General features: G+C 36.4%; 4 protein-coding genes and 2 long non-coding RNA genes across 12 annotated transcripts; 4 read left to right on the top strand and 2 right to left on the bottom strand.

Annotated features, from left to right (window-relative positions):
• The first annotated feature begins 11,179 nt into the window (after positions 1–11,179).
• Positions 11,180–11,656, top strand: LOC149588748 (uncharacterized). The gene has a single exon (XM_089862098.1). It carries the CDS (start codon positions 11,180–11,182, stop codon positions 11,654–11,656), a length of 477 nt encoding a protein of 158 aa, XP_089718224.1.
• Positions 11,657–11,712: 56 nt separating this feature from the next.
• Positions 11,713–13,668, top strand: LOC149588747 (uncharacterized). Its single transcript, XM_089862097.1, has 4 exons — positions 11,713–11,805; positions 12,568–12,598; positions 12,666–13,097; positions 13,181–13,668. The coding sequence occupies exons 1-4, from the start codon at positions 11,713–11,715 to the stop codon at positions 13,666–13,668; spliced, it is 1,044 nt and encodes a 347-aa protein (XP_089718223.1).
• Positions 13,669–28,229: 14,561 nt separating this feature from the next.
• LOC149588746 (uncharacterized) lies at positions 28,230–30,049 on the bottom strand. Of its 2 annotated transcripts, XM_089862187.1 has the most exons (6): positions 30,013–30,049; positions 29,532–29,684; positions 29,350–29,473; positions 29,072–29,289; positions 28,616–28,914; positions 28,230–28,554 (listed from the first exon to the last, which is right to left on the bottom strand). In XM_089862187.1, exons 1-6 carry the CDS (start codon positions 30,025–30,027, stop codon positions 28,332–28,334), a joined length of 1,032 nt encoding a protein of 343 aa, XP_089718313.1. In that variant the 5' UTR covers positions 30,028–30,049; the 3' UTR covers positions 28,230–28,331. The 2 variants fall into 2 exon arrangements, with proteins under 2 accessions (XP_089718313.1, XP_089718314.1); XM_089862188.1 differs by lacking the exon at positions 30,013–30,049 and having other exon boundaries at positions 29,350–29,427; positions 29,532–29,948.
• Positions 30,050–46,878: 16,829 nt separating this feature from the next.
• On the top strand, positions 46,879–56,215 carry LOC149588745 (cytochrome P450 4V2-like). Its single transcript, XM_089862267.1, has 7 exons — positions 46,879–46,985; positions 47,057–47,145; positions 49,325–49,512; positions 49,574–49,643; positions 53,673–53,799; positions 55,116–55,304; positions 55,920–56,215. The coding sequence occupies exons 1-7, from the start codon at positions 46,896–46,898 to the stop codon at positions 56,127–56,129; spliced, it is 963 nt and encodes a 320-aa protein (XP_089718393.1). The 5' UTR covers positions 46,879–46,895; the 3' UTR covers positions 56,130–56,215.
• A 2,705-nt stretch (positions 56,216–58,920) lies between these two features.
• On the top strand, positions 58,921–63,384 carry LOC149588743 (uncharacterized). Of its 6 annotated transcripts, none has more exons than XR_016379886.1 (6): positions 58,921–59,515; positions 59,705–59,984; positions 60,039–60,120; positions 60,277–60,382; positions 60,461–60,560; positions 61,884–63,384. It is a non-coding gene; the product is annotated as an uncharacterized LOC149588743 (long non-coding RNA). The 6 variants fall into 6 exon arrangements; XR_016379889.1 differs by lacking the exon at positions 58,921–59,515 and having other exon boundaries at positions 59,522–59,984; positions 61,884–62,126; positions 62,515–63,384; XR_016379887.1 differs by lacking the exon at positions 58,921–59,515 and having other exon boundaries at positions 59,522–59,984; positions 61,884–62,431; positions 62,515–63,384.
• Positions 60,736–62,375, bottom strand: LOC149588744 (uncharacterized). The gene is made up of 2 exons (XR_016379890.1): positions 62,238–62,375; positions 60,736–62,073 (listed from the first exon to the last, which is right to left on the bottom strand). It is a non-coding gene; the product is annotated as an uncharacterized LOC149588744 (long non-coding RNA).
• Positions 63,385–72,089: the final 8,705 nt, after the last annotated feature.

Genomic DNA, 72,089 nt, shown 5'->3' with positions numbered 1-72,089 from the left:
ATTCAAAATATGCATAATAAAAAAATACTTCATTAAACTATTATCAAAGCGTTTATATTTAAAATGTCAATAACACTAAATTAAAATTTAACAAACTTATCGCTTATCATTTTATAACCGTATATGATTTGAAAATGTCGTTATCAAATATTATGAAATTATAGATTACGAAACAGTTCAATTGTTTTTCCTGGTGCTTGTGCTCTGATACGATATACAATGCTTAGTACAGATGCACTCGTACCAAAGAGTGCATCTACAAGAGTTTTTACAACATGTAGATCTATTTTTTTCAAGGAATAATTAAAGAATTTATGCAAATTTCAAAAAACAAAAAGGCATAAAAACTAAACCAAATATTCATATTGTAAAATACTAAAATTAATATTATAAAATACAAAAATTAATGTTACAAAATTCTAAAATTATGAAATATGTATCATAAAATTGTAAAATAAATATTTTAAAATTCTAAAATAAAAATCATAAAATAAAAATCATAAAATAAACATTATAAAATTCTAAAATAAATATTATAAAATTCTAAAATAAATATTATAAAATTCTAAAATAAATATTATAAAATTCTAAAATAAATACTACATAATTCTAAAATTTATAATATAAAATTCTAAAATAAATAATATAAAATTCTAAAATAAATAATATAAAATTCTAAAATAAATAATATAAAATTCTAAAATAAATAATATAAAATTCTAAAATAAATAATATAAAATTCTAAAATAAATAATATAAAATTCTAAAATAAATAATATAAAATTCTAAAATAAATAATATAAAATTCTAAAAAAAAAAAATTAAAAATTCTAAAATAAATAAATAATATAAAATACTAAAAGAGACATTTATTATGAAGGTATGTTCCCATTTTCCCCAATCCCATAATACCCAAAAGATTTTTTTTTTCACATTTCGCCCAAGCCCGGAAGTTGAGATCTAATTTTAGCCTATAGAAATAAAAAAGACCTAGAAAAAATTAGCCTTGTTGGGTTGGGTTAGGCTAGGTTAGGTTAGGTTGGGTTGGGTGGGAAGCCTTCACATGAGCAGTTCCCTTATGAGCGGATTTCATATTAGCGGTCCTCATAACAATAGTTCTCTAAATAGCGGTTCCCGAAATGGCAGTTTATCCATTACAGCAATTACCGATACAGCGGTTCTCGTAAACACGGCGTACCGTTACAGCAGTTCTCTAAAGAGCGGAAAAACAGATATGCGAAAAACTATAGTTGTTTATTATGGTGTAAGCTGGCCCAGCTGGGTTATATGAACTCAAAAAGAACTAGGTCAGATATGGATAATTTGTTTAGGTTAAAGTTGATTATTTCAACTAAATAGTATTAGGTCAGGTTAGGTTAGGTTTTGTTTCGTTTGGTTAGACTTAGGTTAGTAATATTTTGGAAATAGTTTAACAATGTTACGCCTTTTCCAAAAAATTAATGTTTACAATTATCTATTTCCGAAATAAAGTAACCTTTCTCAAATTATAATTTGCCTTTTCCAAAAAATAACTGTTAACAATTATCTACTTCCGAAATAAAAACCTTTCTCGAATTATTTTTCTATCCTGGTAAGAGAATTGTAAACTGATACAGCCTGAAGAATAGTACAATATTTAAGCGTACTTTTGAAAAAAAAAGTCATAAATACGCGCCGAGTTTATTAAAGCAGTGGAAGGCACGGATCGAGAGGATATTGTAAGGGAAATTAATAGCCAATGTTTCTGTTTTGGAGGAAAAATATTTTGGGACAAATGAGTTTGGGAGAAATGGGAATTTGGGGAAACGGTTTTTCGGTGAAATGGGGGAGAATCATTATGATATACTAAAATTAATAAATATTATAAATTACAAAAAGAAACATTTATTACAAATAGTAAAATTAATAAATATTTTAAAATACAGAAAAAAATCTATTATAAAATGCTAAAGTAAATAAATTTTTTAAAGTACTGAAATAAATATTTAATATAAAGTTGTAAAATAAAACTTTGTACAAATAACTAATTTATAGATACCTAAAATTAATAAATATTATGAAACACTAAAATTATTATCCGTTTATGATATTATAAAATAGTAAAACGAATAAGTTTATTAAATACAAAATCTTTTAGTTAGTAAAGGTCATTTCGTTATGAGCTTAAACTGCTAGTGTTCTCTTCATCGACGCTTCTTTTTTGATGATTAATTCCCATCTTAAAATTAGTTGTGGATTAAGACGCTATCAATAAGCTATTTCATATAATTTTGTTTAAAATCAAAAAAAAAAAATTATGTTTGAAAGCTGCGTTCTCATGTAAAATATATATGTTCTTTGTTCTGTATAATGAAACAGAAAACAAATCATGAGTTCATGTTGCATAAGTTTGTCACTGGTTACTGAGAGCTTGTCATAAAGTGACGTAGGTGAAACGCCACAGATTCTCGTAAAGCGACGCCAGGTGAGGCGCTGTCTAAGACTTAGTACAGACTAAATAGGAAGTTGGACTGCCAAACCGAGTGAGGTCACTTCTCGCTTGTCGTTCTCGAACTAGATCTCAGTAAGTCTCTAGCATTACGAAGTATAGTTTGTGTCATACTTATGGAACGTATCTTATATACTTATGGTAAAATATATATGCTCTTCGTTCTGTATGATGAAACAAACAAATGTATGATACAAAGAATTGAAAAGCATGATGATATAAAATAAGAAATAATGCATTCGCTGATCAGCATAACGAGCTAAAAATTGCGAAATATATTAATTTAGAAGGACGCTAAAAAGGTCAACACCAGAAACGTAATAACGTGACAATATTATTTGCTTTTGATTTGAATCCTGATATTTCTTGAAGGTGTTTTTCGACCATAGATAAAGCCCGAACAACGAGGTTTACAAAACACACTCCGAACCGATTACGAAATTTTAAATCCGTTGTTTTGAATCGTAATAGATAAGGTACTATTATGATATAGTTCGTTACCTCCCACAAATTAAGGGTTGCGTTTCAATATTTTCAAAACATTAGTTTAAAGCTATCCATTTGTTTAATTTGATCGGGTAATAATTAATTACTACAGTCAAGCAAAATAAGGAAACAAAATGCTTAAATAGGTAGAAAATTGCACTTGGCTTTGAAGATGCATATTTTTTTTAGCGTTTGTTAAAATAGTTATTTCTCAGTGAGCCATTTAAAGTTTATTTAATAAACGTTTTAAACAGATAAAACCACCCATTTTTCTCCTTGAAAGGGTTTACGTCACACGTAAATCTACATCAATATTTTCATTGGACACAAATTATCTGGGACTTAAATGCAAAATAGTATAAATACTCGGGAGTCGTTACTAATGCCAGTTCATTTTAATCTTTGTATCTCATTAAATAATAATGGAAAACTCGACTAATGAAAGAGTAGACCTTTGGAAAATTTTCCAAAATTATACGTTCAACTTTTTAAACAACAAATGGAAACGTCTACCCAAAAAAGTCGGATTTGTAATCGCCGCTATTTTAGCTGTTGTTGCAATTCCATTCTTTCGAGGTTTGTTGTGAAATTGTACTGCTTTTATTTACGTGAAAAGTTCAGGTGACATAACATTATACCTTAAAAGAACGGAAGGAAAAATATCAAAATGAAAATGATCTCTTTTTACAAAATAATTAGCATTTAATTAATCTTTAAAAAAAATCAAGGACTACTGCGCCATCCGCCATTGGTTTAGTGGCATCTGCCAAATCGAATCTTACCATTACCTATCTCAGCCTGTGAGAATTCAACCAATCCCGTTTTGGGTAAGTGGTTGGATTTAGCAGCCGCTACTGAACCAATGACGGTGCAGTTATTTTGTAATAAGAAATCATTTGTATTTTTAACATTTTTTCCTTTTATATTTAGAAAAGGGCCTTTATTGTAAGGTATAATGTTTTGTTACCTCAAATTTTCCTTTAAAATGAATAACAATGCATCGGCTAAGAAAATGTAAAACTAGATATTGGGTTCTTAATTAAATATTTAATTATTTATCAAGTTTATTGAAAAGTAGATTTAATTATATCTCAACCATAGTTAAGCATTTTTTTTCTTAAAGTACCTAGATTTATACAGGATCTAGGTACTTCTGCTAACACGGACGTGATATCGAGGTTAAAATGACGAAATTTTATCTGAGTAGTTGCAAAACTAATTATTAATATTAAATCAATTAAATTTTAATGCATTAAGAATCGTAATACAAATGTTTAATGTAACTATGGGTTAAGAACCCATCGGTGACCATTGATTTTGTTTCCTTGAACAATTAAAAGTATTTTTACTACTACGCATTTAAAATCTCAACGAGTACCCGTAAATTCCTTACAAAGTATCTCTGCGTAAAGTTGGTCTGCCCAAAGAGAATATACCAAGAGGAGCAGAAGCTTTAGCCTTTGCCAAGGCTTTTAAAATTGGTGGCTTTGAGTTTTAGGGAACTACATCCGGTTTCTCGTGACTGGCTTATTCGCTACACCTCTCATTGATTAGAATATGTCGTCTGCATATCGACAAAATTTTAGAGCCGAGTCTTAGTGTTAACAGAAGAAGCTACAGAACAGTTGATTAATGCGCTCAAATGCGCTAGTATTCGAGAGAAAAGGAAGTACATTTTTTAAATTGTAATATTTTTGTATTATTAACTTGCCTTCAACATTTTTTAAACCATCCCATAGTTTTAACGACATCGTTGTCTGATCTAAGGAAGCTAACCCTACTTTAGCAGACTACGGAATAGACGACGCGAATTTTGCGATCACGTGACTCACCGGAACTAGAACCCTAAAACTCAGGGCTACCAAAAAATGCTAGAGCTTCCGCTCCTCTTTGTATATTCTCTTTGGTCTGCCCTAATGAATTCAATAAACTATATTCTCCAGGAAATTGGATGTTTATCTCTGTTTGCGCTTCACGTCAGTTTTCAACGGACGTTACTACCGCCAACAAATCTTCTGAGCATTCGAACCTCATTCCTTTTGACAAACATCCATTGCAGAACTTGGGATCTTATTTAATATCGAGCGTGGCTACTGCCTTCCTTATCTATTTTCCAGTGGGAACTTTTTATCACTGGTAAGTTAATCAGAAAAACGCTTTGGTCCCATTGAACCGAATTCCCATTCGACAGAACGGCTTTTTTTGTGGTGTCCCATTCGACCGAACGTAGCCAAAGGTGCGATTTTATTATAGTCCCATTGGACCGAAATTTCATTGAACTGGAAGAAGACATACTGTGTGGTTTTGCATTAAATATATTTTTAATTTCACAACTTATTATTGTTAAAATAAATGTGAGTTGAAAATGTATTACTGCACTTATTTTAACTGCGTTTTAATTACGGCGAGCCTCACCTGCCCTAGCCTAACCTAACCTAACCTAACCAAACATAACCTAACCTAACCAAACCTAACCTAACCTAACCTAACCCAACCCAAACTTGTTTGGAGGTAAAAAGATTATTTATATGAGTATTAAAAGCCCGCCTCTTACCACGAACAATTTATTAGCAATAATAGAAATATTTTGGAAAAGATGTCAGATAATAAATTGGAGAATATTTTGGAAAAGGTGGCAATTAATTAATAGGAGAATATTTTGGAAAAGGTGGCAGCTAATTGAAAGGAGAATATTTTGGAAAATATGGCAGCTAATTAGTAGGAGAATGTTTTGGAAAATGTGGCAGCTAATTAGTAGGAGAATGTTTTGGAAAAGGTGGCAATTAATTAATAGGAGAATATTTTGGAAAAGGTGGCAGCTAATTAAAAGGAGAATATTTTGGAAAATGTGGCAGCTAATTAGTAGGAGAATGTTTTGGAAAATGTGGCAGCTAATTAGTAGGAGAATGTTTTGGAAAAGGTTGCAGCTAAATAATAGGAGAATGTTTTGGAAAAGGTTGCAGCTAAATAATAGGAGAATATTTTGGAAAAGGTGGCAGCTAATTAATAGGAGAATGTTTTGGAAAAGGTGCCAGTAGCTAATTAGAAGGAGAATATTTTGGAAAAGGTGGTAGCTAATTAAAAGGAGAATATTTTGGAAAATGTGGCAGCTAATTAGTAGGAGAATGTTTTGGAAAAGGTTGCAGCTAATTAATAGGAGAATATTTTGGAAAAGGTGTCAGCTAATTAATAGGAAAATCTTTTCGAAAAGGTGGCAGCTAATTAAAGGGAGAATGTTTTGGAAAAGGTGGTAGCTATTTAAAGGGAGAATATTTTGGAAAAGGTGGTAGCTAATTAAAAGGAGCATATTTTGGAAAAGGTGTCAACGAATTATCGGAACCAAACCTAACCTATCCTAACCTAACCCATCCGAAACCTAACCTAACCCACCCGAAACCTAACCTAATCTAACCTAACCTAACCCACCCGAAACCAAAATATTATAATTTTAATTTAAAACTTAAAGAAATTGATGGAACTACCATTAAGACTGTACTTCATTTTAAGCACAGTTTGTTTATTAATTCTATATATCTCTTGCCTTGAAAGGAATGAAAGTGAGCGTTTTAATTAGTATCACGAAATATTTACTTTCAATATTATTAACATACCTTTCGGAGATTCGAACCAACAGCCTATCGCTTCTTAGTCCAACACCGTTTCCACTACACCACCGAATCGCTGACGGCTACAGTGTTTCAAGTTATATTGATGTATTTTTTATTGGCATATTCGGACGATTGGGATTTCGGTCCATCGGGAATATAGCCATTGGGCTGGAAATCTAAAATCATTGCGGGATTTTCGGTCGAATGGGATTTCGGTCCATTGGGAATTCGGTTGAAAGGAACGATACCAGAAAAACACTGCTAACGACTGAATTTTTTAAGCAATTATTACATTCGGTTTTAGGTACTTTTACTACAGACAAAGAGATAACTCGGAAGAGTGGAAGATTCAACCGAAGAAGTTCTTAACTTGGGATCAGCAAAGAGATGAGATTATCCTCGGTGTTACTTCATTATCAATAGGTAGGATTAACATATTTCATAATATTTTTCTAGTACATCACATTCGTCAATTCAATGTTCTAGCGGTAACTCAAATATTTTCTTAAATAGGTAGTTTTTTCTCTGGATTGGTTACTTGCTACCTCAGCAATGGAGGTCCAATGTCAACGCTGTACTATAATGTTTCCGAAATGGGCTACTTTTACTACATTTTATCAATTCCAATATTATTCCTTTATGTGGTAAGTACATTTACTTCGTTCTACTATATACGTTGACAAATGGAACACATAAAAACACGCCCTTTGGTTAAAGGTTAATTTTTGACCAGTTTTACGAAAATATTGACCAACGCTGATGGGTTCAATCAGAAAATACATACATCATTGTGCCCCCATATCAATCATGTTAATTTAAAGGCTGGTTTGTGGGCCGGGCTTGAGTATTAACCGTCACGCGTTACAATTCTATCGTCTTTCTGTGATTTCATTGATTGGTAGGAACTCGAAGTCAACGCGCAGCATGATAAACTATTTGTGATATAAAATTCGTCACACATTTTGATAAGTCTAGCTTTTCCCACAAAATCCGCGTAGATACGATACGATGAGATAATGGCTACACAGTGATTTCTTTTAACCTATAGTTTTATACTTCAGAGGATATAAGTTATTAACCTCTGATTAAACTGATTTACCAATAGATCTGGCCATAGATAATGATATAATTATGATCAAATTAAGATTTTTCAAAAATCAAAATAATTTGCAGTAAGATGATGAAAATTATACGTCCTTTTCAGGACGCCTCTGTGTATTACGCTCATAAAATGTTTCACATTCCATTTCTATACCGAACTATTCACAAGTATCATCACAAATTCAAACAACCGACACCTTTCTCAGCTACCGCCATGCATCCCTTGGAAATTCTAACTTACGAGCTATTAAGCTACGTTCCCCTCTTCACTTTACCTATTCATTGGAGTAAGTTCAATGATAAGTTTATAAGATATGTTCCATAAGAATTACACTTCCTATACTTCGTAATTGCTAGAGACTTATTGAGAGATAGTTCGAGAACGAGAAGCGAGAATTCACTTCAGCACGCGGTTAATTTTGCAGGCCAATATTCCTATTTAGTCTGCCCCAAGCCTTTGACAGCGTCTCACGAAAATATATGACGTTTCATCTACGTCACTTCATGACAAGCTCTCAGTAACCATTGACAAACTTATGGAACATATCTTATGAACTTATGGTTCAATATACAGATTTGGAGCCAGTATACGAAAAAAAAAACATAACTTCATTTTTTAGCTGTGTTTGCCGGACACTCTTTATATGTATTTTACTATAGCCTTGAGGCGCATTGCGGCGTCAAGGTGAAATCTATTTGGCCGTGGCAGCCCACAACAGAATTTCATGATCAACATCACCAGTAAGATATCAAAATTAAATATTGTATAAATTAATAATTTCACTTGCCTAAGAGTTTTATTCTGAAAGTTACATTAAGTTTCAAAATACATTTTTTAGGTACACCCACTACAATTTTGGGTTCAATACGGTACTATGGGATAAGATTCATAAAACATACCGATTGAAAAAAGACTAAAATATTATCACTAATTATATGAATGTCCTTTGGAAATCCAGGGTAAGCGCAGGAAGTCACCCTTTGAACAAACTGCCATAACGACGAGAAAGAACTTCATAAGTTAACTCTTTAAAATAGCCTGATTGTGTAAATATATGTAAACATTTTTATGGGTTTGTTAGCAATACAAAAACGTATTAGTTCCTTTATCTATTTGACTATGTAAGATTAAATTATGTAATATCAAATATCGAAATAAATATTTTATGAATACCGATAGTGAACCTATTCTATCGACAAGTACAAATGTACTAAGAATCATTTTTCTCTGATAAGGTTACTGGGATATAACGGGTTTAATCACGGGCCACTTAACTTAAAGAGCAATGCAGCTCTAGCGGTTCGTCTCTTTAAATAAACAGGCTCCTATGTCAGTTAGAAGTGGAAAAGGGGGTTGAACCGGAGCTTGTTACACGTACCGCTGCGCCATCAACACATAATAAATCAGGGTTCATACAAACCTGGAAAACCGGGAAAACCTGGAAAAAGCAGGGAAATAAATAGTTGACAAAAACCTCAGGGAAAATTCAGAGAAATTACGAATTTCTAGTAAAATTCAGGGAAATAAGGGAAATTTGCGTCAAACAAGGGCCGAGTAATTAAGCAAAATGTTCGTGAACATACCCTGCATAGGATTAACATTACACTATACTTTGGAGGCTCGTAACTCTGGTTCTACTAGAGATACGGGGATGTCCTTTGAGTATGTTATAGTCCAATTTGTCCCCCATCCACCCATAATAAAAGCTTAGGGCTACGACAAACATGGCTCTCTCGTTTGGCTAAACCCACACTGTCGCACTCGTTTAGCTAATCTACCCTGTCGCACTCGTTTAGCTAACCCACCCTGTCGCACTCGTTTAGCTAACCCACCCTGTCGCACTCGTTTAGCTAACCCACCCTGTTGCACTCGTTTAGCTAGCCCACCCTGTCGCACTCGTTTAGCTAGCCCACCCTGTCGCACTCGTTTAGCTAACCCACCCTGTCGCACTCGTTAAGCTAGCCCACGCTGTCGCACTCGTTTAGCTAACCCACCCTGTCGCACTCGTTTAGCTAACCCACCCTGTCGCACTCGTTTAGCTAACCCACCCTGTCGCACTCGTTTAGCTAACCCACCCAGTCACACTCGTTTACCCTCTGGTTCTACTAGAGATACAGGGATGTCCTTTGAGTGTGTTATAGTCTTCTATATACTTATGATTTTTAACACTGCACTTTGAAAGCCCATAACTCTTGTTCTATTAGAGATACGGGATCTCCTTTGAATATGTTATAGCCCTTTTCGCTCCCCATACAAGGGTACTTTAAACTTGAGGCTACGTCAATATCTTCGTCAACATATGTTTGTGTCTCACCTATTGTTATTAAGTTACGGGGATGTCCTTTGAGTATGTTATAGTCCAATTTGTCCCCCATCCAACCATACTAAAAGCTTAGGGCTACGAGAAACAGGGGCGGAGTAATTTAGCAAAGCATAAACAATCAACCCCCTTCATAGGAATAGCGTTACCCTAAACTTTAAAGGCTCGTAACTCTGGAAAATTCAGGGAAGTATGTGGGGAAAAACCTGGAAATCTCAGGGAAATTTGTTTTCCAAAAGTTGTATGAACCAACAACCATCCCTACTAGAAAAGTAAGGCTGACAGTAAAATGCATTCATGGAGAGAGCTCAATAGAGATTGAGGCTACAGAATCACCAGAGATAAGCGCCGCAAAAATTCAAGTTCCGAGCAAAGAGATAGTGAAACACTTTAAAGAAAACGAGTTGAACTTAGCGGAAGATATAGAAAGATTCACGAATCAAAGCGAGCTTGGACTTTTAATTGGAGCGTATTATTATTGGAAGGTGTTCAATATGAATTCCAAAAGATTAAGCGATTCTTTAGTAGCAATGGAGAGTCTTTTTGGATGGATACTTCAAGGACCGACGTCAGCTTCTTGCCTGCTTATGACTACAGAACTAGAGGTGCAAACCGGCTCAGTCAACCTAATTATGGAAACTTCGCCTTATGACGACATTGGCGATAGTTTAAGATTGTTTTGAGAGCTTGAATCAAGCGGACTAGCAGAGATGGGTGAAAAAACAATGGATGATCGTGAGAAAGAAGCGGTTTCCAAATTCGAGAGTCATGACTACAGAACTAGAGGAGCAAACCGGCTCAGTCAACCTAATTATGGAAACTTCGCCTAATGACGACATTGGCGATAGTTTAAGATTGTTTTGGGAGCTTGAATCAAGCGGACTAGCAGAGATGGGTGAAAAAACAATGGATGATCGTGAGAAAGAAGCGGTTTCCAAATTCGAGAGTACGGTAAAACTGAAGGACGGTCGTTATCAAGTTGGACTGAAGATAAAAATAAATTAGGAGACAACCGAAAATTGGCCGGAAAGAGATTATAAGGACTATGCAAAAGATTTCGTAACGATTTCAACCTTTTCGAAAAATACAAGTCAGTAATTGAAGACTACGAGGCAAGGAGTATCATAGAGAGAGTACCGAATGACAAGATAGAGACAGAGAGCGCAGTTTACTACATGCCTCATCAACCGGTTGTGAACATAGAGAGAGAAACAACCAAACTAAGAGTAGTATTCGATGCGTCATCGCACGAAGGAAATGCCCTTTCATTGAACGATGTGTTGATACCTGGACCAAATTTAATACCGGACCTTTTCGATATTCTGATAAAGTTTCGAATGCACAAAGTGGCTCTGACAGCTGACATTGAGCAAGCCTTTTTACAAATTAGTATCGCATCAGACGACAGAAACGCTTTACGTTTTATATGGCAACCAGAGCCTTTCGCGTTACCAGCAAGAGAAGAACCGACTATTCATAGAATGACGAGGCTCGTGTTCGGGCTCACGTCTAGCCCTTACCACCTGGGAGCCACGGTAAAATTGCACGCAAAGGAGCACGAACGAGAGTTTCCAGAAACATATCAAAGGCTTTATCATGATATGTTTGTGGATGATTTTATAAGTGGAGAGGACAACGATGGCTCAGCCTAGCAAAGAGCCCAAGAAGCAAGAATCATCATGTCATCTGCGAAAATGACGCTTAGAAAATGGAGAACAAGTTCGGGCGAGGTCGTAAAGAGAATCCAGAGAGAAAATTGGGAAACTGCGCCCAATTCAGAGAAGCCTATCGCAAAAAAATGGTCTAAAAAGTCAAATGGTATTAGGCGTGGTTTGGAACGATAAAAATGATACTTTCGGATATTAAGTAGACGCCTTGATAAAAAGTATTCCAGAATTAAACGAAACAATAAAAAGCTTGTTGAAATCCGCAGCGAAGCTTTTCGGTATGCTATCAATTGGGCGTGTTGTCAAAACAGCATTGTCCAAAACGGCTTTTTCAAAAACGCGTTTGCCATTAGAGAGTTTAAGCATCCCCTATACGCGTACGTGTAGCCACCTTTGACAATGCATTGGTCTAATGCACTGTGGAAGGTAGCTACACGTACGCGTTTAGGGGATGCTTAAACTCTCTATTATAGCCATTTCTCGTTTTAGCGCATTTTGATTACAGCGTTTATATCTTGAGCGTTGTTTCGTACGCCTTTTCCAAAATATTGTTGTTTATCTTCATTGACTTCGAAAAATAATATGCCTTTTCCAAAAAATTATATTTTATATTTACTTCCAATATAACATTACTCCTTTTTGCATAATATTGTTCTTTGTTCTATATACTTAATATAATAGAGATTTCCCTCCCTATCAATTATAGTTTGGGCTGAAACAGCAACCGCTGTTTTGGGACATAGCGCTGTATTGAAAACGCGGAAACAGCAACCGCGGTATTGCAAACCACTGTTTTGGGAACCGCTTTATTCCAAAACGCTCTTTTGAAAACCACTCAACTACCCGTGAACCAAGATTTTCGACCCCCTCGGTCTATTATCGCCATTTACAATTAGAGTGAAAATTATGTTCCAGGAGTTATGGCTAGTAAGAAAAGATTGGGACGATCCCCTCAGAGAGCACGTTTCAAAAGCGTGGAAAATATGACTCTTAGAATTACCAGATTTATACCTGATATCTACTCCAAGACACTGCCTGGCCGACTTGGGAGAAGCAAAAATAAAAACCAGAGAGTTGCATTGCTTTTGCGATGCGAGTGAGGCAGCTTACGGAGCATCAGTATACTCGAGAGTTGAATTGCATGGGGGCGAAATTACGACATTTTTGAGAGCCGCAAAAACCAGAGTGGCTCCTATCAAAAAACTATCCGTACCCCTTCTAGAGCTAAATGCAGCGTTAGTAGGCGCCAAATTAACCAACCGAATCAACAAGATATTCAAACCCACAAACGAAAAAATGCAGTTTTGGTCAGATTCGCAAACTGTGATTAAGTGGATTCATGGCATCTCAAGAAAATGGAAACCGATGGTAGCGAACAGAGTGGAGCAGATTCAGAATATGACCGAACCTGATTCATGGAACTATTGTAAGGGAAAAGAAAACCATCGGATTTTCTTACTCGAGGCCCAAAGGTTGTAGAGTTAGTAAACATCTTATCATGGTGGAGAGGTCCTTTCTGGCTATCGAAGAAAAGAGAAGAGTGGCCTGATCAACAGGCGAAGGAACTGGAACCAGAAGAAGAGATCGAGTACAAGGCCCAAATGAGAAAGAATTTCTTAGATTGCTCTCCTCAGTTTGTGGTGAAGGTTAATGAAGATTCCGAAAAGCAAATATTGGATTTGGCAAACTACAGCACGCTACAGTTTCCCGTTGGAGTTCACGCGCAAATGAAAAGATTCGTCTACGCATGGGTTAATAAGTTCGTCCGAAAAGGGGGAGAACTTGAATCAGAAAAATTCCAAACACCATTGACCGCTGAAGAGAGACAATCTTCCAAAGAATATTTCATTAGAAGAGCAAAAAGGAACGCCTTTTCTCAAGAGATTGAACATCTGAAGCAACAAGGACAATTAAGCCAGGACTCGGTCATTAAGCAATTGAATCCGTTTTTGGATAACTCGGGAATTTTAAATGCCCGTTCGCAAATGCGCTTTTAGCTCAAGCTGATTGCTGAGTGAGTAGGCGGAGTTCGTTCTCGGCATCTTCCATGACTGTTTTCAAAAGAACTTATAGGCGGGTTTCATACGGGCGTACGCTGCTATATAGCTGATCAGCATTATTTTATTTTCATCTGCTAAAACCCACAGAAGCAATTCCCATATTTATATTTTTGAAACTGTCCTATATTATCCTATAATTTCATGAAAGGTCCTAAATATCCGATATTTTTGACTATGTCGAAATTTTCCTATGGCTTAGCATCAAATTCACCAATATTTTGCTCTTTTATCGCGATCCCATTTGAGTAGACACCAAAATTGCGGAGCTTTCTTTGCTTGCTCAGATTTTTTAATTATATTTTAATTTAGTTCCTCTTTTCAAAGTATAGCATTTTTTCTTATGAGATTTTTTCCACATAATTTACCCCAAAATAATACTATACATTAGCAGTTTTATTCCAATAACTGCCTTAAGGCTTGGTGCCTATAGAGTCCAAAATATTTATCCTTAACTCGATGACATGGAATTTTAAGTAGAAAGCGGCGTCTAGTGGTGTTTTACCGATTTAGAGTTTAGAGTAGACAGGTGATTGGACTAAAGCAGATAAGCAAACAAAAACCAAAAACCAAAAGTTAAAAGTATTGTTACTTTGTGTCATTTTCGTGGTGAGCATTGTAAGTTTTATACTTTGCAAGTATCATTTATTCTTATTCTTATTAGAAATTAATTTATTATATGTTTTGTAATACAACTATGTAAAATGAAACTCTTAATTGTATTAATAGAAATAATATATCAGAACTAGACTGGGATTTGATATAATTTATCATGACTCGACTATGGGATTCAAAACCTTGATATCACATTTCACGTTGAAGCAATGTGCTCAAGGACTACATTACAACTGGATAAGATTATTATATTTCTCTTCATTGCGATTAGTTTTATAATACTTTGTTTTGAGGCATTGTCATGGCAACGAAAGAAGTTTCTTCAAACCCATTCCTAATTTGAAATAGATACCTGGGAACAAACCCTTCTGCGTAGAGTTTTCTCTACCCACTTGTTAATTGAGTTTCGTTCCATGACGTTACGGTTTTACTCAATTTCTCCTATCCATGGAATTTTTCTGAGGTTAACGGGAATAGTTAGTCAGTGAGCACGTATAAGAAGGAGAGTCAGTATGACTGATGAAGGCTCTCGAGCCGAAAGCTCTCATCTCAAGTGTATTTTCATTAGGCAATTTACACCTAATAAAGTACTTGTATTTTATTGCCATAAGTCCTCTCTTCTTTTTAACAAAATTTAATTATTAACGTTACACTATGGCTTCGAAAAAGTTTAACATTTAATTAGTATGAATCGGAAAGGTAATTATCGAATTAAAATTTAATTAGATTTAGGATTAACTAATTAGCCAATTGAATTTTCAATTAATCTTTTACGCCAATTTGTAAAAAAATCGAGGAATTAACTCATGATTCATCTATTTGAATAAGAAAAAGCCTTATTATATCAATGAGTAAGCCTTAGTGCTACTCTAAATTTTTCAGCTCCTCAAATATGAGAGAATACTAGTACTAGTAGAATATTTCGTAGTTCGCAACTGCCCCATTTCGAAATTTCGACTGTTTTACCTACTCGAATTAAAAGCAGTGCGCATGTATTTACTACTCAGGAGTCCATTATAGGAACTGTGGCAAGAAAATGAAGAAATGAGACAAATTTTAACATGACGGAAGGCTCGAGGCTTGTCTCATTTTTCGAGAATAATTCACGGCTTCCGTACCCGTTTTTCAATGGCATTGAAAGATTAAACTTGGCATTACCAAAGTACTAAATCCATGGGCACTTTTAAACTTTTATGTTTACTTATGGTTTCTTTTTTACCTTAATTAGAAAATAGTAATTCTAATTAATTAGTTTGATAAATAAATGTCTAATTTCTAATTGAATTGAATTAGTTTCTATGTCTAATTGCTAATTGGCTATTTAATTAGTTCATAAATATTTCCCTAATTGCTAATTGGCTAATTAATTAGTTCACAAATATTTCCCTAATTGCTAATTCTAATTCAATTAGTTGTCAGCTAATTAGCACAGCTCTGCATGAAATGTGTGATTACCGAGGTGATTACAAAACATTTCTGGTAAATCATTTGATTTTTCCTCATTTTCTCGAGATTTCACGTGATTTCAAGTGATTATCGGGGATTTCTGATTACCTTTGATTAAGCCAAAAGGCATGTTATTACTGATAATTTTCTAAGAATTCTAGAAACTATTTCTACGGTTTTGTACACCTGATTATGTAACTAACCCCTCGATTGATCACATGCGAAATTCTGATACGGAGCCACAGCTCAGTACCGTTTTTCAATGGGGAGGGGGATTGACGGAGAATTTGGTCTTTCCGACCCTCTTTCTCGTATGTGCTCACTGGGTTAGTTTAGGGCGTTGTCGGTTACCTGTGGCATATGGGTTAGATCCCACCCTTTTATACATTTTAAAAAAGCCACAAGGCTTAGTTCTCGCTTTAGGTACAATTTCCTAAAAGCGGTTTTAGAAATTGTCGTGTATACTTATTGTTAAGTCTTATTCCGAAAAATTGGGAAAAGTACTTCCGCAATAATACCCTGTTTCGCGTATGTAGCAACAAAGGAAACTAGTCCCTGCTAATAAAGGCTTTCTTACCCTTTATCTTGAAAAATACCATTTATGCTCAAAAAATTGGGTTATTCATCTGGGAAACAAAGGGCCAAAATACCAGAGTTCCGTTGAAATAAGAATATAAGAAACCATGCCGTTAAATTTATCTTTGCCATTAGTTCCAAAAACAGGCTTTTCAAAATTCAAGTAAGTTTCTTCAAAACAATAATTCCTCGTTATAAACTAAATAGTGTTAGCGGATGAAAATTACCACTGGCAATGAGCCCGGTTACATGCGCCTTCGAAGAGCGCTTTATCGTAGGACGGACGAAAGGCGCGTTTGCGAAAGGCGCTTTTGAAAACATGCTTACTGTTACATGCGCGCTCTTCGAGAAACCCTCGGTTTTCCCACTCTCGATTTTGGGGAACTTATCGTGTTTACAAATTGCCTGGTTTGTCAGTCGGTCCCAGCTCCTTGTGAGAATAGTTAGGATTTTTGAAAAAGCTTTAGGTATGATTATGGATATTTCATTACATAATATAGTAAAGGTATTGATTTTGACAATACAATTTCAACTTCAAACTCAATTAAAAATTCGGTTACTATTTGATAAATTCGGTTACTATTTGATAAACTCGGTTACTATTTGATAAACTAATTAAACAACTAAGATCCGTAGTTGCCCAAATTTTAAAAAAGTGGCATTCTTCACACTTACGATTTCATTTATGAATCTGGACTAATTAGTTCGGAGAGAAATGCAGAAATCGCCAATTTTCAAAATTAAGATTTTAATCTTTCTTAAGACTAGTTTGTAAAAAAATCCTGGCACACTTGGCGAAATACATTTCAGTACTGGAGAATAAGTAGGGTTCGAAAATTACGGTAATTTTGGAAAATGGTAAATTACGCGGTAATTTACCGCGTAAATTACCGTTCATGGTAATTTACGAAAATCCAAAAATAAATTATATTGATCGTTTCTAAGCTAAATATTGAAAAATACCACTTGAACATAGCTATACCTTTCAAAGCATGGTGTCGTACATTATTTAAATACCGAGTTTTGATGTTTGCAGTTCACATAATACTTTTGAACAGCTAGATCCACTTTCTTCTTCTTACCCATTTTGTGAATTATTGCTATTTCACGTTTTTAGAACAAAATTCTAGAGATGGGCCGATACCAGTTTAAACCTATATTGGTACCGATACAGATATTGGTATCGGCCCATCTCTACAAAATTCTAACAGCTACAGGGTTTCCAGCTGACGCAAAGGAACTCGACAACAAGAATAGACCAGAAAATAAAATTTCATTTCCTTAATCAAATTTTTTCCACGCTTGCTGTTCGATTTCTATGACTTACTCATGTCTCATGAAAAGAAATAAGTGTGCATGCGCGGCTAGAGCAAAATATGGAGCTTTTAGACCATTTTCCAAGAGAAAGACATGAGAATTCGGTGGTAAATTACCATCGTGGTAATTTACGACGGTAAATTACCACGGTAATTACCAGGGTAATTACCGTATTTGTAATTTACCCGGGAAAATCGTAAATTACAGTTACCCTGGTAAATTACCGTGTAAATTACGATGGTAATTTACCGATTTAGAACCCTAAGAATAAGCCTCTACAGTAGAAAAATTCCCGCATAAGGGATTTCTTGTTTTTCCAAGAAAATCGCTTTTGTAGTTACATGACTAGGGAAAGGCGGTTTAACCCCGCGGAAAGGCGCTTTATCGACGAAAACCGCTTGTCCGAGGTAGTTTTCGTTAAAGCGCTTTATCTCGAAAATTTTTCGTGAAAACCGGTTTCCAGGTGTTACATGAGGGCGGATTAAAAGCGCCTTTCGATAAAGCGCTCTTCGAAGGCCCATGTAACCGGGCTCAATGTCGTCAGCTCATAGACCGTTGCTTAATTTTGACAATTCATCGACAGTTTATACTTACTTACCACATACATACAGATGATATAGACTTGTGCACAAACAGATGTGATGAATATAGTAGAGCTAACAGATGTAGAGATGGCCGATACCAGTCTTAACCCGATACTGATCGATACCGGTGCAAACATGAACCGATACCGATCAATACCTATATTTACTCACTATGATCCAAAAACCCGATACTTCAGACGATACCGATATTTTTAGTATGACAGTGCCATTTACATATGTATTAAAAATACTTGAAAATAATTTTAAGACTAATTTCGTGGATTATACTACTAAGTACCTACTAAGTTTAGAGGTATTTCCAAAATAATACCTGCACTGCTTGTCTTTTTTAACTAGTATATACTGAGAGGCCCTTTTATCCTTAAACTTCTCTTAAAGTTGGTTCTTAAATAAACTAAATTCAGGTACTTTTTATATAAATGAGAAATCATCACGAATGACATTCACTGAAATGTATTATCCAATTTATCCCCATCAATACATTACTGAAAGACATAAAAATGGGACGTAGCGCCATATATCGCATTTTAAACGAGTATCGGTTTAGTATCATATTAAAGCAACCGATCCGATACTATCGGGAAACCCCGAGCAAAAACGGATTTATGTACTAAGAACGTCGAATCATAGCTTAGCCTCTAGTACCATCGTCGCATACTTTATTGTGAAACTTCATATGCTTATATTTTGACTCCACCCACAAATTTTTGTATATAGCGACTTCTAGTGGTCGAAAATGTCATTCTTATCTCTATTTTCTTGGTTAAATAATTTTTTCTTTATTTTATTTTTTCGAAATTGCGCCAGTGGTAAAAAAGCAAAGTGGACAACAATGCGATATAATTCCCGATTTAGTGGAATTAAGTTTTAAAGTTGAGAATATATTTAATTTAATTTAAATAGTAGTGTCTTTAATTATCTGGTTTTTCTTTCTTTATACTAAAATCAGAATTGTAATACAATTATAAGTTATTATTATTATTTACTTACCTTATGCAGTGTCTATATTAAAAGCCCAAAATAAACGAGATAAGGCCGATAGATGGCGAGCGCGAGTTTTGAAATTATAGGCCACTCCCATCAAAACATACAAAGTAGTCGAGGATGGGTACGGAATTTGCTACGTTCAACGTTCTTCTTACATAAATCCGTTTTTGGTACCGGTTCATCCCTAAACAGATGTATTAACGTTAAATTATTGAGATTTTTAGATAACCTTGCTACGTTCAACATTCTTCCTACAAAAATCCGTTTTTGGTACCGGTTCATCCCTAAACAGATGTAGTAACGTTAAATTATTGAGATTTTTAGATAACCTTGGCAGGATTTTTATAAGGCCTAGTTTAGATTCGATATTTCGGAAGTAGATAATTGTAAACAGTAACGTTTTGGAAAAGGCATATTATAATTCGAGAAAGGCTATTTTATTTTGGAAGCAGATAATTGTAAACAGCAGGAGCAAAGAACTAGGTTAGATATGAATAATTTGGTTAAGTTAAAGTTGATTATTTCAACTAAGTGGCATTAGGTTAGGTTAAGTTGGGTTGGGTTAGGTTAGGGTACGTTGGGTTGGGTTCGGTTATGTTTTTTAGGTATTGTTTCGTTTGGTAAGACTTAGGTTAGTAATATTTTGAAAATAGTGTAACAATGTTACGCCCTTTCTAAAATATTGTTGTTTATCTTCATTGATTTTCCAAATAATAATATTGTTTTTCCAAAAAATTACTGTTTGTCATCTGCTCCTGTAAACAGTAAAGCCCCGTTTTCATGAGAGCGATTTGCGAGAAAAAGACAGCGATTTGCGAGAAAAAACCTGAAAAAATCGCGCGAGAATATTTCTCGCCTGTTTTCATGTTTGCGAGAACTTTGAGACAATAGCGAGAAAGAGCCTGCGAGATCGATTTTAGCGATATCGCAAACGTCTGTCTGGTTTTGATTTCTTCGCTCTCGCTTCAGCGATTTTTATAAAATTCCTCTACGTCACAACTTGACTGAAGTTAATCAGCCAATAAAACTGAATAAAAATTGTCACGCGCTTTTTGTTAAATTATTTGCCAACATTAGGCCTAATTTTTAAAACTGCGGGAAAGAACTTTTTTCTCTTTGAGCGCGTGCAGGATAGAGGCGGTTATTAACATTAGGCTTAATTTTTCAGAAACCTTTTAGATATTTCTTTATTTTTTGATTACAATCCTAAATCTGTCGGAGGAAAAAAGCCTACTAATAATGAATATTTCAAGCCTTTTATCGAAACTTTGAACATTATAATTAATCAAATTTAAACCTGGTAATGGCGGTAATGTCAAATTTTCATCTGTGTTGAAGATTTAGATACAACTAACCAACGTTTCATAATGTCACTCGGATTTTCTGGTTGGCCTCACAGGGTGAGCCCACCATCTACTTTTTGTTTAAACTGTAAATTTCTGTTCAATCTGAATAAAATTTGCAAAACCAAAAGCTTCTTTCTCAGAAGTAGATCCTTGAATTTATGTAGAACCGCCATTTCATGTCGGGTCGGCTTAATATGAAATCGCATTCTTATAAAAAATCGCTCTTCATGAAAACGAAAAAGTACAAGCGAGAACTTGAACTAAGTCTCCCTAAAATCTTGAAGCGATATCGCTGTTTGTAAACTCGCTCTCGCTCCCGCAAATCGCTTCGAATCTCGCTCTCATGAAAACGGGGCTTAATGTTTTGGAAAAACAATATCATTATTTGGAAAATCAATGAAGATAAACAACAATATTTTAGAAAGGGCGTAACATTGTTACACTATTTTCAAAATATTACTAACCTAAGTCTTACCAAACGAAACAATACCTAAAAAACATAACCGAACCCAACCCAACGTACCCTAACCTAACCCAACCCAACTTAACCTAACCTAATGCCACTTAGTTGAAATAATCAACTTTAATCTAACCAAATTATTCATATCTAACCTAGTTCTTTTTGAATTCATATAACCCAGCTGGGCCAGCTTACACCATAATAAACAACCATCGTTTTTCGCATATCAGATTTTCCTCTCTTTAGAGAACTGCTGTAACGGTACGCTGCGTTTACGTGAACCGCTGTATCGGTTTTTGCTGTAACGGGTAAACTGCCATTATTTAGGGAACTGCTGTTATGAGGACCGCTTTTATGAAATCCGCTCATACGGTAACTGCTCATGTGAGGGCTTCCCAATGTCACAGCTAGACTTGTGCACGAACAGTTGCCATAGACTTGTGCACACAGAGATTCAGAGATGTCATAGATCAGTGTACAAAAGGTGTCATAGATTTTTGCACAAACAGAGATTCAGAGATGTCATAGATCAGTGTACAAAAGGTGTCATAGATTTTTGCACAAACAGATGTCATAGACTTGTGCACAAACAGATGTCATAGACTTGTGCACAAACAGATGTCATAGACTTGTGCACAAACAGATGTCATAGATTAGTGTACAAAAAGATGCCAAAGACTTTTGCACTAACAGATGTAATAAACTTGTGCACAAACAGATGTCAAAGACTTTTACATAAACAGATGTCATAGATTTGTGCACAGATGTCATAGACTTGGGCACAAATAGTTGCCATAGACTTGGGCACATATAGTTGTCATAGACCCCTGCTTAAAGGGATGTCATTGACTTGAGCACAAGCAGATGTCAAAGACCTGTGCACAAGCAGATGTCAAAGACCTGTGCACAAACAGATGTCATAGAATTGAGCACAAAGAGATGGAATACACTTGAAAGCACAGGGATGTTATACATTTGTGCTCAAAGAGATGTCAACGACCTGTGCACAAAAAGATGTCATAGACTTGAGCACAAACAGATGTCATAGACTTGAGCAAAAAAGAGATGGCATAGACTAGTGAACACGGAGATGACATAGACTTGTGAACACGGAGATGTCATAGATTTGTGCACAAACAGATGTCATAGATATTAAAGATCAATAGTTGCATGTTCAAGTAAATAAGTGGGTACCTCGACTAGGAGAGGTAAAAATTTTGCTTGCCAACTTGTTTTATAAACGATATAATTATCAGTTACGCTTTCAGGTATGCAAATGTTACAACCGGAAAAGTCGGAATTCTGGAAGTATGAATTTAAAAAATTTCTTCAAATTTAAATTAGTCTTTGCAAGAAACTGACGCGTTTTGTTTTTTATATTAAGATTAACACATGCTATCTTTTTCACACAGGCGTTACTTTATCACAATTCATTTTTAAATATGTACCAATATATGGCGGCTGTTATCCTACAATTATTAAACATAAGGTAAGCCTCCAGACTACAACGACATAGATTTGTCAATTTTTTGTTAGCGGTTTCTTGTGAATCGGTAGTTTACCGTCTGTCATTTACTAGTAATTTACCAAATACCGTAAAAAATTACCGATTTTCAAATACCATATTTTTGCCTTGTAAATTACCTCCGTAAATAACCCTAAATTATCATTACCTCTACGGGTGTTGATGACATAATGGAGAGGTATTACACTGGACGTTCTGTTTGTGTGTGTGTGCGTCGGTCAGTGTGTTTGTCTGTCGCCGCGTTCGCAGTTGGCAAATCGGAGCAAACGTACATCCGGACCGCGTTAGCAAATCTACTCCATTATCATCGTTAGGGTTAAGATGTACGCGGCGATGGGCTAGGGTTACGAGAAACGTCTAGCCTCTCAATGGCAGGGCTTAGTGAAAATAGCGAGTTTTAAGCGCGTACGCATAAGAACATAACTCCAACCGTTGGATAATCTCATACAGTACATTAGCGAGTTAGAAAACATGGTATTGTTCTGCCTTAGCACACAATAAACCAGAATGTCATCCTTACCACCAATATCGATTGTATACCAAAATCCCCCCAGCCAAAATCCCCCCGGCCAAAATCCCCCCAAATCATAAGTAACGGACAAAATCCCCCCAATGTAGGACAAAATCCCCCCAAATCATTATAACAAGACAAAATCCCCCCAAATCAATATAACAAGACTAAATCCCCCCAAATCATTATAACAGGACAAAATCCCCCCAAATCATTATAACAAGACAAAATCCCCCCTAATAATTATAACAAGACGTAACATTGTTAAATGATTTATAAAATATTACTAGCCTAACCAAACCTAACCTAACATAACAGTAACGTTTTGGAAAAGGCGTAACATTGTTAAATGATTTGTAAAATACTACTAACCTAACATAACAGTAATGTTTTGGAAAAGGCATATTATTTGATAAGTCAATGATGCTAAACATTTATATTTTGGAAAAGGCCTAACATTGTTAAATGATTTATAAAATATTATTTGAGAAGTCGGTAGGATTTCGGTATGAGGTCAAAAATCATTTTAGAGCAAAATCAAGCACACCATTCGATAGAGCAAAATTTAGATCTAAAATATTCCCCGCTTTTTTCAAATTTCCAAAAAAAAACCAAAAACATTTTTTGCAGTATAGGTGAACAAGGTCAAAAACAGTGTGGAAAACATCAGAGGGCCAATAATTTGGCACCTTTTCCAACCTAACCTAACCTGACCTAACCAAACCTAACTAAACCTAACCTAACCCAACCCAACGTAACCCAACGTAACCCAACCTAACCTAACCTAACCCAACCCAACCTAACCTAACCTAACCTAACCTAACCTGACCTAACCTAACCCAACCTAACCTAACCTAACCTAACCTATTCGGCCTCTTAAGTGAAAATGAACCCTAACGTTAAACATCAATATTTTGGAAAAGGTGGCAATTCTTATGGGGGATAAGACTTCTTTTTTTTTGGAAATTTGAAAAAAGCGGCGGCCATTTTAGATCTAAATTTTACGCTCTATCGAATGGTGTGCTTGATTTTGCTCTAAAATGATTTTTGACCTTATTCACTCATACCGAAATTGTACCGAGAACTCAATGAAGCATAACATCAATATTTTGGAAAAGGCGTAACGTTGTTAAATGATTTATAAAATATTACTAACCTAACTTAACCAAACCTAACCTAACCTAACTTAACAGTAATGTTTTGGAAAAGGCATATTATTGGGGAAGTCAATGAAGCTAAACATCAATATTTTAGAAAAGGCGTAACATTGTTAAATGATTTATAAAATATAACTAGCCTCACCAAACCTAACCTAACATAACAGTAACGTTTTGGAAAAGGCGTAACATTGTTAAATGATTTTTAAAATATTACTAACCTAACTTAACCAAACCTAACCTAACATAACAGTAATGATTTGGAAAAGGCATACTATTTGAGAAGTCAATGAAGCTAAACATCAAAATTTTGGAAAAGGCGTAACATTGTTAAATGATTTATAAAATATTACTAACCTAACCTAACCTATCCTAACCAAACCTAACCTATCCTAACCAAACCTAACCGTTAAATATCATTTGGAGGGATTTTGTCTTGTTTTAATTATTTGGGGGGATTTTGTCTTGTTATAATGATTTGGGGGGATTTTGTCTTGTTATAATGATTTGGGGAGATTTTGTCTTGTTATAATGATTTGGGGGGATTTTGTCTTGTTATAATGATTTGGGGGGATTTTGTCCTACATTGGGGGATTTTGTCCGTTACTTATGATTTGGGGGGATTTTGTCCGGGGGGATTTTGGCTGGGGGGATTTTGGGTCACACCCCCAATATCACTGGGCTAATTCGGGTATAATAATTTGTTTGACTTGTTACTCATCTAAAACAGATTTGCTTTAAAGCCCGTAGAATTAGACGGGGAAAATGCGACAAGTATACTTCAAGGCGATCAGGTAACACTGTCTTAATAGGTGTTTTTTCGGGTTTTCCCAAGATAGTCATAAATGTTCTTGCATTTTTCTCGTAGGATTTTGAATTTATCTTATGGTTGTTCAATGTGGAAGATTTCTACGAAAATGAATATTGGCTACCGACACTGACCTATGTAGAGACTGATCTACTTCTAGTCTCACGCACTCCTGACAAGTTCCCGAAGTATTCGACTAATTTCATTAACTTTGATACTTGGGTATGTGCTTAAAATAGCAAGTCTCATTTAAGCGGCACATTTTAAATTAGAGATGGCCGATACCGGTGCAAACATGAACCGATACCAATATTTACTCACTATGATCCAAAGCCCGATACTTCAACCGATACCGATATTTTTAGTAGTACAGTGCCATTTACATATATTTATTAAAAATACAAGGAAATAATTATAATTTCATGAATTATACTACAATTACAACGTTTAGCGGTACTTCAAAAAATAATATCGAGGCTTGTCTTTTTTGACTATTATTAGCTAAGAGGTCCTTTTATCCTCATACTTCTAGTAACTGATAGTGATTTATCATTGCATTATTGAAAGCAAATGTTAAATTAATTCACAACTTGAAAAATATTCACGAAACTAACTTTTTTCCTTTTTCATTTTGCGCCCATCGCTAGATGGCGCAAAATATTAGGGAGCATAAACGGAAAGTTTAACTCCTCCTTCGTTTCGTCTTCGTCACACCGCTTATTGGACGGCGTCGAAAACCCCACCTTAATTTTCACCCTCAGCTGTCAGTCAGCTCTAGCTTTAGAATATGTATACACTACGCAAACAGAACGGAAATCGCAGAGCTAGTCGTAGCCCAGTGGTAAAACGCTCGACCGTTTTTTCCTCGTGGATTGTTTTAAAACCGAGACTCGCGCGTTCGAGCCCACCTTGAAATTTTAGCTAAAAATTTATATTTATTTTAAGCTATTTAATTCATTTACAAAATATTATTTTAAATTATATAAATTATTTTGTTTTAAATAATATGAAAAAATAATATTTTAAATAGTAATTTGAAATATAATTTGAAATATATTTTGGTAAATGCCAGGTGTTTATTTCGCTAAAATATACAAGATGTCGCCATACGAGATGTGGCGCAAAATTGTAATGGTCCTCTTGGGACCCTTGTTTCATTTCAAAATATGGTGATATAAAATATTTATTTTTATATTGAGTGGCGACATCTTGTGGTTACCGTAGAAATGAAAATCTCGGGTCAACTAAACATAAAAGCAGACCAATAACGTTTCGGTTTATTACTTGATATTGTCAAATATTTATAAAACATGGAGGAATTTAATCATTTCGCCTGTTTTCTTTTCTCGGTCATTCAAAATAACAAATGGCGATAACTGGTAAAATATAACGTACTCAGCTGAATTGTCTGAAAGTTGAAGGCTGAACGTAATTTAGTGAATTACCTTATTTAAAATAAATCCTTGGACTAGTTACATTATCTTTGGACAGTAGTAAATCAACTAACTTCCATGAAGGGTGCTTTGTAGTATTACTTCTTCATTTTTAAGTATAGTTGTAGGACAAGCAATTGCAATAGAATGAATGTATTTATTCTTAAGTTTCTCCACATTTCGACAAAGCAACCTTGCAGTATTCTTATGGCGTGTAGAATTTAACTTTTAGGGATCGCTTTTCGTGCAACACGAGCAACCACGAAAATTATTTGCCTGAAATATTGATAAAATCCTCTGCGCGTTTGAACTTGTTTTCTGAGATTTCGCTTTGGTATGTTACTTTTAATTTTTGGCGTGAGTGAAAATTGAACCACGTTGAAAACATGAAAGTCCTATTTTTGTTTTACTAAGCTGTGAAAGAATCAGATCAAGGATAATGGTCCTACATTCCTTTGGAGGAAATTCTTATTTCGGGGCCCACTTTTGTCGGAACTCGAGTTTGAATTAGCTTGAGGATATCGATTCTCCGATACCGAGAATTAAAAAGAGCAATCTTAGTAAACTGTTCGCGTGTTTCACCTTATTTACCGAGCCTAAGCGGGTTACTTTTAATTTGTGGCATGAGTGATTATTGTCAGAAGTTTATGACTTCTTATCCTGGGAAGTATTGGACTCTAACCATATCCGGAACCATCCCTGTTAGCCAACTTCTTATTAGGTCCGATCACCGCGCCACCTACGGCGCTTCTCTCATTTTCAGGTGGCAGGCTGATATGCGCGCCAGCAGCGGGCAAGTAACGAAACTTTAAGGTGTGACCTGTGGTTTAGGTAACGAATCAAAAACGGTGACAAGAACAGCTGTTTGTTAGAAATTCCGTTCAAACTAGCGTGGGGTTCTAGGCCCAAGGGATTGTAATGGATTTTCAGAGAGTTCTAGACAGACGGCTTTTCAACGATTGGCGGTGAAGAAGTTTTGAACACGCCCCACAGTTTGAGAGCCACAGCCTCTCGGCATGGGATTTTTTTAGTAGACTAGATCGTTTTTCTTGTGGGGAGGAAACTTTCAACCCTCTTTTACGATTGCCATAGGCAATTTTGACTAGCAGGGATGGATACTATATAAAGCCTTAGTGTACAATACTTCCCAGGATAAGAAGTCATTAACTTCTGTTATTATTACTTTTCGAAACATAAACGTCTTAAGTTGTTTACTTCAGATTTAATGGAAGCAGAACAGACATGATGGTTTTGTATTCCTCGGCTGTCGTTGAATAACGTTTTCTTGTGTGGCGACATCTTATGGTTACCGTTGTAATGATGATCTCGTGTCAGTTAGAAGTCAATAAAATATCTTTCAAGATCGCAATACAATATAAAGCGGCATCATTTTAAAAAGCTATGCATAAAAGTTTCATCATAGTTTGTGATAAGAAAAACTCCTTAATATTAGGGAAGAAATTCTTTATTCGAAATACTTTTAAGCGAAATAAATAGTTCTTTAGTAAGGAGAGACCAGTACACCCCAGTTTGAGTGACGTGTCGTGTTGCTTTCCCCTTTGTTCACTCTCTGAACTTCTAACCAAAAGAGCTGAAGGACGTTATTATAAGAAATTTTTGTCTTTTGTATGAATTTGTGTGGCGGACTATGAAGCGGCCGAATTTCTTCTATTAACTTGAGCAGTAGTTGAAAATATTCAGTGCACCAGAAAATGGCCAAAAAGCGATTTGGTAGGTGATGGATATGTTTTTGCAGACACTCTTCTTTTTGTAGTAGTAATGTATGTCTAAAGGTCAGACTCCGATAAGCTATGACGCTATACCTGGATTACTTTCAACATGTCAACGTATATTTCGAGGGCGAGAGTCACGAAGGACGCGGAGAATCCGAAGAGACAAACGCGGAAAATGACCATAAAAGCGGAGACGTTGATGACGAAGAACGAATCAAGGGTTTCTGTTCTCTGACAGGGATGCAATTCATTCTTCAAAGACGGGTTCAGATCCTCGAAGCAATCGCCTTCGGTCAGCTGTCGCAACCTGATGAATTTGATAAACTAAACTTTTACTATAAACCTGAAATTTTAGAGGAGACACTAACCTTCTGTTGATGGTCTTAATCAGAGTTTGAGAAATGTTTTTGTTGTAATATATCACCCGGTAGGTTATCATTAAAGGCTGGCTTAGTTTCATTTTGCAACTCCCTGTCCCTGCGTACCGGGCCTTGATTATATTCCAGTGAAGCGTATCCGTAGAAATGACAAATTTTTGTCGATTTTCAATTCCTGAATGAATGTCTTCGTTTTCGGTTAAAGTTCGAAATGTCTGGTAACACGAATCTGGGGTCGTATCTGCTCGCTCTATTACTTCCGCATATGCCGTAGTTATCAATGCATTTTTCTAAATCGAATATAAAATAATTGGAGAAACCTTTCTCTAAATCAAAAAAGAGAGGCACGAATAACTTCCATATCTATCTAAGCTTTTGTCTATGAAGGGATATCCACACTAAGCCTGAATTACTAAGCCGAATGAGTAATTCTTATATTAACCTGACCTGAATGAAACTGAGTTGCGCTGAGTTTTTCGTCAGCAAAGGCTTCGCATTGGGAAAATGAAACACATCGTCGATGGTATCAAAGGGGAGTACTTCCGATTTGCTCGAAAACTGTGATGTCATTTCCGAAGATACGAAAACCAATAGAACGAAAGATGCCAGACTCCACAAGACAGATAGAAAACGAGAGACTCCGTTGCAATTCAAACTTTGAGGACCTGTGAATGAAATTGAATTCGGTTTTGAAATGAGCATAGCGTTACTTTATTATTTCTTACTCGTTCCCAAAAGACATTGCAACAAAAACATGAAGGGCAGTTCGGATTTGACTTTGCCATATTTAGAGTTTAGTTTCCCTGTCATGTAAAGCAGCAAAACGACACCAATTGACCCAACAATTATCTAGATACAATTCGTATCAACACACTTTTTTATCTGTAAATAAGGAAATACAAGTTACCCATTTGTTGACAACAGAGAAAATATTATTTTCATTTGATTGGTTTATTCCGAATAATATTTGGGTTCTCGAAATATAAAATGGATGCGAAGTTGCGAAGGACTTGAAACGATCTCTGGTTAAGGACAAAGGTGATAGAGAAAAATCTCCCTCCTGTGTACAGAAATGTTTTGCTCAATTATTATTGAAAGAAGTTGACCAAGAACTAAGAACTGTAAGAATATGTAAAGACTCGGATTCAAACTAATCCTCCCATGCTTCGTGATAATTAACCTCCTTATAAGACTCAATGCTACTTATTTTCGAATCAACTATTCCCTAATTATTTTCACGAGAATTTTACAATAAAATGACAATGCGTTTTTACAGTGTTACAACCAAAACATGATATCTCGTGGATTGTAGAAGAAGATGAACCCCTGCTAACATATTCTTAGTATCAAGAATGAATTCTTGGTTCATAATATATATTGAATTATACATTTCTTTCGAGCATTCCTAGAAGACCATTCCACGAATTATTTACTTTCGCTCCCCAAAACTGATCAGCATTCGGGATAAGAGTAACGCTGAAAAACATTTCCACGGTAGTGGTTGTTAGTTGTAGCATAAAAAAAAGATCATCAACATTACTTGATATTGTCGAGTATTTGTAAAACATGCAGGAATTTTATCATGTAGCCAGTTTTCTCTCCCCGGTGATTCGAAAAAACAAACGGCGAAAACTGGTAAAAAATATAACGTACGTATGAAAGATAAATGCTGAACATAATCTGTTCAATTATCTAAGTCCTTGCAAATGGACTATGAACATTATCCTTGGACAGTAGTAAATCATGAAATTCTTCAAACTTACTGCACCGAAGGGAGCTCTGTAGTATTTTGCTGTTTCATTGTGCATTGTTGTGACTTTTTAGTTTCTCATTGTATCGCTCAGACTCGTAGGAGAACCAATTGCAAAATAATGAAATGTATTTCGGTCGTTTCTCAAGTTGCGCCGTGCATATCCACAGCCAAAGCGCAGTATCCTTATTGCGTGTAGAATGTAGCCTTTGGCTCCTCACACAAAGCGAGAACGCACGAAAATAATTTGATTTCCCAGATTTCGCTTTGGCATGTCTCTTTTAATTTGTGCCATGAGTGACTGTTGTACCCCGTTGAAACCATACAATTCCTGAAGTTTATTTACCTAAATGTTTTGGGGGGATCGATTCTCGCATACTGCGTGCACCCACGCGAAGAATTTAAATAGCTGTCTTAGAAAACTATTTGCGTGTTTCAACTTCTTTTCCGAGCCTTTGTGGGGCTACTTTTAATTTGTGGCATGAGAGAATATTGTACCTGTTCAACCTTTAGATGTTGTTTTCTTCAGTTCTTAGGGAAACAGAGCAGAAATAATGGTTTTTCTTTTCTTGGGTTGTCGATGTTAACGGTAATAGTTAGTATAGGGCGCTGTCGGTTAGCTGTGGCATAGGGGCTAGCCACCACCCCTCTATGCATTGTAAAGGGACCCACCTGTAAACAAGCCACAGGCTTAGTGTGGAAATCCCTTCGTAGGCAAAGCTTAGATTATTATTATTATTATTATGTTCAAAATCCTTTCGGGTGGCGACATCTTATGGTAAGATCTGTGCGTAGAAGTTTCATAATGGGTAATGATAAAAGATATATCACTTAATATTTGGGAAGAAATTCTTAATTCAAAATACTTTTAGCGATATCAGAAGTGCATCATATTACAGCTCCCTAGAAGTACTGGGCGATATAACATCGCTGTGTATCAGCATTGTCTCCCAGGTCTGAAGGGAAAAGGGTATATGCAAAACGCAGCGGCGAATTTGTGAACTAAACCAGAGGAATGATTTTGACGCGAAAGAAATTTTTAATAAGCGGGGCAAGCAAAGTAAGTGGTAGCATAATGTAAGTGTGTTTGTCCTAATCAAATTCATCGCCCCATTTTTACATTGATGTTGCACGTGTTGATTAGTACAGTCAGGAGTTCATAATAACCCGAAGTACGAAACTGGTTAAAAAGTCCGTAACAACAAAGTTTCGCCGTAAAGCTCAGCGGACTCATACACCGCTTAACTCCCAAAGAAATAGTTACCCCATTTTTTAGCGCCACGCTCATTAACTTACACACTTCCGGTTTAGCACTATTTTTATCTTGTGATTTTGGGAGCGAAAATGGCTCACGTCTACTTCTGTCGGAACGGTGTAAATTAAGCCTTGGCTAAGAAGTTGGCTTTTAGTCGGGGTTTCTAGTTTTCTACAAAACATTTAAACGATCGTCAATGATGTTTTGTTGTGATATGTGTGAGTGAGAATTCCGTGGTTAAATTAAAACGGTTTGGACAAATTTATTCCCAGTATCTTTAATATAAGAATTGCAACGTGTTTCTACGTCCACCATATCGCCATTTTTCTTTTCGACGGAGATCCCAGCCAACGGAAGTTTTGGAACGAAAACCAACGAGCATAGATACCACTACGATATACTGTAAGGTTGTATGTCCATAAACAGGCTAATCCTTTCTATGCGCAACGACAGAATCTTGTTGTTCGCGATTTTTACCATTAGCTCTATGGCCAGTTTCATATTTGGCAGATTTTCGCATGTTAATGGAATTTCAAATAACTCATGCTTTTTTAGCAATTTACCTATTTGGTTTTGTCCTCCTATAAGACCATTTAAATATGTTACTGAAAATATGATTGCTAAAATAAAATACTTAGACTTAGTTGTTTTTATTGAAACTTCCGAAGTTCAACATTCAATAGGTAGACCCTACTTGTTTCTTTTCTTTTTTCTTTCTTTTAAATAACTCCGAATCTTAACTTCGCTTTAGTTTAAGTTATTGGATGGAATGGACCACCAAAAACGCCATTCATTTTCTATGGGAAATTAAGCGAAAATGTGTGTAGTGACAAGTCTTATCTACAAGGGCCCAGCGGCTTTTTGTAATACCAGTAGTTGATTGGGATCATTCCTCAAATAAAAGATAAGATATAGGAATAACGCTATCACGTCTGATAATAATTTGTTTGACTTAATTTGAGTCTTGCGTTTGGCGTGTTCGGTACGCCGCTTCATTGTGCCTGTGCATTGAAGAAATCAACGTGGCGTATGCGTGGATAAACACCAACTGCGTCACGACGGAGAACCACCCCCATGATGGAGATTACGCCCAGAACGGAAGCGAAGCGCGCCTGTTGCTCAGCATTTTAATCTTTAGTTTAATGCCGGCATGTCTCGTTTTGCCATGGGATTTCTTTTTTAAACAGCGCTTAATTAAAAGAAAATCCGTCGAAGAGAGATGGTGCGATTAATTATCTTTGCTTATATTGGCTCCGAAAACGGAACCCACGAGGCGTCCTCACTTCAGAACATATTAGTAGACATATACTGAACAGTGAACCAACAGATGTACAGTAGCAAAGAAAAATTAAGTCAAAATAAAATTCTTCTCAGAACCGACTACGTCAGATTATGAATTGATGGTAATTAAAGCTAGACTAAGGAGAGAATTGAAAACAAAATTTCTTCAGAATGACATTTGCTCCGATTTCGAAACCGCGAAGCCCGCGAACGCAGCCGGACAGACCTCTGGGTTTTATCAGAAGCCTATAATTAAACCTCCTTCGGAGGGAAGCCTCTATCAAGCCATAGACGCCACGTTGAAAATCTGAAACGTCTTGGTTTCGCGCTTCACTAAAGAGAACACTAAAGTGGTTGAGGACTGACAACTAATGAATAATCTTTGTAGAAAGAAAATAGTTCGACCTTGCCCAAAAAAAAAAAAGATAAAATAAAATGGCGGTGCACATACGATCAAAATACGAGGAGAGACAATGATAGTCTTTGGAAATCGCCGAATACCAATCTAATATAAGCCTAGTATTCTTTTCAACATTGTTTTTCAGTTTTTGGCACTTTTTCTTGGAATTATTTTTGGAAATATTCTCTTTCAAATTTAAAAATATTGAACATAACCATCTTATTAGACCATAAAGTCCTAAGTGTACTTGGGAGTGTTTGTCTAAAGTAAGCGAGATTTTTACTAATAAATTATGTAAAATTTCTTGCCTTTCATTCCCAATATGCTTTACGAAACTTTCACTTGTAATATCTTTTAAAATTACATCAAAAACAGCTTCAATATCCATTATTGAACTAACCCTGGGCCTACCATCACTTTATCACAGACTCCACTGTAGCAGACGACAGTTACAATTTCAAAAAAGCCGCTGGCGTAGGACTTTTATTACCTCTCCGTGTGACGTAGTCCAGGAGAGGTTCTGTAACGGCCGTGTCTGTGTGTCTGTCTGTCTGTGTGTCTGTCCGTTGTTACACCCACGTGACCGCGTTCGCAGTTTGCGTATCGGAGCAAACGTGTTCGCCATTTCCGAACTGCTTTCACAGTCACGGAAATGGCTCCTCTACTTGAGTTCTCACACCACCATCTTCTGGTCTTTGTCCATCCCACACGGACACCAGTCTGTTCTTACTGGCTTCTAATCACCACCATCTTCTGGTCTATGTCCATCCCACACGGACACCAGTCTGTACATACTGGCTTCTAATCACCACCATCTTCTGTTCTTTGTCAATCCCACATTGACACCAGTCTGCACTTACACTGGCTTCTAACACCACCATCCACTGGTCTTCCGTCTATTCCACATAGACACCAATCTGTATCATTGGCTTCTACTCCATTATCATCGTTTGGTTTTAGGATATACGCGGCGATCAGCTAGGGTTACGAGAAACGTCTAGCCTCCCTAAGGTGGGATCGCCACCAAAGGTTTTCGCAATTGCGCTTTTTCCTTACTATTATAATGGAAACGAATCGTATATATACCCCAAAATTTGAAGAAAGCGGGCAAGAGGGGTACCCTTCACTTTAAACGTCAATATTAGCAAAGTTTGAGATAATAATAGATATAACTTTATTTTAAACGATTTAACTATTATTAATGTTAATTATTGAAGATTAAAATAATTAAAAATAATTATATTTATTTTAATATTAAAGATAAACCTCTCGTGCAAAGAGAGAGATTATCATTGCCTCCTATATCTACCAAGGCCCGTGCATGCGATATATTTCCTTCATTGCCTCCTATATCTATCAAGGCCCGTGCATTGTGATATATTTCATTCATTGCCTCCTATATCTATCAAGGCCCGTGCATTGCGATATATTTTTCAAAACAACAACAAAAATGGGAAGCTCCTCTCAGAAACATAATAATTTCTTTTCTCTGTATATGAAATGAAAATATGGATAATATTGCGCTCCTTCTTTAATGGTATGAATCCTTGCCTGTCTATTAATATTTTACGTAGGAGTAATACGTTTTTAGCGAAGTCTAGAGAGGATAAACATAAGCGATATTGTTTCGGAAAAAAAATACTGCTTCCACTAATGGGTTTATACTCCTTGTTACTGTTGTATAAAGTAATCATGATAAAAGCTTAACAAATTACGAGAGGACAGATCTTTTTATCCTCTTGTTTTATTCTTAATAAGAATATAAAACCTTTATTTTGTATCAAAAAATATTTTTGGTGCTAAGATTGCTTTAAAAAAATCCAAACGGTTAGGCATTGGTAAAAAAGACAAATGATATTTTTCAAATCTAATGAGATAACGCCCACCTAGTTGAAAATTGCCCTTTTTTATCCGCGGGAGCCATTCTTAATGAGAATTTCGATGCTAGTAGGTTGTCAATTAAGCTACCGGTATATTATTGTTGTTGGAAATTGGACATTAAGTCAAATTTAGTGGTTGTATAGGGCCAGCAGGTTTTTGCCGCTTCTTTTTGTGAGTATTTGGTTTTTGTATGTAAAATGGAGGAAGATAATGTTGAGAGTAAGGATGAAATGAGGAAGCGCAAAGCGCGGGAAAAGATGAGGGCAAAAAGGTCGACGTTTTCATTGGATACTTAAGTTTATATAATCTTCTCGACACGGAGAGGTAATATTTTGGTTTTCCCAACTTGTATCTTATGTAAAGGCGCTATTTTTTCGCCGTCAATAAAATTGTATCGCTGCGTCGATGTCTCTAAGCGCGAAAACAAGACGTTTCACGTTTTTTGCCTAGATAGAGGCTTCTCCTCTTATCCGCTTCTGGTTTTATCAATAGACACAAACAGATACGGTCGTAACAGAGCCTCTCCGTGACATACCTCACTCTGAGAGGGAAAAGTTGCTGAGGCTGAAAGATGAAGGAGTTTTATTTACGGGATTTGATTAGGGGCAATTCGTAACGTCGCTTTTGGAGTCAAGCACGCCAATTGTTCTCTAGCGTTATTCATCTAGTACGCAGCCACTGGCGTAGGATATTGAAGTACACAATGACAGCGCTGTCCTGCACCAATCACCTAGCATATACACGCTTCTTAATACACAGCCAGACCAGTTATAATTACCAGAAGTATATAATACTTCTCTTCGAGAGAAGTGTACCACAAAGCGGGACAACATCATTCTTGCCAACATCGGAACATTTGGAGAAGGGTTACTAAACCGAATCACATACGTGATAGATAGTTCCCTCATCTTTAGCGTTTAACTATTTGGCAAGACGCGTTTGTGAATTTTTGTCTCACCCCAAGACGAGGTTTGTGCAGGTTGATTACTGGGGATTTAGTACCAAACAATTATAGAATTCACCTTTCGGTGCGATGCCCATCTGAAGTTTGATTAGCAGGAGACCAAACAAAAAGGGTGAGCCAGGGAAGAATGACGTTACATAACTAAAGTATTAAGAGGATATAGTGTGTCATCCTTCTTCTATTATCCCCTTCTGTAATTATGAACCTCTTAAACGAAAATCATCCCTCATAAAAGCTCACTACAATTTGCACTTGAATAACAATTAACCCCTTCATTACGAAAATAGTTCTTCAAATATGACTGGCCATTTTTTGATCCGCTGTTTAATTTTCTAGCCAGGAATAATTGGCAAAGTAAAGAGAACACTTTTATTTCTTCTTGATTTATTTAATTGCACACCATCTTAAATCAATTTTAAGCATTTGGAAATTTGTCAAACGACATATCCGGTGCTTTTCGGTACGTCTGCCAGTAGCAGTTCTACAAAAATGAAATGAAAATCAGCGTAAATTAAACAATTAAAGGGTGCGGTAATCTTGGCTGGCGATCAGTCCATATACTGCTCAAAACGCTTTGGTATTATGTATAAAATTTGAAAGACATCAACAAGCTCAAGTATATAGAGAAATCAAATTAGCTATCGAGCCATTGGTTAAATCAGAAGTGAGATGAGACTAGAAGTGACGGGCTCTAGCATTGGTAATAGATCCTGGCATTAGTGAACAAATTTGAGGATTTTACGCCGCTTCAATCGCGCCTACGCTAGAGAGAAAAAAATTGGTCGAGTTCCAAAAAACTTTCTTACTCCCTTCCCCTCAACCTAAAGCGGCGAAACACGGACGCGGGTCCTTGAATCTAGTTCGGCCGTCTACCACCGCGAGCGTCTCATGTTTTGGAGGGGAAATTCTGAAACCGCCACAAGAGGGCCAACCGTTGGTGTGTTATCAAGAATATTCACTTTCGCCTAGTGAAGAATTTGGTTAGCTCATTACTTCTATTCTCATCTCACTTCTGGTTAAATTCAATTTTAAAACTTAAATAACAGCAAAATGTCTTCGGTCGACATTTATATAATTCCGATAACAATGACGAATGATTTTATTTCCTTTGATTCCTTCATTTAAAGATACCACTTCTCATTCAATGCCATTAGTAGCGGGCTTAGCTATGTCCAGACTGATTGCCGGCTGAGGATTCTACCATAATTAAGAAAAAGTCGAGTTACAACTCGACTCGAACAGAAAAATCAAATTGTAAATCTTAGACGTTTCCCTCAATGGCCCGATGGCAGTTTGGCACGAGTATACAATTCTTGCGCTAAAGTCGCTCGCGCAAAATACGCGGTTGCCAAAAATGATCGTTTGAAATTTTCAAAAAAGGCCTAGCCTAAGCTTGTGTTGCAAAAATAGTCCACGGTAAATGCCCGACACGCTGGCTTTTATTAGCCACATCGTAGTATACGATAGGCTCTTAGTTTGTCCCTAGCCGTCGTCCTTAGTTGTAGTAGTAGTAGTGGCCGGGGTTGTCGCTTCGTTATCGTCAGATTTTAGCTTAAAAGGAACTTTATATTACCACAACCCACCCATAGGGGTTACTGGGCTCGGTTAGAGATTTAATTTTAATTAAAATTTTTTCAGGTCAGACCCGGGAATCGAACCCGGGTCGCTGGCGTAGTATACAGACATTCTACCACTGAACCATAGAGACTTGATAGAAACCCCGAGTTTTTTATCATTTATTTTTATCTCTAAAATATTGGGGTGATGTGGGGTGGGGTGCCTCTTAATCTGTGGGGTCGGATACTTTTGAATTTTTATCTGTGGGGTCGGATACTTATGAATTTGTATGTTTGGGGTTTTTATATTTATTTTCTTTTTATTTATGTGCTAATTAAATAGATAACGATTTTCCCCGTTTCCTACCGCGCTCCTCATGTGTTTCGTTCTCGTTCGGTAGCTATCGTCATCTATGTTATGTTTGACTGGAACGTTTTGGCGGTTAATTCAAATGTTGGTTTAGATAGAGCTAACATAGTGTTAAATGAGCGTTATGCGTTTGATCATTTTAGCATTGCTAAAGGTAATTCGAGGGGATAATCACTAAAATGCGTAATCACTATAACTAAACTTTCTCTTTCAAAAGTTTCTGGGCATAAGTCCTTGTTAGAAATTTATAAGATGCGATAAGTGTGCATCGGCATAAGTGTATGTTGTAAACTCGAGGGCATTTTCACTAAAAACTATCTGTTCTTCGATTCGCCGGAATATTAGAATTACAGCATAAGTAAATTTATACGGTTATAATTTTATCACTGTTTAGAGTAGGGAATCGAGGGGCTATTAACTCTGATTTTATGCACGGTAAATCATTTAAGCATTGAAAAAGATAGCGCTATTCACTCATTAGGGTAAGGTATAGAGGGGTTATCCACTCATTAGGGTAGGGTATAGAGGGGCTATTCACTCGTACGATGTGGCTACTATTACGAGCCCTTGGGCCGTTTTGTTAACTAAATATTCGTGTGGCAGGACCATTTTCCGCCCCATAATCCGTTTTTGATAGGTCTTTAATCGATTAATAGAATTTTAAATGTTTTGAAATATGGTCGATTATTGTCATTTTTGAACTCTCAAGGACTATTCAAATAAAAATAGTTTAACTTCAGTTTGATTAGAGCCCCAGAAAGGTATGACAGAGCTTGAACTCTAACATTGCCACGCGCACGATATTCTTTGTATGCACGGTTTTCTTGGGTCTCGGACTTTAATTATTTGAAGTATTATTTTCTCGAATAATTTACTCATTCAACCGAGTTTAAACTGACTAAATTGTTTGAACACCACGAGAGGCAAACCACTATAGCGATTACGGCTTTCGCGTATTCATTTTAGCACTTTAAGATTCCTTTAACACAGTCGCATACACGATTACGCTAAGTGAGTTGCCCCTCGACACAGACCCGATAACGAAAGATGCGATGGACTTTACCAGAAGTACGCTCAAGGTATAATCTTCAAAGTAAGCCAAAGTGACGTTCGGGTAGACTTGCTGAACTGCATCGAGGTAACAGTTGGACAGTCCTTGTATCTGCTAAAATTTTCAATGAAAAGTTAACTTTATATGAAGCGAGGTCGGAGTACAATATGCGAACGTGACTTTTAATTGATTTCTTCAATGCCTTATCGTATTCAAGTTAAGATTGTAATGGCGAATTTCATTGGTCTGCTCCTAGGTCACTCACGATTTGACCTCTCAGAAAAATACAGCTCCGAGCGGATCTCTCGTCTAGCGCGAGGCCGTTGGAATATGTAAATCCAAGCAATAGCTGATCTAGATCGATAAATGGAACACGCAAAATTTCTCAGAGCGGTCCGAGAGCACCCTGAGCACGATGGAATTCGCTATTTGTCTTTGTAAATATAGAGTTTAAATTTGGCGAATAAACGTGGTCGCTACAGGTTGACTTAAGTCTATTTTAATTAATTTCTTAAACGCTTTAATATATCATATGTTTATAAGATATGTTCCATAAGTATGACTCTACCTATAATTCGTAATGCTAGAGACTTACTGAGAGCTTGACAACACGCGGTCAAGTTTTGCAGTCCATCTAGTCCTATTTAGTCGCTTAACGAAAATCTATGACGTTTCACCTACATCACTTCATGATAAGCTCTCAGAAACCAGTGACAAACTTATGACAGCTAGTTCGAATGGGAACGACGCGAGAATTGACTACACTCGGTTCTGTAGTCCATCTTCCTATTTAGTCTGTACTAAGCCTTTGAAAGCCCTTCACCAGGCGTTGCTTCACGAGAATCTATGACGTTTCATCTACGTCTCTTCATGACAAGCTCTCAGTAACAAATGACAAACTTTCAAAACATATTTTAAGAACTTATGAAAATATGTCTACTGATTTCTCCTATTTAATTTTATTCGGATGAAACGTGATGGTTTCGAGTAAATGTACTTTCGAGCGTATGTTTTTAGCTGAAGTATTTCGTTTGAAGAATAGAAATTTCTGCTGGATACTTACGAGTGTTCCTTTCGTCTTTGGGTCACATAAATATAGTCGAGTTTGTAATTCGTCATTAACAACCGAATCGCTGCCTGGGGCGTACTTCGTACATTTCTTCAATAGTTGGGCCAACTGGAATTGGGCAAAGTTTTTGTTAGCGTTTACGCAGTTGGTAAAATAGGAATGTTTAATATGTCTGAATTGTATCAAATATCCTTGACTCGACGTTTTTTGGGTCAACTGAACGTGATCAAAGTTGTGTCAAATATCCTTGACTCGACGTTTTTAGGGTCAACTGAACGTGATCAAAGTTGTGTCAAATATTGGGACAACTGAACATGATCAAAGTTGAACATTGAATATTTCTAACGATTCCCTAGAAGGCTTTTGAACATTATCTGATCCTAATTTGCGTAATTTTTATACTAACCGAATAACGGTACTGGCCAATTTCGCATTTTGAAAAGTCTGCATTGTACGTGTTACGGTCCTTCTCTTTGTAACCCTCTGTAAAATAAAATTCAATAAAAATCAGTGTTAAAAAACCCGGGTTTTATTGGGTTTTTGAGGTTTTCTGCGGGTTTTATTGGGTTTTTGAGGTTTTATGCGGGTTTTATTGGGTTTTTGAGGTTTTATAGGGTTTTTGAGGTTTTTTGCGGGTTTTATTGGATTTTTATTTTTAGTAGTTGCGCCCGTTGTAAAAATTGTCTTTCAAAAGTAACTACTTAGTAATAAATTGTCTCAAAAGGTTTCATAGAAAATAAAACATATTATTAAATAGTACTTTTGAAGTTGAAACAACAAATATCTTATACTTTCTTTAAAATGAAATTATACTAGCATTCACATTCATCAAAATTGAACATCTTAGTGATGGGTTTTACTAAGTGGGTTATTTATGGTGGGTAAAAGCCAATAAAACCCGTGGGTTTTATGGTGATAAAAACCCAATAAAACCCGCGGTTTTTAGGGTGGTTTTTTTTAATTCGAACCCTGATATAAATGTTAACAATGGACTGCGAGTTTTAACGAAGCTCAGTTTTCGAGAAAAAATAACAGGTTTTAAGACTAATTAAATAATAATTATTTTGTAATCACTTCTTAATATTTTTCCTTTTATATTTAAAAAATTGCTGTTTTTTACGGTATAATGCTACGATACCTGTACTTTCATTTTAAAGGATAATGTTTCGTAAGAAGAAACACTTCATCTTCGTTACCAATACTAATATCAAAAGTAAATAGAAATCAAAAAGTTAATAGCTTTAAGTCAATCGTACCTTCCCGCCTGCATGCTATGTAAAATGAGTATCGAGTATCACGTGGCTTGCTTGTAACCAATAGGATGTTCGCATGACGTCATAGAAGCGACAAGAGATATTGGAAAGAAGTACAAGTTACTGAGCATCATGGGAGTAAATTTAGGGCAATATCATTGGTAGCCGCGCTTACGTGATGGAAAATGGCGCCGTAGTAGTGCGGGTAATTGCTGAATTATGGTAAATTATATTAAAATACTGAAGTCTAAAACTAATTAGTTTCATAATGCCGCGTAAAAACGATTTTAGTTTCGCCTTCGGTATCGACCCAGTGCAATTTTTATCTGAAACCTACGAATAATACCGCATACTCTTCCATCATGTTGCAAACAAAAGTTTTCAAACGTCCTTGGCTCTCCCAACATTGTAGTATTGTTTTACGTTCATCTTTTTGTTTCACGAATTCGTCATAATCATATTCCTTATCCATTTTTCATATTATTATTTTATCGCATTCATAGGCAATCACATGTAGTCTTCACTGTAGTCTATACTGTCACAGTCTCACAGCAGACAGCTGATAGAAATTACCTTTAGAACGCATGCGCGTCGATTAAACCTTCAACAACCCGCACTACTTTGTCTGAGCGGCGCGACACTAGATACGTTAGGTACATGTCAAGTGGTTCGCTAGGTGCTACGCCATTTGTGCACTGCCGCGGAATAGGAGCGGGAATATCAACTTTCATAACGCGCCCATGCCGGGGAGATATTAACTTCTTGTTTATAATCTATTTACTTCTGCTAATATTGAATATATGAATAGAAAAATATCTTACGACAACAGTAGTATAACAATCGAGTAATTCTGCCAGTGTAAGTACCGCAAGTGTTGCTGTTGCAATTGCCTCCATCGCAATTAACAAACGATATCTTTGAAAGGACCGCCAGGAACGTCAAGCCAAGAAATATTTCTTTGAGAAACCGCATCTCCAATTCAAAATAGACCAAAAATTCAGTTACGCTAGACCTACAAATAACACTGCACGTTTTACGAATGTTGAATATAAAATGACTTGTATTCAAATCCTCGGATTTGTGATTCAGCAGCACACGCTTAGCAACGTGGGAGGTTTTCCACGATACTCGACAGGCAAACGAGTAGTCGTTATTTCGAAAGTGAATTAACTAGGAGTAAGGATCTCTGAAATTCATACGAACACGACCAATTGCTGTCGTTTATTTCGAGCAGCAGATGAATCATTTGACGAGTTTGGAAACCAAAATAAACCTCTCCGAGTGGAGATGCAATTAACAGGCTTTTTTTAAATATTTAAATAAATATGACTGATAATTATTTTAATCGTCATTAATATACCTTTATTCAAGTTGAATCGTTTTAAGAAACTTTATTCCAAAAAAATATTCACAATAAAAGATTAGAAACCACGCAATTGCGTGAATCCTGCCATTTGGAGGCTAGACGTTTCTTGTAACCCTAGCCGATCACCGCGTACTTCGTAATCCTAACGATGGGAGTAGAAACCAAAGATTGATATTTGCGAAAACGTTTACTCCGATTTCCAACTGCGAACGCGGTGACAGACACACACACAGTGTAATACCTCTCCGTGACGTCATCATCACTCGGAGAGGTAAAATTGGCTAAAGAAACTTCGATACTTAGCTGACATACACCTCTGTTTGAATTGCCATTCTTCACGTCGAAGAAAGAAATTTAGGTATCGTGAAGTTTAGTCCTTGGCGAATGCGGTTCATCAGCTTTCCGACTTTGGAAGTGATACATCAAGCAAGTCAGGCTTGCGAAATAACAGGTGGAACGAAAGGTGTAAAAGTATAAATATTAAATATAAAATTGGAATATACGTATATGATAAAATCGGGTTGAGATTTTTTACCTTATCAGCTAAATTTTGTGGCAAAATATTTTACCATTTTAAGAATCAATCTGCGCATACGTAAACCTTGGTATTGGTTGCACTGCACTTTCAATTTTCAAAAATTTTCATGGAAAAAAGCGGTACTTTGAAGTGCTCAACTACGCCAGAAAATTCACGATGGAAGTAAGATAATAACACAAGTGGTAATAAGTTCATAAGAAAGTCCATTAATATGGAAATTCCATTTATGATACCATAAGTTTAATCATAATTTCATAAAATATGTTTCATAAGTTAATTCATAAGATATGTTCCATAAGTTAATTCATAAGATATGTTCCATAAGTTAATTCATAAGATATGTTCCATAAGTTAATTCATAAGATATATTCCATAAGTTAATTCATAAGATATGTTCCATAAGTTAATTCATAAGATATGTTCCATAGGTTTGTCACTGGTTAATGAGAACTTGTCATGAAGTGACGTAGGTGAAACGTCATAGATTCGAGGTAAAGCGACACCTGGTGAGGGACTGTCAAAGGCTTAGCACAGACTTAATAGGAAGATGGACTACAAAATTAACCGCGTGTAGTCAATTCTCGATTGTCGTTCTCGAACTAACTCTCAGTAATGCTTTATCATTACGAAGTATAGGTAGTGTCATACTTATGGAACATTTCTTTTGAACTTATGGTTTTACTCATCACGGAGCTTCTATTAACAGGGAGAGGAAACTCGGACTTTCCCCCTAGCCCTTAGCGTACCTCGGTTCTGCGCAACGCTTTCGCTCCTCCCGAGCCCATGTAAACAAAGTCTGACGTCATTTTCTTGGTGGAACTTCAATTCCTTGCCATTAAATGATGATTTGTACCGTGAATCGCTTCTGCAGCTACAATATACACATTTAACCTCCTTCCCTCTTGTGCTATTAGACTGGAATCGCAGTCCATTCAAAATGTAAAAATTAAACCTTTAAAACACCAAGGCTTATGCCTTTCAACGAACGAGTGAAGACGGCCATCTTTGTTGTTTACATAGGCTCCATTTTTTTGCCAGCGAAACGTGCCCCATTTTATGGACAAATAGTGTCTACGTTTCCTAAGAGCGTTTACAGTACTAGAGTGGGAGGAAGTTTCCTCTCCCTGTAAATAAAAGCTCAGTGTACTGTACTCATTAGCAAACAACCACGAAATAATTCCTATTTGACGCGTTTTACATCAGCTGTCGAAGTCAAGGGCTGTCTTGTTCAAAAAATAAGAAGGAAAAAAGTCAACGACCCGACATCATTTGCACTTTTTATAGTTATTTTGTTAAACAACGGTTGCTTCTAATTTATGAAAAAATAAATAAAATAAAATGCAAGGAAGTGCTTAAGAGTAAGGTATATTTTATGCTTATTTTTTACGCCTTGCAATACATTTTTATACAATTTTTCGTGAAAGTCTTCCATCCATGAGGACTAGAATCTAAAACCTTAACAAGGTGTTATGGGATTTCACTCTTTTTTCCCTTCATTTAAGTGTTTTATTAAAGAAACGTTGTTTTTTTCTGATAGGGGTTAAAGGTCTTCGGATAACATAACAGCATTATAGTATCGCTAAAAACGTTATAGGAGATAATTTTAAATGAAAAAGCTTTCCATCTATAGACAATTCATATTGATTCCGAAAAACTGATTGAAACCACAAGATTGCGAGAAAAAAAATAACTGTATTTTTTGGGAATTTGTTCGAAAATTATATAAGATTAAGTATAAAGAGATAGTTTATCTCTAAATGCTTGCCTCTCCAAGTGACGTGACAGACGGAGAGATATTATACTGCACGTCTATGTTTGTATGTCTGGATGTTTGTCTGTTGTCACTCTAGTACACCACGCTCCCAGTTTTCAAATCGGAGCAATAGTGTTCGCAATTTCCAGAGATGACGGAAAATAGCCTTTCACTAAGTTAGTTATTGTGCTTTACTACTACTATAACTTCACCTGCCTAGTTTATCGTCTATTCCACACAGACACCAATCTGTGCACATTGGCACCTATCACCACTTTCATCTGGTCTTTGTCTATACCACATGTGCATCAACCTGTACTTCTGAATCATTGTCTATACACCTAGACACCAATTTATAACATTGAATTATACTCCATTATCATCGTTATGCGATCGGCTAGGGTTACGAGAAACGTCTAGTCTCCCAATTGGGGGGTTTCTACCAAATCCGCTTTTTCTTATCACTCTTTAGGAATTGGCCGCCTTATAAACCCCAATTTACAAAAGCAAAATTGCGAACGAGGCATACGCAAGACGTCAAACGTCAGTAATAGATAAGTTTCAAACTTTATTAGGAATAACGTTTTAACTAGTATCAGATGTCCATTAAATTAGCCTAGGCTAATTTAATGGACTTCTGCTAGAATCTATGACGTAACCAGTGTCAAACTTATGGAGCATATCTTCTGACCTTACACGATGATAATAATAATACCTAGGAATGCTCGCCTTGCCCTGGAGAGCTAATTTTTTATCTTCCCAACTTGTTTTTGTTTTGTTTTTGTTTTATCTTGAAAGATACGAGAGTATATAAAAACAAGGTTTGAAACTTGTAAAAATATAAACTGCATACTAAACTCGTTTTTAAGTTCGACGATACTTGATTGCTGAATGTGCAATGATGGATTTAACATTTTCAAACGGTCTTTCTTGCTTATTTGCCGGAATTATAGCTTTCCTTGCAATTCAACTTTTCAAAATTTTTAAAAAATCCAGGACTAAAACCGTATTCGAAACTGTACCCAGATTGGGTTCGTGCTACACTGCAGTTATTGACTTTTTAGTACCGTTATTTCTAACTAAAAGCAAGATTCCACTGGAAATTAGTAAGTGACCATAAGTTCATAAGATATGTTCCGTAAGTCTGTCACTAGTTACTGAGAGCTTGTCATGAAGTGACGTAGGTCATAGATTCGAGGTAAAGCGATGTCTGGTGAACCGCTGTCAAAGCCTTAGTACAGACTAAATAGGAATATGGACTGCAAAACCGAGTGTGCTCAATTCTCGCTTGTCCTTCTCGAGCTAGCTCTCAGTAAGTCTCTAGCATTACGAACTATAGATAGTGTCATACATATGCAACATTTCTTACAAATTTATGCTAATGCCTATAAACCAGGCATCAGCAAAAAAATGCCCTAAAATATCTTAATATGTAATTATGTCATCTTAAAGGGATTGAAACGTATAAATAACCATTTTGATTTACAATGATAAAATGAAACTCAAGTCATTAACAAAACTAACCATAAAAATTGTGGCAATTTTATGCTATACGAAACGAGTTTTACTTCGCAATCCTTAAAAAACTGCATTTATACACAATCCATGGCCACGCTTTTTCTAACCCACAAAGGGCCAGAAATTAGAAATTATTAAATGTATTGCAATTTGAAATTATGTTTTGAAGTTCATTTTGTAGTCTTTATCGAACAGACAGTGGTTTTCTTTACAATTTCATTTCTCCCCATTATACATATGAAGGAATATATGAAAGACTTACCGCAATGCATCCAATGGTGAATGGCGCACCGATGGTACACGTCAGTTTTGCTTTCCAAACATACTTCGTCGCATTCAAAGCGTCCACCGCCAAGGTACAATTTCGCTAGTATTACCACCAAATCGATTAGAAAGTAAGTTAATTCAATTGTCCCATGGCATCTAGCATCTTTTGAAGTGCAAGGAAAATGTACAAAAATCTCCGCAAATGTATCATTTCATCAAAGGATGGTTGCGCAATGGCTTACTAACAAGGTAAAAACTCAATCCTATGTCCAATACCATAAGTTTATAAGACAGGTTCCATAAGTGTGTCACTGGTTAATGAAGTGACGTAGGTGAAACGTCATATATTCTAGTAAAGCGACTCCTGGTGAAGCGCTGTTAAAGGCTTAGTACAGACTTAATAGAAAGATGGACTGCAAAACCGCGTAAAGTCAATTATCGCTTGTCGTTCTCGAACTAGCTCGAGCTGTAAGTCTCTAGCATTACGAAGTATAGGTAGTGTCATACTTATGGAACATATCTTATAAACTTGTGCTAATACCAGAAGAGAATAATAGGAGAAGGGAGCATTATGGGTAAAGGATTATAACGTGAGGCCAACCAACATTAATAATAGTGGCGTCTGCTAGCTCGAACCTCTTACCCCCACGGGATTGGTTGAATTCTCACAGGCTGAGATAGGTAAGGATGAGATAAGGGTAAGACTTTCGGTTTAGCAGACGCCACTAATACAAGGGCGGTGCAGTAGTCCTCGTTTTTAAGACTAATTAAATGCTAATTATTTTATAATAAGAGGTCATTTTCTATCTCTAGTCTAAACTTATAGTAGAAACGTTAGCTCCAGAGATTGTGCCTCGTGTAATGTTGTAGCTATAGCAACAAGACTACGTCATAACTAGAGATGGCCGATACCGGATACCAATCGATACCGGTGCAAACAGGAACCGATACCGATATTTACTCACTATGATCCAAAAACCCGATACTTCAACCGATACCAATATTTTTAGTTGGACAGTGCCATTTACATATGTATCAAAGATACTTAGAAGTACATTAAAGAGTAATTTCATGAATTATACTACTAAGTACATGCAATTTTTAGTGGTATTTCCAAAATAATATCACGGCTTGTCTTTTGTAACTAGTATATGCTGAGAGGCCCTTTTATCCTTATACATCTAGTAATTGTTCGTTGAGTGATCACTGAAGAATTGAAAGCAAAAATTTTATTTATTCAAAACCAATCATTTCAAGATATGCTAATATAAAATATTTCTTTATATTTTTATCAACATTTTTATAGGTATTTTTGCTTACTAGTTAATAGATAACTTTTTATCTAAATGAGAAATCATCAAGGTTGACATAGAAATAAGATATTATCACCATCAATACATTACTGAAAGAACTAAAAATACCATGTAGCGCCATCTAACGCATTTTAAACGAATATCGTTTTAGTATCATATTAAACCAACCGATGCGATACTATCGGGAAACCCCGAGTATAGTCATAACCAGCGTGGGAAATAAGGCAGAGGCACAGGACAAATGACCAGCTTAAAAATTGCCTGGTCCAATTTTAAAATTCAGTCGAAGGGGGGTCAGTGGTCCACGGTATCACTGAAAAAATTTATGGGTAACCAGGGTTCAGACATGAACTCAAATATTTTACTTATCCTTTTCATTTGTTTAGCAGACCACGTGCCCTGGTCAATGGTCATGAACCAGTTTATTTATTTCAGGATAGTGGCATCGCTGGCCTAATGTCCAGTTTAAAAAACCTTATTTCCCACCCTGGTCATAATCGTGTCGTTTTCTTGAAGAGTTGTGCCAAGATGTTTTGAACGTCAATTTTTAAACCTCGTGTTCAAGTACAGAAAGAGGTGCAAAGCACTATCCCACCAGAGAGAATTTATAATAGCGAGTGAAGCTCTTGCTCTTGACAGTGCTAAATACAATATTGCTCAAACAAGTAGGCTGCGACGCTAAAACTGGCCAGACAAATTTCCGGTCTCATGACTCTCCTTTAATTTTAAAGTTTGCCCTCAATCACTGTTGGTTGTACAATTATCCAATAAGGGTTCGCGATTTCGAGTGCTACTGGCGTCATTTGGAGTTATTTTAAGTCAGATGTTTCCCTTTCCCAAAAAGGTAGAGTCCATCTCCCCTAGACCTCCCGCAATATTCTAGACCCACCCTAGAGGGAGGGGCCAAAAAAATAGTACCGGAAATAGACCTGGCCAGTTTTGTTGATCACATGATTTTTGAGCTACATAATATTCCTCAGTTTCCACTCCCTATTATAAATTCTCTCTGATCCCACTAAACAACTATATATTCGATCAAAAGCGCCCCTTCAGGCGAATTTATTTTAAAGATCTGTTTACCTTGATTATGTTCTGATGTTGTTTTTCATTCACAGCGACGAAAAAATATGGAGGGATAGGCGCAAGGTGCTAGCTCCAACTCTGCACCAAAAGGTGGTCGAATCATACTTCGACATATTTTACGAGAATTCTCTGATTTTGGTATCGAATTTGAATGCCCTAGCAAGTAAGCCCACTGACATAATTCCTCTCATGGGCTACTGTACACTCGACATCATTTTGGGTATACTAAATTATTTCAATTATATCGATTGCGGAAAAAATTAATGGTAATATTTATTTAGAAACTTCAACCGGTGTTAAAATGGGAATTCAGGAAAGTCAAGACTCAAAATACTTGCATTGCATAGACACGTATGTATTATTACACCAAATAAATGTCTTTAACAATAGCCTAATAAATAACCAAAGAGAATTTACCAAGAGGAGCAGAAGCTCTAGCCTTTCACAAGGCTTTTGAAAAGCCCGGTCACGGTTTTGGAGTAACTTGATCTGGTTTTTGTTGATTGGCTAAGCAGCGACGCCTTTTATTGGTTAAATTACGTCGACTGCTTATTTTTGGTGGTTGCAAAGGGTTGATCCAGATCTCTGGGTTGACCGTTGACGTACAAAAGGTAATTTTTAAGCAGACGACACTGTCACTTGAATAACCGGAACTAGTTTCTCAAAATTCTGAATAGGTCCCCATCTCCAAAGTTTCTGCTCCTCTTGGTATATTCTCTTTGAAATAACACAGTCATGTGACGTATCTTTTGTGTTCAATACATTACCGGGGGTCTAATTCTTTCCACACTTTGGTTGACCTAGTTTAAAAATTTTAAGTAACTTTTAAGTTTAAAATCTAATCTCTGACGTATTTGAAGGTAAAGATGACTTCTAACAGAAGGGGATAATAGAAGAAGGATTACACTCTGTACCCTCTTAATACGTTAGATATGTCGAATGATTCTTCCCAGGCTCACCCTTTGTTTGCTCTCTCGCTCATCAAACTTCACATGGGTATTGCACGGTGGGGCTGAATTCTATAACTGTTTGGTACTAAATCCCCAGCAATCAAATTCAAGAGCGCGCCTTGGGAAATAGTCAAGCTCTAATAGAGTAAGGGGAACTATTTATCGCGTATGTGCAGTAGCGTCGCTAGGGTTTGAAATTTGGGGGGGGGGCTAAATCTGGGCAAACTATTTTAAAGTTATTACAGAAGTAAATGAACCGAAGTTGCCGGAGAGGGCAAAATTTGTATAATGCGTTTTCCATAACGTGGGGGTAGTAAAAATCAAGGTAGCTGTACCTCTACCTGAATCGTCTCGAAATTTAACGCTGGCACCAAAGACCATAGTTACAGCTTGGTTACAAATCCGCGCAATATCGTTAGTATGAATAAATAGTCGTTGTTTCAGAAATAGGCGTCTGCTTCTATCTTAGGAGCCTAGGCCCTAGGCTTACGTTCGATAATGGATGAAAACATTACGGATGATCTTTTGAAATACCCTTCAAATATTAATCGACCATTTGTGACTTCAAGACGGGAAAGTTTTATTGAAATTCTAAAGTCAGACATTGGACAAAAGTATGTTAAAAGTCTTCTTATCCTACTCGAAAAGTTGTTCAAAGAGTGTAAACCTCAAATCCCTAAGAAGTCGCCATTTTTAAAAACTCTACTAATTCCCGGAAAATCCGGTTACTCGAACATTGGCCGCTTGGTGGCGTTTTTCAAAATTTTTGTGACTCGAAAGAGTAGAGGAGCGAGACTATCGTCGGGGTTGAAATATGGTGGTTTGTGAGGAACTTGTGCTTAATGAATAAACAATAGGACTCCGGTAACTTCGGTTCATTTACTTCTGGTTATTATAAGAACTTAATATAAACAAGATGGCCCAAGGGCTGGGACTTAATAGTAGCCACATCTTTATCTATTTAATTAGCACATAAATAAAAAGAAAAAAATCAAAGACCCTAAACAAGAAATCAGAAGTGTCCGACCCCACAGTGGTAGCCAGCCGGGTTCAATTCCCGGGTGCGGTGCGAAAACTGTTTTAATTAAAATAAAATCTCTGAGCTCAGCTACCACTATTGGTTCCATTTAAGCTAAAATCTGACGATAACGAAAGCGAAAACCCCGGCCACAACTACAGCTCGGGTCAAACTAAGAGCCTATCGTATACTACGATGTGGCTAAAAATTGCATAATGGGTTCTTTGGAAAATGTGTAGAGCTTTAAAACTATCCGTAAATTTGTGTCAACGTGAAATTATTCGTATTTTAAAGATGTACATCCTTTTATTGATAAGTACTACGGAACCAATTATGATGGATTTTCACTCGACTTAGGTTTATTTTTAGTTTTGGTTAGCTTTTAGTCCACACTATTGGGACTCCCTTCGAGAGAACATGAAAAATTTTACTCGTCTCCATCTGTTATTTTCTTCAAAATTTTACTGTTTGATATTGAAAAATTTTTTATATATTGCTACAGAATTTTAGGTTGCTAACAGCAATTTTTTGGTAGGGTTTACGGATTATTTTGGGGGGGGGGCTAAATTTGGAATTTGGGGGGCTATAGCCCCCCCAAAAAAGGCCTAGCGACGCCACTGCCTCTGACGTATTTCAAATAATTTTTACCCACCCGCCGATGCCTTCTTTACAGTCCCTTTAAGAAAGAGAAAGCAACCAAAAGTTAGATGAAGCATCAAAATGAAATAAACTAAGATAGACCATACATTGAAGGCACCAGAATTGAGATATAGCTGTAAAAATAGTGTACCTACTAAGGGAGCTTTTGAAGGAAGTACCTATTTATTTAACCCTAATTACCCGAAAATGTTTGGGTACCCACCACAATAACTATTCATTCAACTTTTAATACCCGACTGTTACCCCGACAACCATTTTTCGGCTAAGCCTAATTAGTAATTACCGGAATACCCGACAAAAAATTCGGGTACCCGCCCCGATACCCGAGAACAATCTTTTTGATTTTTGACCCGAACCCGATTCGAAATTGAAAAATCAGTACCCGCACACCTCTATTATATTAATTTCCTGAATTTTTATTCTGAAAATCTCTCCAAATGGCCATGGTGCATGGTGCTTTTTAATTGGTTGTTGGTAAAAAAAGCCAAGGTAATAAAAGACAAATTTACGAATACAAAAAAAGCCAAGGTAAAAAAATCCACAAACGCGGTAATAAAAGCCAATGGAAAGAAAGTCAAGATTAAAAAACCCCACAAACGTTAGCAATTATATTAATATATTATATTATATCAGATTATATAATTTCAAGATTGAAAGACTATGGGAGTATATGGCTCTGCCCCATTGGACCGAATCGCATTCGGCCGCAAACCAGTCCCAATCAACCGAAAAACCCGCACTTTTGGCGGACCTAACCAAACCTAACCTAAGTTAACATAACAGTAATGTTTTGGAAAAGGAATATTATTTGAGAAGTCAATGAAGCTAAACATGAATATTTTGGAAAAGGCGTACCATAGTTAAATGATTTATAAAATATTACTAACCTAACCTAACCTAAACTGACTTTAAAAAAGTTATAAAGTATTCCACCTCAATTGAAACCCGCCGTTGGGCTAGATTTTGAAATTCTAGCCAAACATTTTCTGTCGAATGCGATTCTGTCCAATGAGATTCGGTTGAATGGGAACCCCCCCCCCCCGAGTAGATGGGTTTAAGATTGAAAGATTTATCAAGGATTAGAAAGATTTTCTGGGATTTGAAAGATTTGTGATGATTTAAAGATTTATCAAGAATTCATAAGATTTTCTGGGATTTGAGAGATTTGAAGATTTTTAAGATTTCAAGATTTTAAATCTTCTACTGTACGAGATTTGAAGGAGCGTCGGACCCCTCCCCTCGGACCTTACATATAAAATAAAATGGCTTTTTCCCGTATTTTTCTCTTTTATTACCTTGCCTTTTTTAACCTTAGCTTTTTTTACTGTGGCTTTTTTCACCTGGATTCCTTAAATTAGCTAACGACATCGATTTATAATTGTTTCATCACGCTAGATATTGAAAATTTTTTTATATATTGCTACAGAATTTTAGGTTGCTAACAGCAATTTTTTGGTAGGGTTTACGGATTATTTTGGGGGGGCTAAGTTTGGAATTTGGGGGGGCTATAGCCCCCCCAAAAAAGGCCTAGCGACGCCACTGCGTATGTGATTCAGTTTAGTAACCTCGCTCCAAATGTAAACATGTTATAATTACCCCACTTTGTAGTACACTTCTCTCGAAGAGAAGTATTATGCACTTCTGCTACTAAGTAACCTCATAAAGTATGAGATCATGAAAACATTCTATGGACATGAATACATTCTCCTATTGAAATGTAATATCACTGAAATCTCAATTTTTTAATATTAGTTTGGTGAATAGCGTTATGCAGCGCATTCCTAAACCTTGGTATTGGTTGGACTGCACCTTCAAATATTTTCATGAAGGGAAGCGATATTTTGAAGCTCTTAAATACGCCAGAAAGTTCACGATGGAAGTAAGTGAATTTGAATTCATAGGAAAAAACATAAGTGTTTTTAATGAATGTATGGTAGTACTTGGCAAGCTAGAAACCACCTAAAGTAGCCCGCGAAAATCCGTATCCATCCATTCGAGACAAAATAGGGCCACAAAAAACGGGACTAGTTTAAGTTTTTACGAGTGCTGTTACTACTAATAATGTTGTTTAACTTGTTTACACAAATCGAGGTTTTTCGCTGTGTCTGTTATTACCTTAGGCCTAACTTTGCTTTCGTTATTCTCACATACTTGTCCTGGGATTTGGTCAAGCTTTTATTTAGCTTCACTTCTCTGTCTGTCTTTTTGTCCGGGTCAAAACTTGTATCGCATTTTTCACCCATTATTTCTTCCAAATGTTTTGTGCATGTTCAAATGTGATGACAATAAATCAACAATAAAAGTGGTAATATTGGTAGAATATTTTCAAAGAATTCTCTGCATCGCAAAATAAAAAACCCCAGCGGAAGCGTACAAAATAAAGTGAGGAAACACGTTTAGCCGAAAAAAAAGTAAACAAGTCACTTAAATAAAATTTCCGTATCAGCTAGGTGTGGTTGCGGTGGTGAAAACGTGTAGTTTCGTATGTGCTAATATAGTACAGTAATCATGTTTTCTAACTCGTTAAGGTAATATTAGAGTTGACCCAGCGGTTGGGGTACAATACGTTCTTGCAAGACCTCGCTGTAACGGGTTTTTCGTCTATCCAACCTCCACACACAAATCGCAAATCGAAAAAACCAGTATGTTGTAGCTCTTTTACGCTATTTATGTCCTTAAAACAAAGAACACTCCCTGTAATTGGGGAAAGTTGTTTCAAAAACACACGAGTTTTCTATCTTTTGGGTATTCTCCAGGACATAATTAGCGTACAAGAGCGCAGTCCTTGATGTTAAAGACTTGACAGGGATCCAACAATGAATTAAAAAATTGTTCGAATGCTGGGAGATCTGCAAACACCATGAAACTTGGGATTGGCTTGACATTACCGTCGTAGGCATACTTCTACACATTTTACACCCTTCTGCTGAGTAAAAGGAAAAAACGTTTTTAGATTGAAGGCTATTGAAATTATCTAATAGTTCAAAACAAGCTGATTACTCGGTTTAATGTCGTACTCTTTTTCTTGTTTTAGGGCCCAATGTTTGGGGGGAAGCGTATATTCGTAACCTAATGTTGTACACCGCATGTTCTTTGATACTTTCCATTCAGTTGGACCCAATAAACACGCTCCTTCTCTTGATGGGCCTTTCAAAAACATTCTGTATACAGAACTGATTAACATATTTTGTCCAGGTAATTGAAAAACGCAAAATGGATTTTGTTGAAGCTAGGCACAATAATCCCTCAGGATATGACAACAATATTCTGCCATCAAAATTGAGCAGAAAATCATTTCTGGATATGGTACTGGAAATGCATATGCGAGACAAGAGCCTTACACTAGAAGATGTGCAAGATGAAATCGAAACATTGTTGTTAGGGGTACGAAAAGTTATATTTCTTTTATAATTGCCACAATCACCATGCAATCAGAAAATTATACAATTAATATGGAAATTTCATTTATAGTACTAAAGTAATACCATAAGTTTATCATGCCTCTAAGTAGAGAAATGGCTGCTACTCCTATGGCAATAGAGTTTGTCTGGCTCCCTTTAATGAAACCCTATACTCTCTCCGTATCATTTATCACCTCAACTTCAATACAAAATTGTACCGCCTAGGCTAGCGTTTCTTTTACCCCTTTTAGAATAGAATGTTTCAGGACTGAAACCGCCCCTATCTCACGAGAGAGAGGAATTTTGGGGTTGCTTGAGTAAAATTCGTTCCCCCCCCCCAATGCCTGCCTATACGAAACGTAAAAATCTCCTTTATTCCATTGGATGATTTTTTTTCATGAGACCAATTTAGTAATCGTCTCGACCGCTTGGTGGCTGCACCGCGACAGAAATTTCAAAATTTTCTCTCTTCGGATCTTAGCGCTATACGAGTTCTGACGTCACGCAGAAGATGCCCAGTTGTAACCCATATTTGTGTACTTAGAGGCATGATAAACTTATGGTAATACCTAGAGTTGTGATTTTCTTTTAACTTCAGGGTCATGACACATCGTCCTTGAACATGAGTTTCGCCTTGTACCTATTGGGTTTGGACAAAGAATCCCTTGGCAAGGTTCATGCGGAAATGGATGCGGTGTTTGGTACTGACCCTGATACACCCATCGAAATAGACCACATCAAGAACCTAACATACCTAGAATGCGTCATAAAGGCAAGACTTCTTCTTTGTAATCAGAGAGGACTATAACCATGGATTTAAAAAAAAACACCATGTGCACCCTCTGAAGGCAGAACGCAAATGGCGTAGTTAGAATTAAAGCAAAGGCATAGGAAACGTAAACTTTTTCGGGTATTTGTTATTAAGTTTATAACAAACAATAAATTAAGGTGAGATAATAAAAAGTAGTCAATCAGAGTAGCAGACGAGATTTCTATTTAGGGTGACTCCTTTCCAAGTTTGTGCTCAAAACAAATCTGCCTTCCTATTCCTTTTCATATCTTTGGCTTATTAATCTGAGATTAATTAAACATTAATTATAGGAAGCGGCTCGACTCTATCCACCGGTTGGTGCCATCTCCAGATCTCTGCTGAGCGATTTACGTATTGGTTAGTACCTTTGTTAATGAATTGGTTTTAGTACAATCATATCATAATGGTAACGGGATCGAGTTTTTAACCAGCGCATGCGCGAACGAATACGTATTGTGATAAAGTCTTCGACAATTAAGAATTTTTATTCATCCATCTTTTGCCAGCTCTGTGCTGTATTAGCTTTAAAATCAATCAAAGCAAATTGGCAATATGCAGTTTGCTGCAATGTGTCTCTTGTGACTCTTGCCAAGTGCAGACCTATGCAATACAATTCAGTTTGCCAGCGTACTCTTGTTAGTAAGTGAGCGTTTCCCTAGATTTCCGTGGGTCATTATTTCTTAGTAATAAAGTGAAGGAACTTAAAGAAGTCTTCAACCAACCTTGAACTTTCAAAATTTAAGATAAGAGAAAATTTAACACAAGAGAAAATTTAACACAAGAGAAAATTTAACACAAAAATTAAACTGTAATAATCAACTGAATTTTTAGTCGTTCGGTAAATGAGGCCAAAACTTGACTTCTCCCAAATTGAATTAGTTTTGAACTTTACCCTATAAACTCAACTGATGTTAAAGCTCGGGTTTCTATCCATTATCCACGTCATTTTATCTTTATCCACTCTCGAAAAATATTCACAGAACTTGCATGTTAAATCGTATTATATCCACTACTTTGTTTATAAATAATAGGTTATCCACTAATTTGTGGATAATGGATAGAAAATGCCGAGCTCTAACTGATGTCGTCCTCCTTTCTGCCGTTCTTTCTATTATTTTCATTTCTTGCTACTCTACACTGTTGCAAAATACATGATGCAAGCAGAGAGAATTTACAATAGGGAGTGGAAGCTCTTGCCCTGACAGTGCTAAATACAATGTAGCTCAAACATGTAGGCTGCGACGGTAAAACTGGCCAAGTAAATTTCCGGTCACATGACTCTCCTTTAATTTTAAAGCTTGCCCTCAATCACTGTTGGTTGTACAATTACCCAATAAGGGTTCGCGATTTCAAGTGCGACTGGCGCCATTTGGAGTTATTTTAAGTCAGACGTTTCGTTTCCCTAAAAAAGTAGTGTCCATCTCCCCTAGACCCTCCCGCAACATTCTAGACCCACCCTAGAGGGAGGGGCCACAAAAAATAAGTACCGGAAATAGACCTGGCCAGTTTTGTTGATCACGTGATTTTTGAGCTACATAATATTCCTCAGTTTCCACTCCCTATGAAAAATTCTCTCTGATGCAAGATCGCTGTCCTTTTTCTGATTTTCACCGTTTCATTTCAGACGACAATGTGGTAATTCCTAAAGGAAACAACGTCGCAATAATTATCGCCAATGTACACAAGGACCCTGATGTATATCCCGATCCGGAGAAATTCATTCCCGAACGATTTCTACCGAACGCCGAGAAACCCATTGATCCGTACGCCTTCCTGACTTTCTCGGCAGGACCACGAGGCTGTCCAGGTTTCAAATTTGCCATGTTAGAGATGAAAATTATTCTTAGCTCCATACTAAGGAGGTTCAGCGTCCACTCTCCCTTCCATCGAGACAAAATATCGATGATATCTGGAATGATACAGAAACCACTAGGGGGTCTTCCTCTCGTATTCACATTACGTAATCAGTGCTGAAAATCAACTAAATGCATGCTATTGTTAAAAATAATATAAATGAATCACTATTCTTTATCATCGTGAACAATTTCTTTAGATACGGGGGTGTACTAGGAAACTAAATGTTATGGATGTTCTTAATGCATACAATACTAATCAGCAGTTTCATTACTTATACCATAAGTTCGTAAGATATGTTCCATAAGTTTGTCACTGCTTATTGAGAGCTTTCATGAAATTATGAAAGTCATGGATTCTCGTAAAGCGACGCTATCAAAAGCTTAGTACAGACTTAATAGAAAGATGGACTGATAACCCGTGTATAGTTAATTCTCCCTTGTCGTTCTCGATCAGTAAATCTCTGGCATTACGAACTTGTATAGTAAGTGTCATATTTATGGAACATATCTTTTAAAATTTTTGCTTTTACAAAGTATTATATTGTAGCAATTCAAGATGAAGTTGTTGAATTTTTTAAATTAAAACACAAGTTGAACAAAAAAATATACATGAACTTATTTACTTAAAAACAATTTTTCTTGGCAGCTGTCATCTATTTTGATGCAGTTCTTAATTATTATTTCAGTTTTAATTTAGATACCTAAAGCTGTCTTGTTGTAAGAAGCAAATTTTCAAAGAACGCGAACATCTACGCTTAAGACCTGAAACAAAAACGGCTTTTTTTAACTAAACGTTTGACATTACGAAATTATAACGAAAGAGAAGTCCCATGCAAAGAGAAAATTTTTCCGCTCTCAGACACGCATGGCGTGGTTTATATGCTACAGCCTTCCCAGACCCCCATATCAGGCGGTGTCAGGAAACAATTCTACAGGGCCGGTAGGCCCTTGTAGATATGACATGACACCCTTCCGTAATGTTAAACAAAAAGTCACACCTTTTAGGGTTAGCGTCCCATAGAAAAAGCATTAAAAAAAATTCGGTTTTTTAAGGAAATTGAGACAGGCCATACGGAAAAACTATAGCGAAGTTAGTTTTAGGAATGCTTCTAAATTAACAAGCATTTCTTAAATGAGAAACTTACGTGTTTCGATTTTTAATTAATGAATTCTAATTTTTGTAATTTAACTAATTAAGATAGTACGTCAAAAATTTACTTTTGGGTCAGAAGTCAGCCTAACCTCCTAGCGCGTTTAAACTTATTTCCCCATTTTCGTTCTCATTGATAACTAGAACGGCCTAGCTTTTTGCGTGCTAACAAGTTACGTTGATAAATTTCAAACGTTTGCTTTTATGTGGAAAATTCCTAATTTCATAACAGACGACAGTAAGGCAACTAAAATTAATTACTTTGGTATTTCATCCGAGCTTGAACACCTTTATTTGGATTTGCTAATTATCTATAACACCCTTAAGAACAAATACTTTGTTATCAGGTCGAATTTTCATCTAAAAAATTAATTCAGGTAAATAATTACAGTTAATAGAGGTTTTTATATCTTTTGAAGTAAGTTTTTCGACGTTCTTTACGGCCAAGGCTTAGGTTGTATTTTAGTTAGTCTATGAAATTATAGTCTTTATAGTGTCTGTCCTCTTCAAAGATTATTAAAAAGGCTTATTTCCAGCTCTCATTTGTTTTGGAATTCTTTATATAGTCTGCTCCGTTTTATGCTAGAAACATTTCCTAACCAGGCTAACCCCAGGTTTTTTTTTTACTGTATTTACCATGTGCGCTTCCAATTTGAAGTAAAAAATGGCATATTTATTCAAATTATTAAGGTGTTGAAATAAAGATAGTGCTTTTCACCCTTTGAAAAGATCGAGAACTTCAAAATACTACTGGAAATGACAAAAAGTTCAATGTGTTTTCCTTACGGCAGTTTTAAGAGTCGTCGTGTTTACGTTAGCGCAGTTAATTCAACATTCTCATTTGAGGTATACAAGGTTTCATTATTTGTTAATCTCACTAAAATGCTACTAATTGTGAAGGTGTGTGATATAATTCCTGAAACTCAACCAACGTAGAGGACCAGATCATTCATTAAAACAATTTCTATACTATTGAACCAGTGTATGTTATGTTACGTTAATCATTTTAAAAACCATTTGTTACCAACAGTGGATTTTGTTAATTCATAAATATAACAGTGGTGCTGGTTAATCCAGGAGGACAGCGTTGTTATGTAATTTAATTAGTCAAATAATTTCCATGTTTACATCTGCGCAGATTTTTCAAACGTAACCACGTCAGCAACGGAGGGTTACGTTGTTCGTTATCTCCACAGTTCACATTGCCGTTTGTTTATTTGACTAAATTGCTATGAATTGTTTAGGTATTGAATTTAATTACTGGTATTCAAGTCAAAGTTGCCAAACTATAGAATCACATCATTCATTAACATATGTTATAGATGATCTTTATGTTACCGAAAATTTAGCACGGGGTGTGATAAAAATTGAACGCAATGTGTTGGCAAGAATGAAAAAACTCTTTTGAACTTTACTATAAAGGTAATTTGAAACTCATTTTATAAGCTAAATCAACACAGCCAAACCTCAATCCTTCATAAATTTAAACTTAATTAAGTATAATTAGCGTGAATTTAAAGATGAATTGTACATATTTTGGATGAGAACTCGAGTAACTTAAGATTTAAACTGAACAAGCTGTTAGTATAGCCCCATGTTTTCTATCTCATACTTGTTTAATTTAAATTATCTTTAAAGTACATTAATAGGCGCGAAATTCGAAAGTGTAGGGTAAAATAAGATTCAAAAGCTCCACTAAAAATTGCAATTAACGTGAAGTATATATTGAAAGTCATTTTATAACCTAAATGTACACTGCCGAAACACAATCCTACGTTAATTGGCACTCAATTAAATATAATTAACGTGAAATTAAACCAAATATATTCATTTTTTGGATAAAAACTCAAATAACTTTTAATCTTTTTTAAAACTACCCAAGCCATTGGTAAATCCCAATGTTTTCTATTTCACTTTTAAGTTAATTTAAACTATCTTGAAAGTACATTAATTGGCGCGAAATTCAAAAGTTTTGGGTAAAATAGTGACTGGCAAAAATGTTAAACTTCACTAAACGTTCCAATTAGGGTAAAAAATGCCAATAAATTATACTTTTAAGCTTAATCCACTCTCCCGAACCGCGCTCAAATTAAGATTAAAACATCACAAGTTTTTCGCACAGCCACAGATGTTTCCTATTTCACTTTCAAATTAATTTAATTCATCATTAAAATACATCGAAAGGTCTTACATATTTTAGGGTAATTGCAATTAAAGTTAATATTCTATCGAAACTTGTATCCACACTAGATAAACCGTTAAGTTAAACTTAATCAAGTATAATTAAATCAACCCAAAACATGAATGTTTTTGGGAAATTCATGGATACCTTATAATTAAACTAACAAATTATAATTAAAACTACACTTATCTTACACTCAGCCTCCATTTTCCTGTTTAATTCTTACACGTAAATAAATTGTCTTTTAAAAGCATTTTTCCCATATTGAAAAGAGAGCCATTGAAAAGGAGCGAAACTTAAAGGTTTGGGCGGGATGTTACAGTATTTGTGCCTTTTTAACAAGAGTATTGTTACAATTTTAACACTACCAGACTTAGAAATAGCACACGTCCACTGGTCCAAAACCAGTTTATTAATTGCTTGGACCAGTTTTTTAATTGAAAAAATTAATAATTAAGTTTTTTGATGGGAATTGAGGCGGGACCAGTTTAAAAATTCAAGCTTTCTTCCAATTTCTACTCTTAACTTTTCTCTTTCAAACACAATAAACCGTATCACTCTAGAGTTTAGACCCAAATGAAGGGCTTGCCAAGTGGTACCAGGTTTTGGTAGTGGTATTAAGTTAGATTTAAAACTATACGGCAGTCGGCAGTCTCGGCACGATTGGAATTTTGAAGTCTCGCAGAGTCAATTTAGTCAAACCTATCATTTATGGTCAAACTACCTTGAACCTTCTCGCAAGTGGGCTAGCGCCTATATATATCAACAAAAAACTTTACAATGGGACCAGTAGAAAGAATATTATGGTAAGAGTCACTGGTCCTAAGGACCAGTTTATTTTTTATAGACGTTAGGGGTCACTAATCCTGAGGACCAGTTTATAAGACCACGTATTTCTAAGCCTTAACAATACAGACCTTGTATTTCTAATGGGACCGGCAATACCGCAACACTGAGCCGAAAAACCAGGATGGTAATTGGTTGGGCCTATCGGGTGAGGGCATTGGAGCACCAAAAACATACCGCGGTGTCACGTGTCGAAAGTCAAAGCAACCTTCACCACTATAAACCCCATGACCCGCTCAATCTGGCAATCTTTGAAAACTTTGAGGTACTTCCGGTCCCTTTTGATATACAGGGTCTTCAGTGTAGCAGCTAAGTAGTAGAATTATAGTAGTTAGTTTCGTTTCCTAGCAAAATGCCAACCTATTCCAACCAGGACAAATTGGACAAGATGTTTATTTTGGGTGAAGGTCGCAGTAACGTTCAACTAAAGGCAGTGCTTTATGCCGAACTGTTTCCACACCGACAACATCCGGTGCGAAGCACCTTTGCCGACATTGGCGAGCACCTTCGTGATTTCGGTAGTGCAAGATCGTGAATGTAGAAGAGACTGTATAGTCTGTAATGAGGATAGAGATTTTGACATCGTAGCACGTTTTGAAGCCAATTCATGCTAATAAGTAATAATAGAGCGGTGGAACAAGAAGTTGCACTATGCCTTTCTACTGTTTGTGCCAGTTTACAATGGCATCACTACCGGCATTATCATACCCCTTACATCATGCCTTAACGGACGAGGATTACCTAAGACGGCAATACCATTAGTCTTACCAGGCGTCATGAATTTACTGCTTGCAAATGTATTGCAAGACATGGACAGTCGTCTGCCTCAACCACAATGGTAGAAACGTCGAATATTTTCGTTGATGTGTTTACCAAACAGTTAAGAAGTTTTAATTTGAGGCCCACGTTCTAAGACCAATCGTAGGACTGTGCTTTAAAATATTTTGTTGTGTTCAGGCATATTCTCCAGTATTCTTTTTGTAACTTGTCACTAGCATATAATAATCATGAATTCCAGACATTTATTTACACGCTGTATAATTTAGTATGACATCAGCCGTTGGCAGTATTGGGGGTTGTACATAAAGGAAGGTGTTGGTCTGATCTCGACCACACTGTATATGTATAGAGTGTACGATACAAATAAACATTTTTATTCTATATTTTAAATATTGTAATTTTTAAACTTTATCTTAAATAAAGTACAAATTATATGCTTATCGAAATCTATGTTTTTTATATAAGTTAAATGTAATTAACGATACATAAGTTCTTCTTTCAACCCAAAATGTATGACGGTAGAGCTAACATAATTATTCAAAATTTAATTACATTAAGACTGAAGTGACAGATATTATAAAAAAACGTCTTGGTTTGGACCAAGGCCGAAAAAACAAACGATATGTGTGAGGTTTATCAATTGGCTGAAGTTTCAGATATTGCAATTTTTTTTAGTTATTTTTATCCATTTAATCCTTAAAAAATATTAAATTCAATCAACTGATTTTACTGTTAATCGATCTATTCCCTCTAAATTAATTGAAAAAATTACATATCTACGCTTTTTCAAGAACAATTACATTTTCCGAAAACATTTTATCATGAAATTAATTATTTTGAAGGGATTTCGTGTAAGCACCTTGACGGACATAGATTTAATTGTTGCTGGCTTGACAAATTTTCAAATTTGCACCCAAAAAAGTTTAAATCTGTAAGTTGCTAAGAAGACTGATGTTCAAAAAAACATGATAATTTAAATTTATTTTGTTCAGACTAGTTAATAAACTAAATAACTAATGTCGTCTATTTAAGACAAAGCAACATCGTTTATCCTGTGTGGTTTCATTTAGTAGGTAGCTATCTGTAACACTGGACAAATATGATATCGGTATATAACCAAAGGTAAGGGTAAAGATTGCATAAAAAGAAATACGTTTCAGTTCCAAAGGCTTGTTATATTCATCTCCATTCATTACCAGTTAAACGAAGAAGGTCACACTTAACTTAACCCCCCCCCCTTCCTCCATTTCCCCAATATATAAAATTTTACAATCACCAGTTGTTCCAGTGTTTTGGGTTATCTGAGCCGACGCAATACACCCAGCAAATATTACCATATAGGTCGAAACCTTTTCACGTGACATTAGTGAACGGTACATGACTCTTCGGACTTGCCCGCCAACCTTAATAACCTAAAACTATAAAACGTTCGTGTACAAGAATGATTATTGTTGTGGCTTGACACTCGCTAGCGCCTGAAGGACCGATCACTCAGTCCAATCGGTGTACATTTGTAAGAGAGTAGACCATTTTAGAAATTACATACAGAGAATTAAAACACAGGTGTGATGCCGCCATTAAGGTCCTCTCTCTCGCCTAGAAGCACCGCTATAGGCAGTGAAAGTTGACTAGCCTCCTGCCTGCAGTCAACTTTGTTACCGTCTGGCGGTGACCCTTGGTGCGAGGGAGAATACCCAATGGTGGCCTCGCCACTGTGTGTTTTCCGAAATGGTATTTACGCGTGCTAAAATGATTATGCGTAATACGTTACCGGTGTACAAGTAACGCCAACAATGTAGAAAGGGGTGGTGACGTTTCAAATTCTAAAGTACGAAGAGGGAAATTGCAGTGCAACCTTTACTTCATAGTCGCGACATTGGAAATGTAGCATTTCGTAGTACGAAATTAAATGTATGAATTCGTGCAACACCCTGCTTTGGAATCCACTTTTAAAAATTTACATTTTCCTTTCGAATTATGTCAAAGTTCGCTTGGTCTTTTTATACAGAGTATTTCAAATATTCATTATTGATCCCTCAGCACGTACTCCCTTCAAAATAATTAATTTCATGATAAAATGTTTTCGGAAAATGTAATTGTTCTTGAAAAAGCGTAGATATGTAATTTTTTCAATTAATTTAGAGGGAATAGATCGATTAACAGTAAAATCAGTTGATTGAATTTAATATTTTTTAAGGATTAAATGGATAAAAATAACTAAAAAAAATTGCAATATCTGAAACTTCAGCCAATTGATAAACCTCACACATATCGTTTGTTTTTTCGGCCTTGGTCCAAACCAAGACGTTTTTTTATAATTAGTTTATGACATAGTAACTTTATTAGTTATACAAAAGGTGGTCTCGGGTAACTTGTCTTAATTGAAAAGTTCCCCCAGTAGCACATGGGCCCCACAGTCCAATCTTTTAACAATCCGTGTGTTGGCTAGGTGTCTTAAAAACTCGGGACTGATAATACATGAAAACACAAGCCGAACAGCGACAAAGTTAACAATCCATTATTATTACTAATTTTCCGAATGCTCTAAATTCAGCCTGTTTTTTCTTACTCTAGAATATATTATGTCAGGCGCGTTCAAGTTTTAGTCTTGTTATGGGACAGTCCGCCGGCTTGACTATATTAAGTCTCGGATTTCCAGTTTTAGTCTGGTTATGAGACAGTCCGCTGGTTTTAGTATATCAAGTCTCGCCTTTTTAGTTTTAGTTTGGTTATGAGACAATCTGGCGGCTTGACTATGTTAAGTCTCGCATTTTCAGTTTTAGTCTTGTAATGAGACAGTCCGCCGCCTTCTCTGTATTAAGTGTGGCGCGTTCAAGTTATACTCTTGTTTTGAGACAGTGCGCCAGCTTTTCTATATTAAGTCTCGCTCATTCAGTATTAGTCTTGTTATGAGACAGTCCTCCGGGTTCTCGCACGTTTAAGTTTTAGTCTCTCAAAACAAGAGTATAACTTGAATACGTAACGTAAATAGAGGAGGTTCTTGTAAGGTTTAGAGTAGGTATCGAAAGATGCTAATATTACCACTACTGTCCTTGAGTCGTTCGTTTCGATGATAGGCAAAGTATTGTAAATTCGGCGTCCTGCCGGTCCTAGTTTGTGCACGAATGTGGCTCGTTGCGTTGCAATGTCCTCCTCTGCTGCGAATTTCGCTGCGATGGCATATATTTCATATCCTTCCTTGTACTCGAACCAGTTTGCTGCTGGGTTAGCACCTGGTTCGAACTGGACGGGACTCTTAAAAGACGTCATGCTTAGGCTTCGGTGCTTGATGTGGAATGTTGCGATTTCTAAGTAGCCAGGCTAGGGTGTAGTCGTTTGCAGTCGTATCCCACCTCTATCACCATGTTATAAATTGAAGTCGGTCAGCAAATGGTTTGAAACGTAAGCACTTTATTTAAGTTGAGTCTAACATGATAAGACTACACTCGACTCCGCGGATCTAGTTTATAGGTATAATCCCAATGGACCGAATTCCCAATGAACCGAAATCAAATTCAACCGAAATACACCAAACTAGATAAGAAACTAGCGGAACGGCGGGTTTTCGAACCACTGGGATTTGCGTAGAGGGGATCCTATCGATTCGAATGCAACGGGGTGACGTTGATTTAGGACAGGTTAGGTTAGGGTCGGTTTAGTTTAGGTTGAGTTAGGATTAGGGTTAGGGTTAGGTTAGGTTAGGTCAGGTCAGGTCAGGTCAGGTTAGGTTAGGTAAGGTTAGGTTAGGTTGAGCGACGTAAATGTTTCGTACTTTTCATGAAAATACCATTGGAAACTTTCTTTAGAACACTATTCAATTTGAAACAACCAAGTTGAAATAAAAAGAGAAAAAATTATTAGAGTTTACTTCAAGTTAAAGCTGCGTTTTGTAATTTTTAAAGACGAATTGTTTTTTATGTTTATTATAAAAGCTGAAATTTCCTACACCGAATCCAAGTTTACAAAATAAATCCCAGCAGCCTTTGGTGCCAGATATAATCCACCCAAAGCATCGTCTGCTATTCTGTCTGATAGATGGTAAACGATACCACTACAGCTGTGACGTACGCGGGTCCCATTGCCCTCTACATTGTGGAAGCTGCGGTCCGAGACTCCTTTGTCATCTGCTCCTGGTGATACATCAGGCAAGTCAGGCTTGCGAAATAACAGGCAGAACGAAGGGTAGAAAATAATAAATATAAAAATTAAAATTGGAATATGCCTATATGATAAAATCGATTTGAGATTCTTTATCTTATCAGCTAAATTTTAAGACAAAATATTTTATCATTTTAAGAATCACTCTGCGCATACCTAGACCTTCGCATTGGTTCTTTGCCTACGGAATAAGTATCTTAAAAATATAATTTCGTCTCGTGATTTGCGCTCTTTACTAAGAGATCATTCATAAAAGTAAATTTGCTTTGGCTCATTGAGGATTTTAAAAGTTTTTATTATTTTATTATTAAATATAAGTAATTTAATACTAAAAGCTGTAATCTTGTAGGGAAAGAGCGCCAACCGAAACTTTTTTCTTAAAGAACCCCAAACACCACCCTCTATTTCTTTTCAAACGGTTCTCCATTCTATTAAAAAATATTAATAAAATTTGGACGAAAATTTTCAAATAACAAGACTTCCATCGAGTTTCGAATTGAAGAATGGTCGTTTGCTTTATTGAAATATTTTACTGGACCTCCCCTAGCCCTTAGACGCATTCATAATCATTTATTAAAAGACAGACATGAACGCTAATTGAAATTAGGAGGTTAAGTGTTATAAGCTGACATGACCATATGCAATAGGTCCGCCTTGTTTGCGAGTATTCTTTTCTCCATGTGAATAACAAATAATAGAAAAGAGAAGCAGGCTTTATTAATAAGCCTCACATTTGCGCTAAACGCGGGTGGCTAAAGGCAACCCCCGTTTAGCGAAGCTCAGTCGCGTAGCGAATGTTCCTAACATGGAAGTTATCTCCTCTGAAGTTGTTTCATATATGTGAAATAGTCGAATTCTTCTATTTGAAGGGCTCTCATGCAGCGCTCATGCCATCATGAATGAGATTTTCACTGGGCTGCAATGAGTTCGGCCGAAGACCCAGACATAATTAATATGAGTTCTAAATATTATGATATCATGGCCCAAATAACAATATTTTCAAAATGCTTCTCCTTTTCAAAACACTCGTGTTTTCTCTTAATGAACGTCTGATTTGTTTCTAAGTATTGCGCCACAAGACCAATCATCTATATATATGCATATAATGCCATAATATCTAACAAGCTTGATATTTAATTAATTATTGCCACTCTAATCGAAGATGTCATATTTGTAATAAAGGCTGATTACTCGTGACCTTCTCATTTGAATTGAATTTGGTGAAAACTTTTCAAATATAATCGACCCCAAGGAATCCAAAAATAGCATTTATAACCGCGGGAATCCAATATTTTAAAAGTTTGACACTTCCGGTTTCCGGTATAAGTTTGCAAAGGACAACTGTCAAACGCGTAAAATATGAAAGAGGAATGCGAAACCATTATAACGCACTTTTTTTCAGAGAGCTTACTTGAATAGCCTTCGAAATATAGTGAAATATGTGCGAAAACTGCAACGCGCAAAGACTTTTTTAACAGACTGTACCAAAGACCAAATTTAAAAAAATTAAACCTGGTTCGTTATTTTGACAAAATAATAAAGAACCTTTACGTAAATGCCAAATGTCACGAATTTCCAAGTACTAAACTCCCCGACGAACTGAAAATTTTCAAACTAAACGAGTGAATCTTTCACATTCAAATGAAACGAGCAGAAAGACTTCACCGACTTGATCGTAAGATTTTAGCGTAGTCTGAATGGACCTTGAAACTTGACCTACATTATTTTCCACAAAACAATCGAACAACAATAGTCGTCTAAATGGAATGTCTGCCAACCGTAAACAACAGTAGAATTTATTTCCGTAGAAAATTTGATTAGTTTTCTTTCAATACCCAACTTTTCTATCATTGGTTTATTAAAATAAAAGAAGATTCTTTGGGGTGTCGAAAAAAAGTAAACATCAAAATTGAATTAACACTTATATCGCGTCAAATTCAGGTTTTCTTCTCAAAATTCAACATTTTCATTTCAGTTACCTTAGCAACAGTTAAAAGAGCAGCAGCGAGTGGTTAACAAGTTTGAAAAACCAAAACTTTACCTCTCCGAGTCAAGCGTAGGACTACTACTACAAACTTATTAACCTAGATATAGAATTATTTCTCTATTTTGAAATAAAAATTTACGAATTATTAAAGCAGTATTCCAAGCATAGCGAATATACAGTAAAGCAGACGACATTTACATCCAATGAAGGTATGTTTTGGACGCATGGAAATCAGTCAATGGAGTAGTAGTAGTAGTAGGGGGGACACAGTCCTGCCTTTGGCAGTATCAAATTTTTCGATCGTCATTTTTGAACGTCGAGAGAAAATATTTTTCTTTTTAGTTGACGTTGCAGTTCACAGGTGGAATTTTAAACTTAGTACAGGGAAGAAATTATATTTTTAACATTTCTTCCTCCACGGACAATCGAACCGCGGACCTTTCACTTGCTAGCCCAGTGCTATACAGCCTCGCCTAACATCGCTTGTTAAGAAACGGTCTCGAATAAAGCGCTATACTCGGAGAGAGAGGTTTGTCACGGGCACGGTCCCCTTCTCTCTCTCTATCTCTTCAACTAGGAGTCATGATCTTATCCGAGGCCAGGAGATATAACTTCGCGGTTGGAGAGGCAAAAGCATATTAAATAAATTTTTATCACTGTTTAGGGTAGGGCATCGAGGGGCTATTCGCTCTGATTTTATGCACGGTAAATCATTTAAGCATTGTAAAAGCTAGCGTTATTCACTCATTAGGGTAACGTATAGAGGGGTTATCCACTCAATAGTGTAGGTATGGAGGGGCTATTCACTCGTACGATGTGGCTACTATTACGAGCCCTTGGGTCAAAGAACTTTGCCTTGGGTCGTCTTGTTTATTTCGGAGCGCTCCGGGAGCGCTCGGATCACCTCAAAGAAAAATGCTAGGAGATAATCTTTGGGGATTGCCTCTCATAAATCGCGGGTGATGATTGGCCGGTAGGTCGCTATACCATAATTCAAATGCATGTTTTGGATACAAAACTTCAATTATGGTTTAATACTATAAATAGCTCTTCAAAAATCAGAAAGAATTCAAGGCGGCATATTTCAACATAAGTAATCAGAACAAAAATACTTAATTTCTGTCAATAATGTCCCTTTAAGTACTTTGGCACCTGGTTTGATTCTTATTTTCTAAGACAATATAGTGACCCGGAGTCAGAGACCTGCACGGGCCGAGTTTTTCAGGCCCGACCCAAGCCCGGCCCGGTTTTAGCATTTTAAATAAGCCCGAAACCCGGCCCGAGTCCGAGTACATTGTTGGTTTTTCGGCCCGGTCCGGCCCGGCCCGTTACATGCATTAACCAAGCCCGGCCCGGCCCGGCCCGACACATTGCATGAATTGAACAGGCCCGACCCGGCCCGGCCCGTTACACGTAGTGCAGTTGTAATTTTTATATTTTTTTACATAAAATCAATGATTTGAATTCATATTTGCTTTAGCGTCGTGTATTTTTCATTTCTTTTGATAATTGTTCGTTACATTTGTCCTTAGAAGCTTATACTCATTTAATTATCTTTCATTTGAACTTTGGATTAAATGATAATCAAGTTCGGCCCGGCCCGGCCCGGCCCGTTAATTTCCAAAATTTTAAAAGCCCGACCCGGCCCGGCCCGTTAATTTTCAAAATTTTAAAAGCCCGACCCGGCCCGGCCCGATACAATTTTCAAAAGTGGAAAGCCCGGCTCGGCCCGACCCGATCGGGCCGGGCCTCGGGCCGGAGTTCCGATGAAAAGTATTAGGTTTGAAAATTCAAATGCGCGTCTATCGTGACATGCATATCCTTCAGAAGAGGCTTATGTATTACGAAAACCATATTTCCTAAGCTATAATTTAGTACAATTTATTTCTATTGATTATATTATCAAGTGGATAAAAAACTTTCGAATATAATAGCGATATAGCTTCATATTCACTAGAACTCTGAAAGATCACGAAGATAGAAGTGATTACAGAATTGAAGCTTGTGTTCCGCCTCAACATCAAGACCCGTCGCTTCCTTCTCATACGAACTATGCCCTTATCCCATAATGCAACTGGGGTGACTGTCAGATTTCTGGGACTACAGGTAAGCAAATTTAAACCGAAAATGCCTATTTTTAACTAATCGTTAGATAGAACGAAATTATAATGAAAGAGGAGTCCCGTGAACAAAGTTTTGCTAATTTTTCCGCTCTCAAACAAGCGTGACGTGAATTATATGCCAAAGTCTTTCCAAGCACCATATCAGACGGTGTCACGTAACGATTAGTTTATGATATAGTAAATTTAAAGGTGGTCTCGGGTACCTTGCCTTAAAGGAGAAGTTCAGGTAATATGACATTATACCTTAAAAGAACGGCTTTTCTAAATATAAAAGGAATTAAACATTTGAATAAAAACTAGTGATTTTTTATCACAAAATAATTAATATATTTAATTAGTCCTAAAAACGTGGACTACCACGCTCCAGAGTCCTGCACGGGCCGGGCTTGGTTAGTGGATGTAACGGGCCGGGCCGGACCGGGCCAAAAAACCAACTATGTACTCGGACTCGGGCCGGGTTTCGGTGTAATAGATAGACTTTTCCTTTCTTTATTGTTACAGTTAGACTTGTCCTTTACTCTCCCTTTTTCTCGTTTATATGTTACTTTTTCTTTCGTGTAGTTTTTCAATACATAGCGTTCTCATGCTAAAAGAGCCTTCTTAGAACTTTGTACTGTGAAGCCCCTAGTTAAACTTTTATTACCCTAATGCCCGGGGATATTATTGCCTCGATTGTTAGCTGTTAGCTCGAGAGTTCGAATTTGGATGCCTATCCAAGAGGTCGTGCTCGCCTTTTTGTTTCTTGTTTTTCGTAAATATTATTTTGAATTTAATAAAGTGTTTAAAATTAAGAAATGTTGACTGACTTTTCTCTAATGACCCGAGCTCGGAGTGTCACCCCCGAACGGGCCATTACAATGGCGCCCAACGTGCTT

This window comes from Phalangium opilio, unplaced genomic scaffold (genome assembly GCF_054372755.1).
Source record: "Phalangium opilio isolate 3A_F unplaced genomic scaffold, DU_Popi_V2 ptg000537l_1, whole genome shotgun sequence".
NCBI lineage: Eukaryota > Metazoa > Arthropoda > Arachnida > Opiliones > Phalangiidae > Phalangium > Phalangium opilio.
This window is presented reverse-complemented; position numbering and strand designations above follow the sequence as displayed.

Bases quoted from the DNA above. Each gene is read 5' to 3' on its own strand.
- LOC149588748 (XM_089862098.1), top strand. From the start codon at position 11,180: ATGCCTCATCAACCGGTTGTGAACATAGAGAGAGAAACAACCAAACTA.
- LOC149588747 (XM_089862097.1), top strand. From the start codon at position 11,713: ATGGAGAACAAGTTCGGGCGAGGTCGTAAAGAGAATCCAGAGAGAAAA. The intron at 11,806-12,567 runs GTCTAAAAAGTC...ATTTACAATTAG, and splicing joins AAGCCTATCGCAAAAAAATG to AGTGAAAATTATGTTCCAGG. The intron at 12,599-12,665 runs GTAAGAAAAGAT...TATGACTCTTAG, and splicing joins TGTTCCAGGAGTTATGGCTA to AATTACCAGATTTATACCTG.
- LOC149588746 (XM_089862187.1), bottom strand. The intron at 29,474-29,531 runs GTAACTTGTATT...AATTGTATCTAG, and splicing joins TCTCTGTTGTCAACAAATGG to ATAATTGTTGGGTCAATTGG. The intron at 28,915-29,071 runs GTCAGGTTAATA...TATTCGATTTAG, and splicing joins CGCAACTCAGTTTCATTCAG to AAAAATGCATTGATAACTAC.
- LOC149588745 (XM_089862267.1), top strand. From the start codon at position 46,896: ATGCATCCAATGGTGAATGGCGCACCGATGGTACACGTCAGTTTTGCT. The intron at 49,644-53,672 runs GTATGTATTATT...TTTTAATATTAG, and splicing joins TACTTGCATTGCATAGACAC to TTTGGTGAATAGCGTTATGC. The intron at 53,800-55,115 runs GTAAGTGAATTT...TATTTTGTCCAG, and splicing joins CCAGAAAGTTCACGATGGAA to GTAATTGAAAAACGCAAAAT.